The sequence below is a fragment of the Bos javanicus genome, chromosome 18 (assembly GCF_032452875.1).
Source record: "Bos javanicus breed banteng chromosome 18, ARS-OSU_banteng_1.0, whole genome shotgun sequence".
NCBI lineage: Eukaryota > Metazoa > Chordata > Mammalia > Artiodactyla > Bovidae > Bos > Bos javanicus.
In genome coordinates this window covers 62,735,577-62,796,891 of record NC_083885.1, presented here as the reverse complement: position 1 = coordinate 62,796,891, position 61,315 = coordinate 62,735,577, and the positions used below count along the sequence as shown (strand labels likewise).

The 61,315-nt window shown below is 43.8% G+C and overlaps 2 protein-coding genes across 3 annotated transcripts; one reads left to right on the top strand and one right to left on the bottom strand.

Annotated features, from left to right (window-relative positions):
* The first annotated feature begins 4,495 nt into the window (after positions 1 to 4,495).
* NLRP2 (NLR family pyrin domain containing 2) lies at positions 4,496 to 38,427 on the top strand. 2 transcript variants are annotated; one of them, XM_061389327.1, is made up of 12 exons: positions 4,496 to 9,173; positions 9,466 to 9,523; positions 19,118 to 19,162; positions 24,854 to 24,928; positions 25,077 to 26,676; positions 28,624 to 28,794; positions 30,215 to 30,379; positions 31,504 to 31,674; positions 32,009 to 32,179; positions 32,406 to 32,576; positions 34,034 to 34,204; positions 38,081 to 38,427. In XM_061389327.1, the coding sequence occupies exons 1-12, from the start codon at positions 8,952 to 8,954 to the stop codon at positions 38,217 to 38,219; spliced, it is 3,159 nt and encodes a 1,052-aa protein (XP_061245311.1). In that variant the 5' UTR covers positions 4,496 to 8,951; the 3' UTR covers positions 38,220 to 38,427. The 2 variants fall into 2 exon arrangements, with proteins under 2 accessions (XP_061245311.1, XP_061245310.1); XM_061389326.1 differs by lacking the exons at positions 4,496 to 9,173; positions 34,034 to 34,204 and having other exon boundaries at positions 9,202 to 9,523.
* Positions 38,428 to 39,695: 1,268 nt separating this feature from the next.
* Positions 39,696 to 53,287, bottom strand: GP6 (glycoprotein VI platelet). Its single transcript, XM_061389328.1, has 8 exons — positions 53,219 to 53,287; positions 50,602 to 50,637; positions 50,227 to 50,484; positions 48,673 to 48,957; positions 47,082 to 47,135; positions 45,692 to 45,751; positions 42,806 to 42,856; positions 39,696 to 41,310 (listed from the first exon to the last, which is right to left on the bottom strand). The coding sequence occupies exons 1-8, from the start codon at positions 53,250 to 53,252 to the stop codon at positions 41,072 to 41,074; spliced, it is 1,017 nt and encodes a 338-aa protein (XP_061245312.1). The 5' UTR covers positions 53,253 to 53,287; the 3' UTR covers positions 39,696 to 41,071.
* Positions 53,288 to 61,315: the final 8,028 nt, after the last annotated feature.

Below are 61,315 nucleotides of genomic sequence, written 5' to 3'. Positions count from 1 at the left end.
ATCCATTCTTCAATGCTCAGCTTTCTTCACAGTCCAACTCTCACATCCATACATGACCACTGGAAAAACCATAGCCTTCACTAGACCTTTGTTGGCATAGTAATGTCTCTGCTTTTCAATATGCTATCTAGGTTGGTCATAACTTTTCTTCCAAGGAGTAAGCGTCTTTTAATTTCATGGCTGCAGTCACCATCTGCAGTGATTTTGGAGCCCCAAAAATAAAGTCTGACACTGTTTCCCCATCTATTTCCCATGAAGTGATGGGACCAGATGCCATGATCTTTGTTTCTGAATGTTGAGTTTTAAGCCAACTTTTTCACTCTCCTCTTTTACCTTCATCAAGAGGCTTTTTAGTTCCTTTTCACTTTCTGCCATAAGGGTGGTGTCATCTGCATATCGGAGCTTATTGATATTTCTCCTGGCATTCTTGATTGCAGCTTGTGCTCCTTCCAGCCCAGCGTTTCTCATGATGTTAGGAACCACAAAACTTTGCTTGGGTTGAGCACCAAGTGGATAGAAATGTGAAAAGAGAAAAGAATTAGCTGAAACCAGATTCAAACAAATCCTGAAAATTACATTCAGTCTGGATTTTACAGAAAGGGGGATTGGGAATCAAGGTGCGGTTTGAATAGAGAAGTGACAAGATCAGAACTGCATGTGAGAAAGAGTTTCCTGGAAGTCACCATGGAGACTGGACAGGAGGGGAGGAACTGAAAGAAGCGAAGCTCTTTAAAGATGGAGGGAATCCATGTCAGAGGTCAGATCTGAGCCCACACAGGAAGGAAGAAGTAGATTTCAGAGCTTCCCAGAAGGTGGCAAACAGAAGCTGCACCACCTGACTGGTTCCTGTGGTTGAGTCAGAGGAAGAAGTTGGGGGAAGCGTCAATTTCTGGAGAGCAGTTTGCAATGTGTCTCAGAACTGAAGATGTGGGTCACTTTTGACTCACAAATCCATTTTAGAAACTTGACTTCAAGAGGTCATTACACCACATGGAACTGTTTTCCCAGGAAATTCTCAGTTCAGTGTCCTTTAAATGAGCAATTACCCTCCAATTAAAAATAAATTTAAAAAAAGAAAACGGGGGCGAGGAAAACCGTACATGTTAACCTGAACAAATAGGCTGCCAGTTATTTCAATGGCAAAAATGTGTTTATTCAGAATTAGAGAATTGCAGTTTAGGGTCTATGACCACGGGGACCCATGTTCCCAAAGGGCAGGAGAAGACCACTTTTATAGAGGGGACTAGGGACCTGGGGGAGATCAGCCCTGGGATTTCTTTGGAGGGAATGATGCTGAGGCTGAAGCTCCAGTACTTTGGCCACCTCATGCGAAGAGTTGACTCATTGGAAAAGACTCTGATGCTTGGAGGGATTGGGGGCAGGAGGAGAAGGGGACGACAGAGGATGAGATGGCTGGATGGCATTGCTGACTCGATGGACGTGAGTCTGAGTGAACTCCTGGAGTTGGTGATGGACAGGGAGGCCTGGCGTGCTGCGATTCATGGGGTCGCAAAGAGTCGGACACGACTGAGCGACTGAACTGAACTGAACTGAGGAAGCTGGAACCCACTCCATTGTTCTTGCCTGGAGAATCCCAGGGACGGTGAAGCCTGGTGGGCTGCCGTCCATGGGGTCGCACAGAGTCGGACACAACTGAAGCGACTTGGCAGCAGCAGCAGGAAGCTGGAGGTCTGTAGTAAACAGTCCGTGGCTTTTCATTGGTTGAGTTGCTACGGAGAAGAGGGGGTCTTCCTTCTTCCTATCATGCTGACCTATCAGCTCAGGGTGTGGGAGCGCCCCCTTCTGGTCTCTCCCAACTCCAGTTAATTGAGGTTTCTGTTTTTTACACGCACTCACAAACACACAGTTAGAAGCATATGTATGCACACACGAACATGTACCCAAACACAAAAATTACATAAACGTAGATCTTGGGACGGAGAAGGAAATGGCACCCCACTCCAGTACTTTTGCCTGGAAAATCCCATGGATGGAGGAGCCTGGTAGGCTGCAGTCCATGGGGTCGCTGAGGGTCGGACTCGACTGAGCGACTTCACTTTCACTTATCACTTTCATGCATTGGAGAAGGAAACAGCAACCCACTCCAGTGTTCTTGCCTGGAGAATCCCAGGGACTGGGGAGCCTGGTGGGCTTCTGTCTATGGGGTCGCACAGAGTCGGACACGACTGAAGTGACTTAGCAGCAGATCTTGGGAATAAGATCTTGGGAATAATAAAGATAATTATGTACATGACCAAATGGAAAACTCTTCAGTTACTTAAATCATGCATAGATTTATGTATTTATATAATATCTGTTACACACATTATATATACTAACATAGAAAGAATTATATATGCATATATTTGAATATTCATGTTTATATATTTATTTTGTATATAGTATATTATACATGTAACATATTATGATAATCTATTGTTTAGAATGTATTTTTATATGTGCATGTGCATAATTTAAATGATTGAGTAGTTTTCCATTTGTCATTCACATGATTCTACATATAACTCATGTTCATACATTTTATTTAGATATCTATAGATGTCTGAGGGCATTCCCAGGTGGTGCTAGTGGTAAAAGAATCCTCCTGTCAATGCAGGAGACACAAAAGACACAGGTTCGATCCCTGGGTCTGGAAGATTTCCTGGAAGAGGAAATGGAAACCCACTCCAGGATACTTTCCTGGAGAATTCCATGGACAGAAGAGCCTGGTGGGCTACAGTCCATGGGTCTCAAAGAGTCGGACACTACTGAAGCTGCTGAGTGCACACATCTATGGATACAGATATGAATAGAGACAGAGGTGGAAATGTTAGGGATATAGTTTTAAGGAGAAACAGCAGGATACAGAATCAGGAGGATATAACCTTTCTATAAAAATAAATCTGCTTTAAAGTATTCATTGCCTCATTTTTCCATGTCTATAAAATCTTACATAAAAAAATATATTTTTGCAAAACGGCTAGTTCACAGTATCTAAAAGAGCTAAAATATTTAGCCATTAAAAGGTTTATTATGTATCACATTATTAACTAATATGGCTTACCTGACCTGTGTGGAAGGGCCTCTGACTACAGTGTTTCAGGGTCTGCATAAAGTACAATTTCTCCTTTTCTGGGTTTAAGGTAAAGGGAAAGCCCACTTCACAAAACTGAGGCTCAGAGGACATTCAAACCTTTGAATCCCTTGAACCTCCTTTCTTTTAAAGCCAGAGGTCCCTGACTTCCCTGTTGATCCAGTGGTTAGGAATCCACCTGCCAATGCAGGGGACATGGGTTCAATCCCTGGTCAGGGAAGATCCCACATGCCACAGAGTGACTAAGCCCGTGTGCCACAACTGCTGAGCCCACATTCTAGAGCCCATGAGCTGCAACAAGAGAAGCCATTGCAAGGAAAAGCCCACACACTGCAACAAAGAGTAGTCCCTGCTCACCCCAACTAGAGAAAGCCCAGACACAGCAATAAGGATCCCAGCACATCCAAAAATAATAATTAAAAAAATGTTTAAAGCCAGAGGTCCCCTTCCTGTCCTCTAGTCCAGACCTAACCCATACGGTGGCCAGTAGACACATGTGGCTATTGAAAGCAAGGACTGTGGCTAATGTAAGCTTAAATGTCCTCCCAGTATGAAATACCGGATTTGAAGCCTCAGTACCAAATGTTGAAGGGAAAATATCTCAGTTGTTTTTATATTGACTACAAGTTGAAATAATACTCTGGATATATTGGAGTCGATATATTATAAAAAGCAATTTTATTTAGTTCTTTTTACTTGTTTGTCATGGCTATTAGAAAATTTTTGTTTGTTTTTTTTTTAACCATTTATCATTTATTTATTATTAAATACAATATTGAAAAGTAGAAAATTTTAAATTACAAGCATGGTCAATATTACATGTTTAAAATATTACTTTAGTATGTTAAGCTATTTTATTGTATTCAATTTATTGTATAGTATATTGTTTTCACCGTAAGATTTCAATTTTGAGCAGATAGGCGGAGGTGGGGAGAGAGAGATGGACATATAGATATATTGGTTCTAAAAGATGAAGGCTTCAAAACACAAAATTTTGAAGTCTTAATATAAATCTATAGAAATTAATATTGTAAATATTAATATTTTATGAAATAGTGTAAAACTGATGAACCTGTTTCTTGATGCACTTCTTGTGTTATTTACATTGAACGTGAAATGTGGATGGATTTTAATGTATCTGGTTCGATGGGATAGGCAGCTGATCAACAGCTGAAGGTTCTAAGCAGTGGTTCTCAAGCTTGACTGCAATTACAGTCATCTAGGGGGCCTTGGGAAAAGGCAATGGCACCCCACTCCAGTACTCTTGCCTGGAAAATCCCATGGATGGAGGAGCCTGGTGCTGCAGTCCCTAGGGTCGCTGAGAGTTGGACATGACCGAGCGGCTTCACTTTCACTTTTCACTTTCATCATTGGAGAAGGAAATGGCAACCCACTCCAGTGTTCTTGCCTGGAGAATCCCAGGGACTGGGGAGCCTGGTGGGCTGCCATCTGTGGGGTTGCACAGAGTCGGACACGACTGAAGTGACTTAGCAGCAGCAGGGGGCCTTGTCTCCTGAGAAACCTGCATGCAGGTCAAGAAGCAACAGTCAGAACCCTGTATGAAACAACTGGCTGTTCAAGATCGGGAAGGGAATACGACAGGGCTGTCTGTGTCACCCTGTGGTTTAACCTGTGCACTGAGCACATCATGAGAAGTGCCGGGCTGGATGAGTTACAAGCTGGAATCAAGATGGGCCAGAGAAACATCAACAACCTCAGATATGCGGATGATACCACTCTAATGGCAGAAAGCAAAGAGGAACTAAAGAGCCTCTTGATAAGGGTGAAGGAGGACAGTGAAAGCTCTGGCTTAAGACTAAATATTAAAAAAAACTAAGATCATGGCATCCGACCCTGTCACTGCATGGCAAATAGAAGGGGAAAAGGTGGGAGTAGTGACAGATTTCCTCTTCCTGGGCTCCAAAATCACTGTGGACAGTGACTGCAGCCATGAAATTAGAAAACAATTGCTTCTTGGCAGGAAATTGATGACAAACCTAGGCAGTTGTTGAAAAGCAGAGACCTTGCCAACAAGGTCCCCATAGTAAAGGCTATGATATTCCCAGTAGTCATGTACAGTTGTGAAAGCTGGACCATAAAGAAGACAGAACGCCAAAGAATTGATGACCTCAAACTGTGGTGCTGGAGGAGACTCCTGAAAGTCCCTTGGACAACAAGGAGATCAAAGCAGTCAATCTTAGGGGAGATTGGCCTGAACATTCACTGTAAGGACTGATGCTGAATCTGAAGCTACAGTATTTTGGTCATCTGATGTGAATAGATGACTCTTTGGAAAAGTCCCTGATGCTGGGAAAGATTGAGGGCAGAAGGAGAAGAAAGCATCAGAGGATGAGATGGTTGGATGGCATCACCGACTCAATAGACATGAGTTTGAGCAAGCTCTGGGAGATGGTAAGTGACAGGGAGGCTTGGCATGCTGCAGTCCATGGGGTCACAAAGAGTCGGACACAACTGAATGGCTCAACAACAACAGGATGCCTTTAAAGAACCTCAGTGTCTGGGCATCTCTGATCTAACCTAGAAATCAGAATCTCTGGGCATTAATACTTTGAAATGATACCCCAGGGAAGTGAGTTTTAAGGCAGTCAAGGTTGGGAACCACTGGTCTGGGAGAACTTGATGCTCAATTTGAGGAAATGGTCTCCACCTGTCAGTCATTGTGTGGCTGCAGGAAGCTCCTGGCAATGGGATTGGCTCCCAGTAGCCAATCACAGAGCTTGGGCAGAAAGAGGAAGTCTTTTATAGGAGGTTTCCTGTGGCTTCAGCACTCTGGAGCAGGGGTTAAGCATAGGAGAGGTGAGTAACAATCCTGCTTCTTGACTTCATGCCTCTCTATCTTCATTCAACTGCTAAGTCTCCACAGTAAAAATTCCTCCTCCTTTTCTTTGAATATTTGGATGTCAAACTGTTGAAGGACTTGAAGTTTCAAGTCAAACTCCTGCTTGTGCAAAAATGGAGGACTCCTGAAGGGGAGCCCCTTCCCAGGGCTCCTTTCATAACTTTAAACAGGTTCTTTTCTCTTGCTGAAGCTCAGCCTCCTCAAGTCACAGGAACATAATGTAAATTGGATTAACTTTCAATGCACCTCAGGAGCACAGCAGAGGTGCCTGTTCTTGGCCCAAACCTTAAACCTAACCCTTTCCTTAGTGGGAAGGCTGTATGGGAATCCCAAGCAGTTGGAGGTAGAAGAAACCCAGCTCAAATGAGGGCCCGTAACCCAGGTGTTTATGTTCTTACAAATTCTTCTTTTCCCTCTTTCCATATCCAGTCAAAAACTACTGATTTCTCTCAAAAGATATAACCTGAATTCAATTAGTTCTCTATAACTAGGTGTGAGTGCTAAGTCGACTCAGTCATGTCTGACTCTTTGCGACCCTATGGACTGTAGCCAGGCTCCTCTGTCCATGGATTCTCCAGGCAAGAATACTAGAGTGGGTTGCCATGTCCTCCTCCAGGGGATCTTCCCAACCCAAGGATGGAACCCACGTCCCCTGCATTGGCATGTGGGTTCTTTACCACTAGTGCCACCTGGGAAGCCCCTCTACAACCACATCTAAGAACAAAGAACCATCAAAGCAGAGTAATTAACTAAAACATGGACCCTAGAGCTATTTGTTATACCTGGTTCAGAGCCCAGTTCTGACACTTTATGACCATGTAAACGTGGATGTTCTATCTAACATTTCTGCTAATCCAGTATCAATATCTGGAATAGGGAGGATATAGTACTTGGGAATATCATAGGATTAATGAGCCAAGTCTACAGGGTTGATTGCAGTGTCTGGTACTATCCAGGTGTTCCCTGACCCTACCCTCACCTGGATGAGTTCAGAATTCTCAGCAGGCAGCAACAAAGACTCTCCTTGTTTTCACTAGATTTCATCCTTGGGCTCTCTCCCTGGCCCATTTCAGTCTAGTTTGAGCAAGAGAGCCTGGCAGGCTACAGACCACTGGGTCGCAAAGAGTCATACATGACTGAGCAACTAAGCACAGTACAGCACTGCTCAGTCAGTTGAGCAAAAATCCCCACCTTTAATATCTGATCAAATTCGTCACCCTTCAGAGTGATGTCTGATCATCCTGACCTGCCCTCAGCAAGAATACTGTTGAGTCGATCTGACAAGAATACTCCTAGCCTTGACATTTCCTCTTAGTAATTGGGTTCCCACAGAACCCCTCCCCACCCTGTAAATCCTGTTCCTTGGCTCTCAATTCCCACTTGTCTTTATTGTAGTTGGAGTTAAGTTCTATCTCTCTCCCCTACTTCAAAACCCCCAATTCAGTAACCTCTCTCAAAGTCTTCCTTACTAGCTTCAAGCATCACAAAAAATTTTAACCAGCTCCTTGGTGTGACTCCCCTCTCTCCCCCAAGAAGTAAGAGAAAGTGCTCCTGAAAACACAGCAGGCTGTGAGGTCTCCCCACTGGAAATTTTGGAGCAGCTTGCTACTGCACTTGGAATCAAATTGTAAATCCTCATTAACCTGGAACCCCTTCATGACAGGATGTCTGATCCTAGAGTAGGAGTCACGGCGTTTGTCTGTCTGCTCCAGCCAATACACACCTAAATTCTTTCCTTCAAACCTGCCGTATTCATTTCAGCCCTAAAATGATACTAGTTGTTCACACTGCTTAGAATTTCTAACCCCCACCAGTTTCCCTAACCAGCAGCTCCTACTCATCAGGTCCTCAACTGAAATATTTCCTCTGAGAAAATTCCATGGTTACCTGACCCTTATTCTATTTCTCTGTGTCATCTTGTCTCCAAGCTTTGTCATTGCTTCTGTTTGAATTCATCTGCGAAATGTCTACTTCTCCCCCCTACACTCCATGTGTGTACTCAAATTGAGTATAAACCCCAAATAGGCAGAGCTCTTACCCATCTTTACAGCTGTCATTTAGGTTCTAAAATTGTTCCTGGGGGGAGGGGTCTGGGGATAGATGTATTGGGAATTTGGGATTAGCAGACGTAAGCTATTATATACAGGATGGATAAACAACAGGGTCCTACTGCATAGCACAGAGAACTATATTCAATATCCTATGGCAAATATAATGGAAATTACTATAAAAATGTATATATGTATAACTGAATCACTTTGCTGTACAGCAGAAATTAATACAACATAAATCAACTATACCTCAATAAAATTTTTTATTTAAAATAATTCTTGACATCCAAAGGAGCCTTTTATTGGCATAGATGAATGCCCCTAGCCATTTAATAAGGTGGGTGATGGTGTAGTTGATTAGCAATTAGAAATTCGAGCTCAGAACCCTCGGCTCAAACCCTCAACTGTTAAAAGAGTTTCAAATCCAGGTCTGTTGAGTTCAGGAAGTGACTCTTTAAGAACAGTAAATTGAAAAGGCATTCCACTCAACTGCAGAGTGAATATCTGTTAAAATAGTCTCAACTCAAGATCCTCATTTAGTAGTCAAGCTCTATAAACATCCTAAGATAACTACACATCAAGTTGCTACTAAGGGCTAAAGTTAATAATTCTCATTAATTTATTTGTACATCAATTTACTGAAAAATACCAGATGAGCCGCTGCATACAGGAGATCCAGCAGTGTGGACTTCCTTCCTACCTCAGCTACCGCCTGTTCTCAGAGGGGTCCTAAGCTCTAAATCCAAGAAAGAGTTCTATGTGGGTTTTACCTCTACTGGGGAGTTTGTTCTTAACGCAGCAGGTTAGGCAGGGAGAATAAACAGCCTATTTCCTGACACAGAAGCAACCAGCATTTGAGAGGGGAGTACCAATCCCCTGTGCCTTTCCCTTCCTCCCCTTAAAACGTGGTTAATGCCAAAATTTGAGCTCTCATTTGTTGGTCAAGATGGCGTCTTCTGCCGAGCTGGGTTTCCATCTGCAGTCTCTATTAGAGGAGCTCGGCCAGGATAAGCTGAGCAAATTCAAATCTCTTCTGAGGGACCATTCCCTGAAAGAGGAGTTACAGCACCTCCTGCAGACAGAGGTGGAGGAGGCCAGCAGGAAGCAGCTGGCATACCTCCTCACTGCCCGCTGCCCCAGCTACTGGGTAGAGATGGTGACCATCCAGGTCTTTTTTATTTTTTTAATTAGAGGGTGATTACTTGACCTACTGTGATGGTTTCTGCCATACATCAACATAAATCAGCCATAGGTATACATATGTCCCCTTCCTCTTGAACCTCCCTCCCACCTCCCACTCCATCCCACCCCTCTAGGTTATCACAGAGCACCACGTTGAGCTGCCTGCATCACATAGCAAATTCCCACTGGCTATCCACCTTACATATGTAGTAGTATATATATTTCCATGCTACTGTCTCAATTCGTCCCACCCTCTCCTTCCTCCATTATGCATCTAGGTCTCTGATGAGATGAACCGAATGGATCTGTCTGAGAGAGCAAAGGATGAACTCCAGGGTAAGCAGAAACAAGCCCACACTGCATCCTGGGAGGGAGGAGTAATAGTCTCTGTGGTTTTAGAAACACAGAAATGACATTGCTCCATGGAGAGGCTAGCTGACCTGAACACAACTGTTAGACCTTGGTCAAGTCTGGTGGTGTCTTCCAAGATGCTTGTATTCTAGCTGTTTTTACTCCAAATATTGTATACCTACCCTGGCCACTTCATTAAACAACTCTTCTCCTGTTCAAGACTGTTTCGGGAGTAGATTTATTTTTTCACTCTTTCATATGTCCTCCAAGATCTTATCAACCCTCTGTTTAAAACACTCATGCTGCTGCTGCTTCAAAGTCACTTCAGTCATGTGCGACTCTGTGCAACCCCATAGACGGCAGCCCACCAGGCTCCTTTGTCCCTGGGATTCTTCAGGAAAGAATACTGGAGTGGGTTGCCATTTCCTTCTCCAATGCATGCATGCATGCTAAGTTGCTTCAGTCGTGTCCGACTCTGTGTGACCCCACGGACAGCAGCCCACCAGTTTCCTCTGTCCACAGGATTTTCCAGGCAAGAATACTGGAGTGGGTTGCCATTTCCCTCTCCATAAAACATTCATAATATTATGTATATTTAAAAATGCACACAGTATTATTTTATTTTACTTTTTAATACACATAAAAACATGAAGAGAAGTGAAATTCAAAGAACTCAAAGAAAAAAGTAAAAATACTATGTGCATGCAGGCTCAGTCTCTCGGTTGTGTCCAACTCTTTGTGACCCTATGGACTGTAGTCTACCAGGCTCCTCTGTCCATGGGATTTTCCATGGACTGGGTTGCCATTTCTTACTCCAATTACTCATAAAACAGTTGCCTCTGTGTAAAAAATATAGGAGAAAAATGTGAAGGTTAGGGTTATAAACCCTCTATTTTGTCGTCAAGTCCCACTATGTTTCCCTCCCCCATATAATATGACTATAAACATTCTCTCTCTCCCCACCCTCAGCAAGAGCATTTAACATATCTCTTCTTCTTATCCTATCATTTTTAAAATTAGTTTATTTTAATTGGAAGCTAATTACTTTACAATATTGTGGTGGTTTTTGTCATACATTGACATGAATCAGCCATGGGTGTACATGTGTCCCCCATCCTGAACCCCCCTCCCCTCAGGCCTGTCCCAGTGCACCAGCTTTGAGTGCTCTGTTTCATGCATTGAACTTGGACTGGTGATCTATTTCACATACAGTAATATACATGTTTCAATGCTATTCTCTCAAATCATCCCACCCTGGCCTTCTCCCACAGAGTCCAAAAGTCTGTTCTTTATATCTGTGTCTCTTTTGCTGTCTCACATGTAGGGTCATCATTACTATCTTTCTAAACCCCATATATATGTGTTAATATACTGTATTGGTGCTTCACTTTCTGACTGACTTCACTCTGTATAATAGGCTCCAGTTTCATCCACCTCATTAGAATTGATTCACAGGTGTTCTTTTTAATAGTTGAGTAATATTCCATTGTGTATGTGTACCACAGCTTTCTTATCCATTCATCTGCCGATGGACATCCAGGTTGCTTCCATGTCCTGGCTATTGTAAACAGTGCTGCGATGAACATTGGGGTACACATGTCTCTTTCAATTCTGGTTTCCTTGGTGTCTATGCCCAGCAGTGGGATTGCTGGGTCATATGGCAGTTCTAGTTGCAGTTTTTTAAGGAATCTCCACACTGTTCTCCGTAGTGGCTGAACTAGTTTGCATTCCCACCAACGATGTAAGAGGGCTGGTTCCCTTTGTCCGCACCCTCTCCAGCATTTATTGTTTGTAGACTTTTGACAGCAGCCTTTCTGACCGGCATGAGATGGAACTTCATTGTGGTTTTGACTTGCAATTTCTCTGACAATGAGTAATGTTGAGCATCTTTTCATGTGTTTGTTAGCCATCTATATGTCTTCTTTGGAGAAATGTCTGTTTACATCTTTGGCCCATTTTTTGATTGGGTCGTTTATTTTTCTGGAATTGAGCTGCAGGAGCTGCTTGTATATTTTTGAGATTAATTCTTTGTCAGTTGCTTTGTTTGCTATTCTTTTCTCCCATTCTGAATGCTGTCTTTTCACCTTGCTTATGGTTTCCTTCGTTGTGCAAAAGCTTTTAGGTTTAATTAGGTCCCATTTGTTTATCTTTGCTTTTATTTCCATTACTCTGGGAGGTGGGTCATAGAGAATCCTGCTGTGATTTATGTCAGAGAGTGTTTTGCCTATGTTTTCCTCTAGGAGCTTTATAGTTTCTTGTCTTACATTTAGATCTTTAATCAATTTTGAGTTTATTTTTGTGTATGGTGTTAGAAAGTGTTCTAGTTTCATTCTTTTACAGGCAGTTGACCAGTTTTCCCAGCACCACTTGTTAAAGAGATTGTCTTTTCTCCATTGTATATTCTTGCCTCCTTTGTCAAAGATAAGGTGTGCATAGGTATGTGGATTTATCTCTGGGCTTTCTATTTTGTTCCATTGATCTATATTTCTGTCTTTGTGCCAGGACCATACTGCCTTAATGACTGTAGCTTTGTAGTATAGTCTGAAGTCAGGCAGGTTGATTCCTCCAGTTCCATTCTTCTTTCTCAAGATTGCTTTGGCTATTTGAGGATTTTTGTATTTCCATACCGGAGAAGGTGATGGCACTCCACTCCAGTACTCTTGTCTGGAAAATCCCATGGATGGAGGAGCCTGGTAGGCTGCAGTCCCTGAGGTCGCTAAGAGTCGGACACGACTGAGCGACTTCACTTTCACTTTTCACTTTCATGCACTGGAGAAGGAAATGGCAACCCACTCTGTTCTTGCCTGGAGAATCCCAGGGACGGGGAAGCTTGGTGGGCTGCCATCTATGGGGTCGCACAGAGTCGGACACGACTGAAGCGACTTAGCAGCAGCAGTGTTTCCATACAAATTGTGAAAATATTTGTTCTAGTTCTCTGAAAAATACCATTGGTAGCTTGATAGGGATTGCATTGAATCTATAGATTGCTTTGGGTAGTATACTTATTTTCACTATACTGATTCTTCCAATCCATGAACATAGTATATTTCTCCATCTATTTGTGTCATTGATTTCTTTCATCGATGTTTTATACTTTTATATATATAGGTCTTTAGTTTTTTAGGTAGATTTGTTCCTAAGTATGTTGTTCTTTTCATCTCAAAGGTGAATGGAATTGTTTCCTTAATTTTTCTTCTGTTTTCTCATTGTTAGTGTATAGGAATGCAAGGGATTTCTGTGTGTTAATTTTATATCCTGCAAATTTACTATATTCATTGATTACCTCTAGTAATTTTCTGCTGGTGTCTTTAGGGTTTTCTGTGTAGAGGATCATGTCTGCAAACAGTGAGAGTTTTACTTCTTCTTCTCCAATCTGGATTCCTTTTATTTCTTTTTCTTCTCTGATTGCTGGGGCTAAAATTTCCAAAACTATGTTGAATAGAGGTGGTGAGAGTGAGGACCCTTGTCTTATTCCTGACTTTAGGGGAAATGCTTTCAATTTTCACCATTGAGGATAATGTTTGCTGTAGGTTTATCATATATGGCTTTTATTATGTTGAGGTATGTTCCTTCTGTGCCTGCTTTCTGGAGGGTTTTCGTCATAAATGGATGCTGAACTTTGTCAAAGGCTTTCTCTGCAGCTATCGAGATAGTCATACGTTTTTATCTTTCAATTTGTTAATGTGGTGTATTACACTGATTGATTTGCAAATATTGAAGAATCCTTGCATCCCTGGGATAAAGCCCACTTGGTCATGATGTATGATCTTTTTAATATCTTCTTGGATTCTGTTTGCTAGGATTTTGTTGAGGATTTTTGCATCTATGCTCATCAGTAATAATGACCTGTAGTTTTTCTTTTTTGGTGGCATTTTTGTCTGGTTTTGGTATTAGGGTGATGGCGGCCTCATAGAATGAGTTTGGTAGTTTACCTTCCTCTACAATTTTCTGGAAGAGTTTGAGTAGGAAAGGTGTTAGCTCTTCTCTAAATTTTTTGTAGAATTCAGCTGTGAAGCCATCTGGTCCTGGGCTTTTGTTTGTTGAAAGATTTTTATTACAGTTTCAATTTCTGTGCTTGTGATGGGTCTGTTAAGATTTTCTATTTCTTCCTGGTTCAGTTTTGGAAGGCTATACTTTTCTAAGAATTAGTCCATTTCTTCCAAGTTGTTCATTTTATTGTCATATAGTTGCTAATAGTAGTCTCTTATGATCCTTTGTATTTCTGTGTTGTCTGTTGTGATTTATTCATTTCCATTTCTAACTTTGTTTATTTGATTCTTCTCCTTTTTTTCCTTGATGAGTCTGGCTAATGGTTTGTCTATTTTATTTATATTCTCGAAGAACCAGCTTTTAGTTTTGTTGGGTTTTGCTATAGTCTCCTTTGTTTCTTTTTCATTTATTTCTGCTCTGATTTTTATGATTTATTTCCTTCTACTAACCCTGGGGCTCTTCATTTCTTCTTTTTCTAGTTGCTGTGGGTGTAAAGTTAGGTTATTTATTTGATTTTTCTCTTGTTTCTTGAGGTAAGCTTGTATTGCTATGAACCATCCCCTTAGCACTGCTTTTACTAAAACCCATAGGTTTGGGGTTGTTGTGTTTTCATTTTCATTTGTTTCTATGCATATTTTGATTTCATTTTTTATTTCTTCTGTGATTTGTTGGTTATTCAGCAGTGTATTGTTTAGCCTTCATATGTTTGCATTTTTAATAGTTTTTTTCCTGTAGTTACATCTAATCTTACCACACTGTGATCAGAAAAGATGCTTGAAATGATTTCAGTTAAATATACAAGCAACTCCTACAGCTCAACTCCAGAAAAATAAATGACCCAATCAAAAAATGGGCCAAAGAACTAAATAGACATTTCTCCAAAGAAGACATACAGATGGCTAACAAACACATGAAAAGATGCTCAACATCACTCATTATCAGAGAAATGCAAATCAAGACCACTATGAGGTACCATTTCACACCAGTCAGAATGGCTGCGATCCAAAAGTCTACAAATAATAAATGTTGGAGAGGGTGTGGAGAAAAGGGAACCCTCTTACACTGTTGGTGGGAATGCAAACTAGTACAGCCACTATGGAGAACAGTGTGGAAATTCCTTAAAAAACTGGAAATAGAACTGCCTTATGATCCAGCAATCCCACTGCTGAGCATACACACTGAGGAAACCAGAAGGGAAAGAGACACGTGTACCCCAGTGTTCATCACAGCACTGTTTATAATAGCCAGGACGTGGAAGCAACCTAGATGTCCATCAGCAGATGAATGGATAAGAAAGCTGTGGTACATATACACAATGGAGTATTACTCAGCCATTAAAAAGAATTCATTTGAATCAGTTCTAATGAGGTGGATGAAACTGGAGCCTATTATACAGAGTGAAGTAAGCCAGAAGGAAAAGCACCAATACAGTATACTAACGCATATATATGGAATTTAGAAAGATGATAACAATAACCCTGTGTACGAGACAGCAAAAGAGACACTGATGTATGGAACAGTCTTATGGACTCTGTGGGAGAGGGAGAGGGTGGGAAGATTTGGGAGAATGGCATTGAAACATGTAAAATATCATGTATGAAACGAGATGCCAGTCCAGGTTCAATGCACGATACTGGATGCTTGGGGCTAGTGCACTGGGACGACCCAGAGGGATGGTATGGGGAGGGAGGAGGGAGGAGGGTTCAGGATGGGGAGCACATGTATACCTGTGATGGATTCACTTTGATATTTGGCAAAACTAATACAATTATGTAAAGTTTAAAAATAAAATAAAATTAAAAAAATAATTTAAAAATAAAATAAAATAAAATTTACCAAGGCTAGATTTATGGCCCAGGATGTGATCTATCCTGGTGTTCCGTGTGCACTTGAGAAAAAGTGAAATTCATTGTTTTGGGGTGAAATGTCCTATAGATATCAATTAGGTCTAACTGGTCCATTGTATCATTTAAAGTTTGCTTTTCCTTGCTAATTTTCTGTTTGGTAGATCTATCCATAGGTGTGAGTGGGGTATTAAAGGCTCCCACTTCTATTGTGTTACTTTTAATTTCCCCTTTCACACTTGTCAACATTTGCCTTACATATTTTGGTGCCTCTATGTTGGGTGCATATGTGTTTATAATTTTTATATCTTCTTCTTGGATTGATCCTTTGATCAATATGTAGTGTCCTTCTTTGTCTGTTTTCACAGCCTTTATTGCAAAGTCTATTTTATCTGATATTAGTATTGCTACTCCTGCTTTCTTTTGGTCTCCATTTGCATGAAATATCTTTTTCCAGCCCTTCACTTTAAGTCTTTATGTGTCCCTTCGTTTGAAGTGGGTCCCTTGTAGACAGCATCTATAGGGGTCTTGTTTTTGTATCCATTCAGCCAGTCTTTGTCTTTTGGTTGGGGCATTCAACCCCCATTTACATGTAAGGTAATTATTGATAATTATGATCCCATTGCCATTTACTTTGTTCTTTTGAATTCAAGTTTATACACTTTTCTGTGTTTCCTGTCTAGAGAAGATCCTTTAGCATTTGTTGAAGTTTTGGTGGTGCTGAATTCTCTCAGCTTTTGCTTGTCTGTAAACCTTTTGATTTCTCCTTCATATTTGAATGAGATCCTTGCTGGGTATAGTAATCTGGGTTGTAGGTTTTTCTCTTTCATCACTTTAAGTATGTCCTGTCATTTTCTTCTGGCCTGAAGAGTTTCTATTGAAAGATAAGCTCTTATCCTTATGGGGATCCCCTTATGTGTTATTTGTTGCTTTTCCCTTGCTGCTTTTAATATTTGCTCTTAGTGTTTGATCTCCGTTAATTTGATTAATATGTGTCTTGTGGTGTTTCACCTTGGGTTTACCCTGTTTAAGACTCTCTGGGTTTCTTGGACTTTGGTGGCTATTTCCTTCCCCATTTTATGGAAGTTATCAACTATTATCTCCTCTAGTATTTTCTCATGACCTTTCTTTTTGTCTTCTTCTTCTGGGACTCCTATGATTCAAATGTTGAGGCATTTAACATTGTCCAGGAGGTCTCCAAGGTTGTCCTCATTTCTTTTAATTCTTTTTTATTTTTTCCTCTCTGCTTCACTTATTTCCACAATTCTCCCTTCCACCTCACTTATCCTATCTTCTGCCTCAGTCATTCTACTGTTGGTTCCCTCCAGAGTGTTTTTGATCTCAGTTCTTGCATTATTCATTATTGATTGACTCTTTTTTATTTCTTCTAGGTCCTTGTAAACATTTCTTGCATCTTCTCAATCCTTGTCTCTAATCTATTTATCTGTAACTCCATTTTGTTTTCAAGATTTTGGATCACCTTTACTATCATTATTCTGAATTCTTTTTCAGGTAGACTACCCATCTCTTCCTCTTTTGTTTGGTTTGGTGGGCATTTATCATGTTCCTTTACCTGCTGTATATTTTTCTGCCTTTTCATTTTGTTTAGATTGCTGTGTTTGGGATGGCCTCTCTTTAGGCTGGAAGTTTGTGGTTCCTCTTTATTGTGGAGCTTGCTCCCTGTCAGTGGGGTTGGACTAGTGGCTTGTCAAGGTTTCCTGGTTAGAGGAGCTTGCATCTGTGTTCTGGTGGTTGGAGTGGATCTCTTCTCTCTAGAGTGCAATGAAGTGTTCAGTAGTGAGTTTTGGGGTGTCTATGGGCTTAGCATGGCTTTAGGCAGCATGTATTTAAGTGCTCAGGGCTGTGTTCCTGCATTGCTTGAGAATTAGTCTGGTATGTCTTGCTCTGGAACTTGTTGGCTCTTGGGCGGAGCTTTGTTTCAGTGGAGGTATGGAGGCTTTTGAATGAGCTCTTGTCTATTAACGTTCCCTGGAATCAGGAGTTCTGTGGTGTTCTCAAATTTTGGATTTAAGCCTCTGGTTTTCAGTCTTATTCTTACAGTAGCCTCTAGACTTCTCCATCCATACAGCACAGATGATAAAACATCTAGGTTAATGGTGAAAAAATTCTCCACAGTGAGGGAGACCCAGAGAGGTTCACAGAGTTACATGGAGAAAAGAAGAGGGAGGAGGGAGATAGAGGTGACCAGGAGAAGAAGAGGGGGAGTCAAAAGGGGAGAGAGCAGTCTAGCCAGTAATCAATTCCCTATGTGCTCTTTGCAGCCTGGAACACCCAGAGAGATTCAGAGTTAAGTAGAGAAGGGGGAGAGAGGAGATAGATGTGACCTGAGGGAGAAAAGGGAGAGTCAAAAGAGGAGAGAGCAATCAAGCTAGTAATCACACCCCTAAGTGAAAATGGATATTGAAGATTAGATTCTTAAAGGTACAAAATTGACAGCAAATACCAAAAAGCAAAGCTTAAAAATCTAGAGTAGAGGTTCAGTCAATTCAGTTCAGTTCAGTCGCTCAGTCATGTCCGACTCTTTGCGACCCCATGGACTGCAGCATGCCAGGCCTCCCTGTCCATCACCAACTCCCAAAGTTGACTCAAACTCATGTCCACTGAGTCAGTGATGCCATCCAGTCATCTCATCCTCTGTCGTCCCCTTCTCCTCCTCCCTTCATTCTTTCCCAGCATCAGGGTCTTTTCCAATGAGTCAGTTCTTCATATCAGGTGGCCAAAGTACTGGAGTTCACCTTCAGCATCAGTCCTTCCAATGAACACCCAGGACTGATTTCCTCTAGGAAGGACTGGTTGGATCTCCTTGAAGTCCAAGGGACTCTCAAGAGTCTTCTCCAATACCACAGTTAAAAAGCATCAGCTCCCTCAGATTGTCCTCAGGGCATTCAGGCCTGGTCCTTACCCTAAGCATGCAGCCCACATCTCCCTGTCCAGCCCCTGCTCGCTGGTGGCAGACAAGAGTGTCTGGGCTACTTCTCCACTGGGAGTTGCAGTTAGGCACAGATTCTGTGGGTTTTTCTTCTTCTTCTTCTTCTTCTTCTTCTTCTTCTTCTTCTTCTTCTTCTTCTTCTGGTTATGTTGCCCTCTGATTAGGTTGGAGACTCCAAAACTCCCCACAGACCCGCTGATGAGAGGGTTTCCTGCTGTTTGTAAACTTCTCCTCCTTCACAACTCCCTCCCCAGGATGAGTCTCCATCCCTAACTCTTTTGTCTCTTTTTGACTTTTCTATTTTGTCCTACCTCCTTTCAAAGAGAATGGGCTGCCTTTCTGGGTACCTGGTGTCCTCTGTCAGCATTCAGAAGTTGCTTTGTGGAAGTTGCTCAGCATTCAGATGATCTTTTGATGAATTTGTGGGGGAGAAAGTGCATTTTCTTTAGTTGCCAATTTAAATTCAGTTTTTAGCTTTTTGTAAATTTTATTTTATCTTTATTTTTTGGCCACACCACATAGCGTGTAGGATCTTAGTTCCCCTACCAGGAATCAAACCCTCACCCCCTGCATTAGAAACATGGACTCTTAACCACTGAACCACCAGGGAAGCCCCAGCTTCAGTTTTTAGCCTACTGTTACCTCTTCAATGGACAGGTGATGGTTTTAGCCCCTGAAGCCATCTGGAGGGTGCAAATTTTAAAATCACTTGAGTAAACTCAGAGGGCTGTACAACTACCAGGGTCTGGGCTCTGAAAAATGTTAATTTCTTCCTTTTTTTTTTTTTTTTTTCAGAAACAGCTTTGAAGTCACTTCAGGAAAATAAGCCTCCGTCGTTAGGTAAGTCACCTCATTCACAATCTCACTTTATCTAAAAGTGAGATTTTAGAATTCAGGATTGTTTTAATTAGAAAATACATCATGCTGAGCAGTAGGAATGCAAAGAAACAGAAGACCTCACCTCTTCTGTCACCCAGGTGGGCAACAGTAAGACACTGAAAGGTACAATGAGGCAATGTTTATGCCAGAAATCAGTAAATGCATGCAAACATGAGACAGAGTGAACTTCCTCTTGGAATCTGAATAGGCTGAATTTTACTTTAGTCTCCTAAAGCCAGGGTTGGCAAACCATGGCTTCCAAAGCATCAGCTTTTGTAGATCCTTCAATCCCTGGGTCGGGAAGATCCCCTGGAGAAGGAAATGGCAACCCACTCCAGTACTCTTGCCTGGAAAATTCTGTGAACAGAGGAGCCTTGTAGGCTATAGTCCATGGGGTCGCAAGGAGTCGGACACAACTGAGCGACTTTACTTCACTTCTTCACAAGCTAAGAATGGTATTTGCATTTTTAAGTGGCTGGGAAGATCAAAAGAATATTTTACAGGGACTTGCTTGGTTTTTGAGTAGCTAAGATTCCATGATCTCAATGCAGGGGGCTAGGGTTCAATCCCTGGGCTGGGAACTAGATCCCACATGTCACAACTAAGACCCAGTTGAAAGTCACTCAGTCATGTCCAACTCTTTGGGACCCCATGGACTATACAGTCCATGGAACTCTCCAGGCTAGAATACTGGAGTGGGTAGCCAATCCCTTCTCCAGGGGATCTTTCTGACCCAGGAATCGAACCTGGGTCTCCTGCAGTGCAGGTGGATTCTTTACTAACTGAGCTATAAGGGAAACCCCAAGATCCAATACAGCCAATAAATTATATTTTTAAAAAAAGAAATATTTTATGGTCTATGAAAATCATGTGAAATTCAAATTTAAGTACATGTTAATATAAATAAACTTATTTGTACACAGCATAGTCATTTGCTTATATATTATATTACCTATGACTGCTTCTGCCCCACAAGGGCAGAGATGAGTAATTGCAACAAACTATATTGGGCATAAAACAGAAAATCTTCATTATCTGCTCCTTTGCAGAGAGGATTTTTTAAAAAATGCTTGCTAATCCCAGCCAAAAATGATTTTTGAATTTGTGATTTTCAACATTATCTTCTCTTGACATCCCCAGTATCTTTAAAAATAACTTGGGTTCAAGAAAATTGTAGACTGGGGGCTGGTTTGAAAAGTGAAGACAGCCATTCATACATAATTCCCCTACCAAAAATCTAACTGCTTCTACTGATACATAAATATGTTAAATGTCCTACAGTTATGATCTAAATTCAAACATAAGCTAATGATCTGTTGGAGTTGACATTTGGCAATGCTTTAAGGAATAGCACCAGCCTCAAAGTTGATATTTAATTTAATGTTCTAACTAAACTAGCATCAGAGAGTTCCTTGTCTAAAAATCTTTCTCTTGGGGACTTCCCTGATGGTTAAGTGGTTAAGACTTCACCTTAAGGCAGGAGATGCAGGTTTGATCCCCACGTACCTTAATGGCAAAAAAAAAAAAAAAAAACAGAAGCAATATTGTAATAAATTATTAAAGACTTCATAAAAGTGGTCCACATCAAAAAAAAAAAAAATCCTTAAAGAAAACTTAACTCTTGGCAACATGACATCACCTGTATACAAACATTTTTTCCCCAGAGCCCCTGCTCTCCTGTTTAATTTTCAAAATGAATGGTTGGTTGGCCATTTTTCACTATGTATACTTATCCTAGAAGGCTCACATGGAGTCTTACTGGCTATTTATATGCCAAGGACTCTCCAGGTGACATCTTCAGCATTTCCCTGAACTTCAGATACTCATATCCTGTTGCCTCCTGGATACCTTTTCACATGTTCCACACATTCACCTCTTCTTTTGTTTTGCCTTTGAGGTCCTAGCTTCCTGACCAGGGATTGAATTCAGGTCCTCAGCACTAAAGCTCAGAATCCCAACCACTGGACCACCAGGGAACTCCCTCACCTCTTCATTATCCATGTTGCACTTGAAGTATTTCTTCTCCTGTATGACTTCTCCCTGTTCCAAGGTTGCATCCTATGACTATGTAATTTTACATACCTTGTCAGAAACTAGGGAATTTGTCTTGAAGACTTTTTGATGCCCCTCGGAAAGAGCCATTGTCTGTATGTGCCCATTTCTTAACTGCACAGGAATTCAGTTGTCAGAATGGCACTGAGATCATGGCCTGACACTTTAATTTTATCTCCAGAACCTCAATAATACCCTTTTCATGTAATCTGGGCTTAGACATTGAGACCCAATTGTTGAACTTGAAACTTCTTGAAATTCCACTCTCTTATAAACAGAAGCTTCAATACTGGCATAGTGGCAAGACCATAACACCCTCCCTTTTCTTCAGGGATAACAAAATATGAAAACCCAGGAACAAACACAGCAGCATGTAGGAGAAGAGGAAGACGAAGAGCCAGGTTGATCTTAGGACATCCAATATTGGAGTAAACTAAATGAAGTAGACCCTTCCTGGCTGTCCTCTCTCACTCTTTGGGGGAACCTCATCTCTCTCTAACTTTATTTCACCAATATTCATAGTCCCCTAGACATGTTCATAGTCAACCTAGACAGCATATTAAAAAGCGGAGACAGCTCAACTCCAGAAAAATAAACGACCCAATCAAAAAATGGGCCAAAGAACTAAATAGACATTTCTCCAAAAAAGACATACAGATGGCTAACAAACACATGAAAAGATGCTCAACATCACTCATTATCAGAGAAATGCAAATCAAAACCACTATGAGGTACCATTTCACACCAGTCAGAATGGCAGCGATCCAAAAGTCTACAAATAATAAATGCTGGAGAGGGTGTGGAGAAAAGGGAACCCTCTTACACTGTTGGTGGGAATGCAAACTAGTACAGCCACTATGGAGAACAGTGTGGAGATTCCTTAAAAAACTGGAAATAGAACTGCCTTATGATCCAGCAACCCCACTGCTGGGCATACACACTGAGGAAACCAGAAGGGAAAGAGACACGTGTACCCCAATGTTCATCGCAGCACTGTTTATAATAGCCAAGACGTGGAAGCAACCTAGATGTCCATCAGCAGATGAATGGATAAGAAAGCTGTGGTACATATACACAATGGAGTATTACTCAGCCATTAAAAAGAATACATTTGAATCAGTTCTAATGAGGTGGATGAAACTGGAGCCTATTATACAGAGTGAAGTAAGCCAGAAGGAAAAACATAAATACAGTATACTAACGCATATATATGGAATTTAGAAAGATGGTAACAATAACCCGGTGTACGAGACAGCAAAAGAGACACTGATGTATAGAACAGTCTTATGGACTCCGTGGGAGAGGGAGAGGGTGGGAAGATGTGGGAGAATGGCAATGAAACATGTAAAATATCATGTAGGAAACGAGTTGCCAGTCCAGGTTCGATGCATGATGCTGGATGCTTGGGGCTGGTGCACTGGGACGGCCCAGAGGGATGGTATGGGGAGGGAGGAGGGAGGAGGGTTCGGGATGGGGAACACATGTATACCTGTGGTGGATTCATTTTGATATTTGGCAAAACTAATACAATTATGTAAAGTTTAAAAATAAAATAAAATTGGAAGAATAAAAAAAATAAATAAAAATAAAAAATAAAAAAGCGGAGACATTACTTTGCCAACAAAAGTCCATCTATTCAAAGATATGGTTCTTCCAGTAGTCATGTATGAGTTGGACTATAAAGAAAGCTGAGCACCAAAGAATTGATGCTTTTGAACTGTGGTGTTGGAGAAGATTCTTGAGAGCCCCTTGGACTGCAAGGAGATCCAACCAGTCCATCCTAAAGGAAATCAGTCCTGAATATTCATTGGAAGGACTGATCCTGAAGCTGAAACATCCATCCTTTGGCCACCTGGTGTGAAGAACTGACTCATTTGAAAAGACCCTGATGCTGGAAGGCAGATTGAAGGCAGGAGAAGAGGACGACAGAATGAGATGGCTGGATCCCATCACCGACTCAATGGACATGAGTTTGAATAGGCTCTGGGAGTTGGTGATGGACAGGGAAGCCTGGCATGCTGCAGTCCATGGGGTTGCAAAGAGTCGGACACGACTGAGTGACTGGACTGAACTGATTCATTGTCCCCAGTTGTCTTATGGAGAATGCCTTCCTCCCTGTCTTATTCCTATTATGTAAGAATAAAGAGGGAAATAAACATTTGGGAAAGCCAGAATTCAGTTCATGGAAAATCAGGAGTATGTCGTATAGAATTTTCTTAAGATTTTGCCAATTGTTCAGACAACTTTGATAGTATCAACTCACAGATTAGAAAATTGAGACCTATTGTAAGTAGCTGATTTGCCTCAACCAATGTGGAGGCCAGTTTAACATTAGTCTCACTCTCAAGTCTGCTTCAACAGCTCTGTTGAAGTATAATTTATGTATCATAAATTTCATTCATTTTAAATGTACCTGTTAATAACTTTTAGTCAATTTACTGAGTTGTACAAAAATCATCACTATTCAATTTTACAATCTTTCCATCACCTCCAGAAAGATCCTTCTTGTCCATATGTAACTGTTCCCTGGTCTCTATCCCCCAAGTCCAGGCAGCCATTAATTTTTTTGTCTCTCTATATTCTCCATTTCTGAATATGTGTGGTCTTTTGTGTCTGTTTTCTTTTTTAATTACAATAACATTTTTGAGGTTTGGGGGGCTTTCCTGATAGCTCAGTTGGTAAAGAATCCACCTGCAACACAGGAGACCCCAGTTCAATTCCTAGGTTGGAAAGATCTGCTGAAGAAGGGATAGGCTACCCACTCCAGTATTCTTGGGCTTCTCTTGTGGCTCAGTTGGTAAATAATCTGCCTGCAATGTGGGAGACCTGGGTTCAATCCCTAGGTTGGGAAGATCCCCGGGACAAGGGCATGGCAACCCACTCCAGTATTCTGGCCTGGAGAATTCCATGGACTGTATAGTCCATGGGGGTCACAAAGAGTTAAACACAACTGAGCAACTTTCAAAAAAAAATGCTTTTGAGGTTCATCCATGTTGTTACATGTGTCACTGATCCATTCCTTTTTGTTGCTGAGTAATATTCTATTGAGGATATAAAATGTTTAGGTTGCTCATTTATCAGGGAAGGGAAGTTTGAATCATATCTATTTATTGACTGTCTTGAATAACGCTGCCATGCACACTCTTAGTATAGAGGGTGCAAGTCTTTGTATAGACATATGCCCATTTATCTTGGGTGCATACTTACAAGTTGCCTGTACTTTAATACTGAGCTCCTAAAATGACTTGAGACTATTATGGGGAAGATCCATTACCCGTTTTATGGGCACTTCTTCTAATCCTTTGGAAAAGATAGACAGATAATTTCAATAAACCACATTGAGTTGTGATAGAGGCAGCATTTCTTGTTATGGTTCCACAGAGTAGAGGCATGCAACTTGGTTTAGGGACTCACTTGCTATCTTCATCACTATAAACCCAACTTTACACATCCCAGCACACACTGTGGACAAAAAACTTAGATTCTGGACTCCTTGGAGTCTACTTTAACACCATATTTCTGGTAAAAAAAAAAAAAGAAGAAGAAGAAGAAGAAGTACACCGGTTTTGTGTCAAGCTCACTTTAATTTGTATTTTGCAGAGCTGGCCCAAGTACAGGAAGAAGATGTCACAAACCTACAAGAAACGAAAGAAGATTTGGAAGGAGAAAAGCCAGGTCTGTCCTCTCTACCTGGAGTGAGTTTGGTGTTGGGTGGTTCTTTATAAACCTCATTTCTTTTTCCCTTTCCTACTTAAAACAAAGCATCATCTCCCTAATGAATAACCAACTATATCTTTCTATCCCCTGACTCTTATCACTGAAGGTAAACAAGATAAATACAGAAATATATTGAAAAAGAAGTTCTGTCAACACTGGAAGAACTTCTGGCCCAGACTCAGTGAAGATGTTTGTATTGTCACCCAAAGATATGAGACCCTGATCCCATTCTGTAATCCTAAAATGCCGGCCGGGCCATTTCCACACACTGTGGTGCTGCACGGTCCTGCTGGCGTTGGGAAAACCACGCTGGCAAAGAAATTGATGCTGGACTGGACACAGGACAACCTGGCAGAGACCTTCAACTTCGCCTTCTACCTCAGCTGCAAGGAGCTCAACCACATGGGGACGTGCACCTTTGCAGAGCTGATATCTGCCAACTGGCCACATGTGCAGGACGACATACCAGCAATCCTGGCCCAGGCACAGAAAGTCCTGTTCATCCTCGACAGTTTTGATGAGCTGAAGGTCCCCTCGGAGGCGCTCATCCACGACATATGTGGCGACTGGAAGAAGCAGAAGCCGGTGCCCGTCCTCCTGGGGAGTTTACTGAAGAGAAAGATGCTACCCAAGGCCACCTTACTCATCACCACCCGACCGGGAGCCCTGAGGGAGCTGCGGCTCTTAACAGAACAGCCGCTCTTCATAGAGATGGAGGGGTTCTTGGAGGAGGACCGGAAGGCGTATTTCCTGAAACACTTTGAAGAGGAGAGTCAGGCCCTGCGAGCTTTCGACTTGATGAAGAACAACGCGGCTCTGTTCCAGCTGGGCTCAGCGCCCTCCGTGTGCTGGATGGTCTGCACCTGCCTGAGACAGCAGATGGAGAGGGGGGAGGACCCCGCCGCCACCTGCAGGACCACCACGGCCCTGTTCCTGCGCTTCCTCTGCGGCCGCTTCACCCCGCCGCATGGCGGCGGCCCCAGGCGGGGCCTCCAGGCTCCGCTCAAGCCCCTGTGCCTCTTGGCTGCTGAGGGCGTGTGGACGCAGAGCTCTGTGTTCGATGGGGAAGACCTCAGGCGACTTGGCGTGGACCCGTCTGCCCTCTGTCCTTTCCTGGACGGGAATATTCTCCAGAAGAGTGAAGACGGTGAGGCCTGCTACTCTTTCATCCATCTCAGCGTCCAGCAGTTTCTGGCCGCCATGTTCTATGTGTTGGAGCCAGAAGAGCAAGAGGAGGAAGGGCTGGGCCGCCGCCAGTGGCACGTTGGGAATGTGGGGAAACTGCTGTCCAAGGAGGAAAGGCTGAAGAACCCCAGCCTGACTCACGTCGGGTACTTCCTGTTTGGCCTCTGCAACGAAAGAAGGGCCATGGAGCTGGAGACGACTTTCGGCTGTCTGGTATCAACGGAGATCAAGCGGGAGCTACTGAAATACACATTGATGCCCCATGGGAAGAAATCCTTTTCCGTAATGGACACGAAGGAGGTTCTGAGCTGTCTGTACGAGTCTCAGGAGGAGCAGCTCGTGAAAGATGCCATGGCCCATGTTAAGGAGATGTCCCTGCATTTGAAAAATGAAACGGATGTCGTGCACTCATCATTCTGCCTCAAGCACTGTGGAAACTTGCAGAAACTTTCACTTCAGGTAGAAGAGGGGATATTCCTGGATAATGATACCGCACTGGAATCAGGCACTCAAGTTGAAAGGTCAGAACTCATTTTTCACCCGGCTAGTTCTCCTATCTTTTGCTTATTCCATGGTTCATTAAGAAAAAGCCAGTGTGTCTTGCTCCCTCTTGCTTAAGGTCAGTAAGTGGCCTCTTGTGGCCTTGTGTCCTGCCAACCTAACATTCAAGGCAGGAGGTAGGATGGCATTAGAAATGGGAGCTTTGGAACCAGAACTTCTTTGAAGACCCACCTCCATTTTCCTTTAGCCAAACCATTTTTTTTTAATGTTTCCACCTGTTTCAGTCTGCAGGTTGGCTGTGTAGATTTGGGGAGATGTATAACATGGTGGTCCCATTTGGGGCATGACTTCAAGAAAAGCATTAAAGATGGAGTTAGGAGTTGAATCCAAGTTTCTGAACACCACACCTCACCCATGATCACGGAGACTCTCCTCCCAGGAACTTCACCTGACAGACTTAGATAATGAGATGGCCAGTTATGAATCTTTGTTATTTTCAATTTAGGCACAAATAACATCAACTGAGATCATGTGCAGCTTCCAAATACCTCTAACTTGGCACCTACTAGAAACAGGTCACCTTCCATGTTAAGATGAAGATATTGGCTTCAGAAAAGAGTATTTGGCTGGGATTAGAGCTCAAGTCTATTGGCTTATAAAGTCCTGTGGTCACAATCTAAAATCTCTACCTCACGGTGGTGTGTAATACCTGTCAACGTACTGATATTCATCTTATCAACTCACCTCTTCCTCCCTCCTACGTTGTTATCTGAAATCTGTGTCTGAAATCTTCATGTATATATGTTGAACTAGAATAAAATGCCCTCATTAGCCCCCTGGTGGAGGTGTCTGTTTTATATATTCCCTTAACATTCTCCCACTTTCCTTCACCACTTGGTGAAGTCATAAGCTTGATTTACTTCCAGAAAGTGTTAGGACCATGGTAACTTGACATCAGCATTTCTCTACCTTATGGATCCATTTATATTCATATTCTAATTTTTCCCCTTCTTTCACTCAGATGTTTTGACAGGCTTGCATACTAATTTATCTAAATCTTTGTTTAGTCACTGAGTTGTGTCTGACTCTTTTGCGATCCCATGGACTATAGCCCACCAGGCTCCTCTGTCCATGGGATTTCCCAGGCAAGAATACTGAAGTGGGTTGCCATTTCCTACTCCATGGGATCTTCCTGACCCAGGGATTGAACCCAGGTCTCCTATATCTTTCCTCTGCTAAAATCCTTCCACTAAAGACCAGTCACCAGAACAAAATAACCATTCTTTGAGAAATCTTTGTATATGAATATGCAACCACTTAAAGATTGTATTTTCTCAAGATTTTATGGACATCATCTTAGGTCAGCAAATATGGTTATAAATTAGCTTGAATATTACGTATATGGATTTACCATCAAATATCCAAATAACCTCCATTGATGTGTACACCTACTCTTAAGTGTTTATCAATGATGTATATTGCTCTCAATCTTTGATCAATGATATGGTTAGAATTTTGACTTATTTTAAGGCTCTATTAGGTTGACATGTGAGAAGTTCAAGTTCTTTCTCCAGTAATATGTCTTAGGTATTGGGTTGTCTGATACTTGTGCTAAATAATTAAATCACCCAACTTTTACAGTTATAATTTCTTATTAGGGCCTCCCAGGTGGCTCAGTAGTAAAGAATCCACCTGCCAGTTCAGGAGATGCAGGTTCGATCCCTGAGTCAGGAAGATCTCCTGGAGAAGGGGATGCCAACCCCCTCCAGTATTCTTGCCTGGGAGATCCCATGGACAGAGGAGCCAGGCAGGCTACAGTCCATAGAATCACAAAGAGTAGAAGACAACCGAGCAACTAAACAACAATAATGCATAGAGCAACCTGAAACACATTCACGAAGACAGACAAATGCCACTTTTCTCTCCAGCAGTGTTTGTTAAGTCCCTCCTTCATCTCTTTCCCATAGGTCCCAGAATGAGCAACACATGCTCCCTCTCTGGATGGATCTTTGTTCTGTGTTTGACTCAAGCAGGAGTCTGCTGTTTCTGGACATCAGTCAGAGCTTCCTCAGTACCTCTTCAGTGAGAATTCTTTGTGAAAAAATAGCCTCTGCTGCGTCTAGTCTCCAGAAAGTGGTGTAAGTAGCAGCTAGTCCCTGCATTAAAACTTCAGGGCATGTCCAAGCTTCTCACATTTTGTCCCCCTAGGATAGCATTTTAGTTAAAGTTTTCCTGGACCTGAGGTTCGTTTGTGTAGCTAGTCCTCTTTTGGTATTTTTCTTTCTCGACGCAGAGAAATAAGAGCTCTTCCCACTTTGGGTTTTATTGGCTCTGCAGTCCTGATTCTAAGCCCAAGAGCATTCCTTGGAGTCAAAGTATTCAGCAGGCTGTTAACCAACATTTCAGAAATGGAGACTTGATTGAGATTAAAAGGTGCTGATTTGGGGTCATTTAGGACCACAGCCCAAGAGACACAGATTCAGGAAATGTTTAAACTGTGTTCCCCATGACTACAAAATTGAGGAGGTTTATAAAGCAGAAAATGCAGTGTTACAGTCAGTTACCTGAGTTGTTTATCAAGAATTATAATTGGAACTGGCAAGAAGTAAGAGTGCTCCTTGAGCAAGGATTGCTTGGGGTTTGAAATGCTTACATAGTTACAAGGGGAGATTGGAGAGACCATAAGGGTGGGGTTGGAGGGTGGTGTCCTTGGGCTTTTTAAGAAAGTTCAAGTTCTCAGTGATGCAGAGAGGTGTCTGAGACCAGAGTCCCAGTAGCCACCTGAGTCCAATTTTGAATACCTGAACTGTGATTCCTCCATTATAATTTTGTCATCAAGAACATAGCATTGTTGAAATGCATCCATTGGTAACACTTCAAGAAAAAGAGATACTGCCTTATCTTTCTCAAAAAGCCATAGGAGAACAGCTTTTGTCTAAAATAACTGCTTATGACTGACTTCACTTTGGAAAAAGTTTGAAACAACCAAAGAAATTGGAGCTTCTACTTTCATAAGATCTATCATCTATCTGTCTGTCTATCCATCTATGACATGACAGCTACTAACAGCTCAGATTTTTTTCTTCTGTGAGAAGAATTGAATAATTAAAATTCTTTCCTGCTTTAAAAAAAAATGAAACTCGAGCTTCTAATTGTAATGAGCTGTTCATTAAACAGCACAAAGTTTCAGCTATGCAAGATGGTAAGTTCTGGTGACCTGATGGACACCAATGTGATGACTGCTAACATTACTGCTCTGAATACTTGAAATTTGCTAAGACAGTTCATCATAAGTGTCCTCACCACAGAAGAAAAGAAGGAAGGGGATCTATGTGCAGTGGTGGCTTGATAGTAGGGGTGACTTCACAAGGTACTTGTGTATCAAAACATGGAGTCATATGCTTTAAATATACACAGTTTTATCTGTGAACAGTATGTCAATAAAGGTAAAAATATGAAAAAAATTAATTCTAACATTTAAGCCCATGGCAGCTCTTTATTCTATGTGTATGCAGTGTAGGTATACAAACTCAAGCTAACACCTGTTCTTTTCCCTAGCCTCAAAAACATTTCCCCAGCTGACACTTATCGGAACTTTTGCATGGCTTTTGGTGGTCACAAGACTTTAACACATCTGACCCTTCAAGGAAACGACCAGAATGACATGCTTCCCCCATTGTGTGAGGTCTTGAGGAACCCCAAATGTAATCTGCAGTATCTCAGGTATATCAGCCTCACCATCACTGAAAACCCTCAGCCTGTGAATAGAGCTAGCACAAACCTACACGGCAGTGCTGTGCAAATCGGAGGGAGGCAGGAATCCCTTATTCTGACTGGATAGAATGACTTAATGACTAAACAACAACCACCACCATTTAAAGCACATGCCCCAGAATAGAAAATGAGCTGGAGGGGACTCCCCTGGAGGTCCAGTGTTTAAGATGCCATGCTTCCCTTGCAGGGGGTGCAGGTTCAATCCCTAGTCAGGGAACAAAGATCCCACATGCCAGGGCAGCGTGACCCACCCCCCCCCCAAAGAAAGAAAAACATGTTACCTGTATTCTACTCCTGGAAATGCGTATTCTTTATCATGATACTATATATCGTGTTCCAATAAAGTTTTATTTGCTCATGATGAAGAATGTGTACCTCCAGGAATAGAATACGTATCTCCAGATAGAATACAATTGCACAATATGCTTGGTTGGCTGGATTTCTAAATAAGTAGTTCTTGATGTATCATCTCCAGACCACCAGCAGCAGTACCATCCCTGGGGAACTTGATAAAAAGATCCAAATTCTTGGGTCTCACCCAGATCTTCAGAATCAAATTCTGGGTATATGGCCCAGGAATTTGTTAAAAGACATCTCCCAGGTGACTGCAGGATACCTTAAAACATAGATCACTGGCCTCTACATCTAGAGTCTCTAGACGATTTGCATTTCTACACAGTTACCAGGTGGTGCTGATGCAACTGGTCTAGGAATCACACTTGGACAACCTCTGCTCCAGATAATTTAATCCAGGGTTAACATAATGGCATGCTAGATCATTTCAGCTGGGTCCAACTCTTTATGACCCCATGGACCGTATCCCACCAGGCTATTCTGTCCATGGGATTCTCCAGGTAAGAATACTGGAGTGGGTTGCCATGCCCACCTCCAGGGGATCTTCCCAGCCCAGGGATCAAACCCACGTCTCTTAGTCTCCTGCACTGGCAGGTGGGTTCTTTACCACTAGAGCCACCTGGGAAGCCCTAACATAACAGAGTGAGAGACAAAACTGTAGACAGTCGTGTATCCAGTGTTTGGTCCTCGTGAATGACTTGTTGCCATTTCTCCTGCAGGTTGGTGTCTTGTTCCGCCACCACTCAGCAATGGGCTGATCTCTCCTGCTGCCTCAAAACCAATCAGTCCCTCACATGCTTGAACCTCACAGCAAATGAGTTCCTGGATGAGGGAGCCAAGTTGCTTTACATGACCCTGAGATATCCAACGTGCTTCCTACAGAGGTTGTCGTAAGTCTCTCCCCTCTTTCCACTGAGCGTCTTTGTGGTAGATGTAGGGTCACACAGAGAAGAGAAGAGGTAACACCTGGAATTGCTGGGTGACCAGGATGAGCACCCCACTGATATAGATGCCTGGCTCCCATTTTTGGCCCCAGACAAATGGCTTATGTATCTCATCCTTCTCTCATTCCTGTCCCTTTATGACCACTATCACTAGCACACCATTGACAGAGAATTAACAAAAAGGGGTGTGACCGAGGACTCTAGTCATTGAAGACAGCCAAGAAAAGTTGGGTCCTGGAAATGTTTTCACCATCTTGCTATCTGTGTGGTGCTTTTGCAGGTTGGAAAACTGTCAGCTTACAGAAGCCTACTGCAAAGATCTGTCTTCGGCTTTGATTGTCAACCAGAGGCTGACCCACCTGTGTTTGGCCAAGAATGCTCTTGGAGATCGTGGGGTGAAACTGCTGTGTGAGGGCCTGACTTACCCTGAATGTCAACTGCAAACCCTGGTGTAAGTCTGTGCTGGCTGTGTGTGTGTGTGTGTGTGTGTGTGTGTGTGTGTGTGTTGTATGTATATACATGCATACTGGATTCAAGTAGGGCAGTTTCTAGTTACTGTCTCCAATGTCTTCAGACTCATCTAAAAAGCCATGGCTTGAGATAGATGGTCATGGTTTTGGTGTGTCTCATCTGTGGGAGAAAAGAAAAATTTTTTCTTCATGTGATCTGATTTCTAGGCTATGGTGTTGCAACATAACCAGCGATGGCTGCATTCATCTCTCGACACTCCTCCAGCAAAATTCAAGCCTCACACACTTGGATCTGGGACTGAATCACATAGGAATTATTGGATTGAAGTTTCTGTGCGAGGCTTTGAAGAAACCACTGTGTAAACTAAGATGTCTATGGTGAGTTACGGTTTTGTAAACTTTCAGTTCAGTTCAGTTCAGTCGCTCAGTCGTGTCCGACTCTTTGCGACCCCATGAATCGCAGCACGCCAGGCCTCCCTGTCCACCACCAACTCCCGGAGTTCACCCAGGCTCACTTCCATTGAGTCAGTGATGCCATCCAGCCATCTCATCCTCTGTCATCCCCTTCTCCTCCTGCCCCCAATCCCTCCCAGCATCAGAGTCTTTTCCAATGAGTCAACTCTTGGTATGAGGTGGCCAAACTACTGGAGTTTCAGCTTTAGCATCATTCCTGCCAAAGAAATCCCAGGGCTGATCTCCTTCAGAATGGACTGGTTGGATCTCCTTGCAGTCCAGGGGACTCTCAAGAGTCTTCTCCAACACCACAGTTCAAAAGCATCATTTCTTCGGCGCTCAGCCTTTTTCACAGTCCAACTCTCACATCCATACATGACCACAGGAAAAACCATAGGCTTGACTAGACGGACCTTTGTTGGCAAAGTAATGTCTCTGCTTTTCAATATGCTATCTAGGTTGGTCATAACTTTCCTTCCAAGGAGTAAGCATCTTTTAATTTCATGGCTGCAGTCACCATCCGCAGTGATTTTGGAGCCCAAAAAAATAAAGTCTGACACTGTTTCCACTGTTTCCCCATCTATTTCCCATGAAGTGATGGGACCAGATGCCATGATCTTAGTTTTCTGAATGTTGAGCTTTAAGCCAACTTTTTCACTCTCCACTTTCACTTTCATCAAGAGCCTTTTGAGTTCCTCTTCACTTTCTGCCATAAGGGTGGTGTCATCTGCATGTCTGAGGTTATTGATTTTTTTTTTTTTTGAACTTTAGTCTGTATCTAAAAGGTACTATCAATATAGCAGACCTCCCCCGAAATTTTCATTGAGCATTTAAAAAATTCCACCAGGATGGGGCTTTCCTGGTGGCTCAGTGGTAAAGAATCCACCTGCCAATACAGGGGACACGGGTTCGATCCCTGGTCCAGAAAGATCCCACATGCCACAGGACGACTAAGCCCATGTGCCACAATTCCTAAAGCCTGTGCTCTGGAGCCTGTGAGCTGCAACTGCTGACGTTTGCATACCCTAGAGCCCATGCTTCCCAACAAGAGAAACCACTGCAGTGAGAAGCCTGAACACCGTAACTAGAGAGTAGCCCCCACACATTGCAACTGGAGAAGGCCCACACGCATCAACGAAAACCCAGTCAGCCAAAAATAGGCAAATCTTTAAAGAATAAATAAAAATGAAAAATTTGACCAGGATGTGATTTTTCATACCCACACACAAAATTTAATCCCCAAATTCATAGTGAACCACAGAAGACCCCAAATCAACCCTGACCACAAAGACCACTACCACCCAAGTGTGTGCCTAGCATATGGGGTGGTATCAACGAGCACTGGTTGAGTAAATCAGTGAATGTGCGTGTTTCACCTACAGGTTGTGGGGATGTGCCATCACTCCCTTCTCTTGTGCAGAACTCTCATCTGCCCTTAGAAGCAATCAGAACCTGATCATGCTGGACCTGGGCCAAAATTCCTTGGGGTCCAGTGGAGTAAATATGCTGTGCGATGCCTTGAAACTTCAAAGTTGTCCCCTCCAGACGCTCAGGTATGATCCTTCTACTCCCCTGAGTGTTTGCTCCACAATCCTAGGTTTTGGGGGAACACAAACTACAGGAATTTGTTGTAGGCATTTAATCCTCACATTCAACTTTCATTTATTTATTGATGTCTGGTTATGAGATAATTTTCCCATAGGTTCCTTCCATTGTTTTGACAGAGAAGATGAGTCGAAGGAGACAAAAACTCAACCTGGAAACCAAGAGGCTGGACTTAGGGTTTGTCTACCTGAGGGGGAGTTACGGTGGCCAGCGATTGTCTCATTAGGGAAATGGAATCACAGCTCTTCTATGGTGTTTTTGGAAAGTTTGTTTGTGGACTGTATTAGTTACAGAGGTCCAATGGGTCAATGCCAGACTTAGAAGCATGTTCTTTGGAGTGAGTTTGCTGTCTAATCAAAGTAATCTGTGATCGTAGAAGCTATCACCAACTGGTTGTCTTCTACTTGTTCATTGTTATATTGTTCTTGCTCTATTGTTGATTTGCTATTGTGGTAACAAAGAACCATAAAACTCTTCCCAAGAGTGTGAGAGCTTTTTTAAATCCTCAAATGCAACCTAGACAATTAATGGCTTTTGTTGTTGTTCATTCACTAAGTCATGTCCAACTCTGCAACCCCATGGACTGCAGTACACCAGGCTCCTCTGTCCTCCATCATCTCCAGAGTTTGCTCAAATTCACGTCCATGGAGTTAGTGATGCTATCTAACCATCTCATCCTCTGCTACCCCCTTCTCCTTTGCCTTCAGTCTTTGCCACTATCAGGGTCTTTTCCGGTGAGTTGACTCTTCGTATCAGGTGGCCAAAAGATTGCATCTTTGGCTTCAGCATCAGTCTTTACAATGAATACTCAAGTGTTGATTTCTTTTAGTATTGACTGTTTGATCTCCTTGCTGTCCAAGGGACTCTCGAGCGTCTTCCCTAGCACCATCCTTGTTCTTAGAGTAACACATTTGTATCTTCTGATCTGTTCTTCACACCCCATTTCTGATTCCTTCAACACTTTCAACCACACACAGATCATCTATGGGACTTTTTTTTTTTTTTTTTAAGGTATGCAGTTGATTGATTTAATCATTTTTTTTCTTTTTTTTTTTAATTTTATTTTTAAACTTTACATAATGGTATTAGTTTTGCCAAATATAAAAATGAATCCGCCACAGGTATACATGCGTTCCCCATCCTAAACCCTCCTCCCACCTCCCTCCCCATACCATCCCTCTGGGTCGTCCCAGTGCACTAGCCCCAAGCATCCAGTATCGTGCATCGAACCTGGACTGGCGACTCATTTCTTACATGATATTTTACATGTTTCAATGTCATTCTCCCAAATCTTCCCACCCTCTCCCTCTCCCACAGAGTCCAAAACACTGTTCTATACATCAGTGTCTCTTTTGCTGTCTCATACACCGGGTTATTGTTACCATCTTTCTAAATTCCATATATATGCGTTAGTATACTGTATTTATGTTTTTCCTTCTGGCTTACTTCACTCTGTATAATAGGCTCCAGTTTCATCCACCTCATTAGAACTGCTTCAAATGTATTCTTTTTAATGGCTGAGTAATACTCCATTGTGTATATGTACCACAGCTTTCTTTATCCATTCATCTGCTGATGGACAACTAGGTTGCTTCCATGTCCTGGCTATTATAAACAGTGCTGCGATGAACATTGGGGTACACATGTCTCTTTCCCTTCTGGTTTCCTCAGTGTGTATGCCCAGCAGTGGGATTGCTGGATCATAAGGCAGTTCTATTTCCAGTTTTTTAAGGAATCTCCACACTGTTCTCCATAGTGGCTGTACTAGTTTGCATTCCCACCAACAGTGTAAGAGGGTTCCCTTTTCTCCACACCCTCTCCAGCATTTATTATTTGTAGACTTTTGGATCGCAGCCATTCTGACTGGTGTGAAATGGTACCTCATAGTGGTTTTGATTTGCATTTCTCTGATAATGAGTGATGTTGAGCATCTTTTCATGTGTTTGTTAGCCATCTGTATGTCTTTTTTGGAGAAATGTCTCTTTAGTTCTTTGGTCCATTTTTTGATTGGGTCATTTATTTTTCTGGAGTTGAGCTGTAGGAGTTGCTTGTATATTTTTGAGATTAGTTGTTTGTCAGTTGCTTCATTTGCTATTATTTTCTCCCATTCTGAAGGCTGTCTTTTCACCTTGCTAATAGTTTCCTTTGATGTGCAGAAGCTTTTAAGGTTAATATTTTTTTGTTTTTCTACCAAAGAGTATGACCAACCTCTGACAATCATGAATAGACCCAACTATGTCTGACCTTGAAGGGTCATGTTTTAAATATTTTGAAGCTAGCTTGCCTATGGCACCCCAGTCCAGTACTCTTGCCTGGAAAATCCCATGGATGGAGGAGCCTGGTGGGCTACAGTCCCTGGGGTCGCTAAGAGTCGGACACGACTGAACGACTTCATTTTCACTTTTCACTTTCACGCATTGGAGAAGGAAATGGCAACCCACTCCAGTGTTCTTGCCTGGAGAATCCCAGGGATGGGGGAGCCTGGTGGGCTGCTGTCTATGGGGTCGCATAGAGTCGGACACGTCTGAAGTGACTTAGCAGCAGCAGTAGCAGCACATTGATTGCTGACAAGGTTTCTGCTCAAGCTAGCTTAAGGTTAATGGGGTACATGGAGTTTGGGGACAGGGGTGGTCTGTCAGCTTTACTGAGATATAATTAACACAATTGTATATATTTAAGGTATGCAGTGTAATATTTTTGTGTATGTATATATTGTGGAATGAGCATCACAATCAATGTAATTAACACATCCATTGCCTCACACGGTTACCTTTGTGTGTGTGGTGTGAACACATAAGATCTACTCGCTTAGCTATCAGATATACAATACAGTATTATTAACTATAGTCATCAAGCTGTACATGAGACCCCCAAAACTTATTCATCTTATAACTGAAGGTTTGTTGCATGGACATATTGTGAAACTCAAACATCAAAACATATTTTGATTAATATGCCAGCAAAATTGGGACTATAATGCCAATCAGAAACGCGGCAGCCAATATCCTTGGTCTCCTGTTTTTATTTTTAATTTAATTATTCCCTCTGCTTCCCCACTCCCCATTTCCACATACACATGACTGAATATGGTTACTAAAAGGCAAATCCAAGAAATGAGACTGGTCTTATCACGGGTCACATACGGGGTAGCAGTTATCTAGAAGCTCGTAGCCAAGGAGCATAAAAAGCTAATCCCACTGACTTGATTCAAGTGTGTCTGCCTCATCCTGGATTCACCGAATAGAAGTTGTCAATGTTATGGAATAGGTAGGTTTTAGACGGACATCACAGAGGTATTCATCAACTCCATCTCTAGTGCCAAGCATGATATGATAATCACCCAAGATCATTCAAGCACCCAAAGCTATGTAGTACCTTTATACCATTACAGTGTTAACCCAGGGCTTCCTGGTGGCTCAGTGGTAAAGAATCTGCCTGCAAGTGCGGGAGACCTGGGTTTGATCCTGGGTCAGGAAGATGCCCTGGATAAGGAAATGGCAACCCACTCCAGTACTCTCCCCCTGGGAAATCCTATGGAAGATTGGAGGAGGAGGAGATTGGTGGGCTGTGGTCCATGACTGTAGAGTCAGACATAACTTAGTGACTACACTACTATCACCATCACCACCAATGTTAACCCAGTAGCATCTTTTTTCCCTACCAAATCGATCTGGAACTCTACTTTGCAGCATAGAATAACCAACGCAGATGGCCCTTGCTCTGTAAATTCCTAAATCATGAGCTTTGCCAGGCACCTGGGCATTTGGAATGAAGTTCCTCAAAGCAATAAGAAAACATTCTCTCTCCCACATTCTACCTCCTAGGTTGAAGATAGATGAATCTGATGCTCAAATCCAGAAGCTGCTGAGAGAAATGAAGGAAAGCAACCCACAGCTGACTATTGAGAGTGATCATCGAGACCCAAAAGATAACAGACCTTCTTCTCATGACTTCATTTTCTGAATCCCCCTGGAGCCATTCATTCCCCAGTAAATTCCTAGATCATCAAGGTGATGGTGAACTTCCCAAGATCCTTCTCAGTGATGTTAGTTGCTTAGCCAGATGTTAGTTTAGCCATGGTTGAGCCTCTGGTTTACATAAGACATACACTCATCACTTAACCCTGTGGTGGATGAAATGTCTGTATCTTGAGTATATCAAGAAAAATAAAGGTGAAAGCATTCATGAGTGAAGTCTTATTTATGAATGGATTCCAACTGAACTTAGAGAAAAGGTACTTTAATCAGGGAGAACTTAGCCCAGGGGTGAGGGAATGGGAAAGAAATGTTGGTGATCACATTGATTTGTCTGCGAAGTCATTGCCCAGATCTGGTATTTCTTATCTGTGTGGCTAGATACCTGACAAGTCTTCCTCATTGGAGTATTTCTCCTACTAATCCCACAATATTTTGCAGCCCTCTTAGGTGTTTCAGTGGCCTTCCCTGGTGGCTCAGAAGGTAAAGGATCCGCCTTCAAGGCAGGAAACCAGAGTTCGATCCCTGGGTCAGGAAGATCCCCTGGAGGAGGAAATGGCAACCCACTCTAGTTTTCTTGCCTGAGAAATACCATGGACAGAAGAACCTGGTGGGGTCCATGGGGTCACAAAGAGTCAGACAGAACCGAGCAACTAACACACACATACATGAAGCACATATATGATCACATCATTGCTCTGATTAACTTTTAATGATTCCATGTTAATGATTTAATGATTCCACAGAAAACAGAACTTCATGGTATGCATAGCTCTTCTTACAGCCCCCAGAATTCCCTTGTGACATACAAAATCCCCAAATTCCTTAAAGCAGCAGTACAAGAATTACTTTTTTATTAGAACCTTTATTTTTTGCTTTTTTCTTAATTGAAGTATAGTTGATGTACATTGGTGTGTTATTTTCTGCTGTACGGCAAAGTGACTTGATGATATATACATCTATATATTCTTTTTAATGTTATTTTCTATAAGAATTACTTTTTTATTAAGCGCTAATTTTTTTTCTTCCAAACCTTGCTTCCTTCTAGATGTTTCCTCTAGCCCAAGTGGCACAGAGGGCACACTGGGGGAGGACTCTGAGCTCAGAGTCTCCAGGAAGGCAGGCAACCTGGGAGCTGGCAGTGTTGAGGGAGGGGCCAGATCTTGCCAATCTTCATCACAGCTCCTGGGGGGGAAGTTCCCTAACAAAGTCAGGGTCTGAGGTTCACTCTGGTAGGAACTCGAACCCCAGATGTGTACCAGAGTCATATTCATGGGAGAGCCAGACCGGACTTCATTTGAAGACTGTGTCAGCAACAGAAAGGCTTCTGTTTAGCAGGAGGGCACCCAACTAGGTGCCACAGTCTAGCAACAGGAAAAGGGAAGTATTTCTGACTTATGTCACTTATCTCCCTAGGACAAGTGACCCCACACAGACAGGGATGGATGTCAGGGAGTAAGGTTGGGTTTTTTTTTTTTTCCTTTTTATTAAGGTGAAATTCATGTAAAATAAAATTTACCATTTTAAGGTGAACAACTCAGTGCCATTTAGTACACTTTGTTATGAAACCACCACCTCTACCTAGTTGCAAAATGTTTTCATCACTGCAAAATTAGAAAAGAAAAAAATCACCAATTAAGTAATTACCCTTTGATGCTAGGAAAGATCAAAGGCCCAAGGAGAAGGGGGGGTGCCAGAGGGTGAGATGGTTGAATGGCATAATCAACTCAATGGACATGAATCTGAGCAAAATCCAGGAGACAGTGAAGGACAGGGAAGCCTGGTGTGCTGCAGTCCATGGGGTCAAAAAGAGTCACACAAGACTTAGCAACTGACCAACAAGTAATTACTCCCTATTTCTTCCTTGCTTTAACCCCTGTCAACCACCAGTCCATCCAAACCTTTAGGATAAGCTTAAGACTTTGGAGTTTTTTTCTAATATAAAGGCAAGTCATTAACATGTTGGTTATAATTATTATTATATTCAAAGGGGAAAGAATAGAATACCCAAAAGCCTGAAAGAGTCAGGTACAACCCAAGAAACAAAAAGAGATTTTTTTTTCAGACGGTAGCTTAAGACAGTGTTAGCATGAGGGTTACATTTGGGGATAACCAGAAGAAAAAAAAAAAACCTCAGGAACTTATTCACTTTCCTGCATACCAGAAACTAACACAACATTGTAAATTAACTATATGTCAATAGAATTAAAAAAAAAAAAAAGCATAAGGCAGGTGGGCAACAGGGACACATGGGAGAGTTTTGGGCAGAGGATGGATTGGGTCATCTGTGAGAGGGGGTGATGTCAGAAGTCAATCCTCAGTGGGGAAAAGAGGGGGGACGAACTGAGAGAGTAGCCCTGAAACACATACCCTACCACGTGTAAAACAGCCAGTGGGAATTTGCCGTATGACACAGGGAGCTCAAACTGGTGCTCTGTGACAACTAGAGGGGTGGGAGGTGGGAAGGAGGTTCAAGAGGGAGGGGACATGTGTATACCTATGGCTGATTCAGGTTGATGTATGGCAGAGACCAACACAGCATTGTAAAGCAATTATCCTCCAATTAAAAATAAATAGAATGAAAAAAATTAGTCCATCTGGAGGGACTTCCTTGGTGGTCTTGTGGTTAAGACTCTTCCTTCCAATGCAGGGGGCATGGGTTCGATCCCTGGTTACAAAACTAAAATCCCCGCATGCCTCACAGTCCAGCTCCCCCCCTCCTCCAAAAAAAGGCAACGAGCAAGACAACAGTGAGTAGACTGTGGCTCTCATAGTCCACTCACGCTAGATCCCCTCCCAACTCGCATAACCAATCTCTTAGATGCAGCCAAGCCTGAGATTCTAGTGACGGAAGCCTCGGTTGTGACCATCTGGTCGACCCCTATCCTGACGACCCTGTGGTTTCTGGGTCTGCGGGAGGGGTGGGAGTGGCCTGTGTGCAGCTCTGATCCGGTGCATCATTGGAGGTTTCCTTCGGCTGTGCCAGTCTTCTGCCAGAAGCCCCACCAGGAGAATTAGAATCACAGCCCCAAGGCATATCCGGGCCAGATTGCCCTTAGTGTAGTGCTGGAGGGCAAGACCTGGAGGAACAAGAAGAGACAGGAGCAGATGATAAAAGCCCAGCTCCAAGGGGACTTCCCTTGTGGTCCAGGGATTAAGACTTGACCTTCCAATGCCAGGGATGCAGGTTCAACCCCTGGTTGGGGAGCTAAGATCCCTCAAAGCCGAAAAACCAAAACATAAAACAGAAGCAATACAATGAAGACTTTAAAAGTGGTCCATATCCAAAAAAAATAATGATAATAATCTTGGGACTTCCCTGGTGGTCCAGTGGTTTAAAATCTGCCTTCCAATGCAGGGGGACACAGGCTGGATCCCTGGTCAGGGGACTAAGGTCCCACATGCCACAAGCTTGTGAGCTTGACTACTGAGCCCAAGAACCACAACTAGAGAGAAAACCACATGCCACATCAAAGATGCCTCAAGCTGCAACTAAGACCCAGCCCAGTCAAAAATAAAAATTATAAATAAATAGTAAACAAACAAAAAAAAGCTCCTCTCCAGGACCCACTCCAAGCCACATTTTGGGTTTGTCACAGCCAAATCCTTCATCTGAAAACCTATTACTCTCCACTAGCCAGAAAAGCTATGACAAACCTAGACAGCATATTAACAAGCAGAGACATTACTTTGCGAACAAAGGTCTGTCTAGTCAAATCTATGGTTTTTCCAGTAGTCACGTATGGATGTGAGAGTCGGACCATAAAGAAAGCTGAGTGCTGAAGAACTGATGCTTTTGAACTGTGGTGTTGGAGAAGACTCTTGAGAGTCCTTGGACTGCAAGGAGATCAAACCAGTCAACCCTAAAGGATATCAACCATGAATATTCATTGGGAGGACTGATGCTGAAACTGAAACTCCAATACTTTGGCCACCTGATGCAAAGAACTGACTCATTAGAAAAGACCCTGATGCTGGGAAAGATTGAGGGCAGGAGGAGAAGGGAACAACAGAGGACAAGATGGATGGATGGCATCACCAACTCCATGGATATGAGTTTGAGCAAACTCCGGGAGATGGTGAAGGACAGTGAAGCCTGGCATGCTGCAGTCCATGGGGCTGCAAAGAGTCAGACACAACTGAAGAATAACAGGCTAGGATGCCAACCTTCTTCCTCGAGGATTCCTCCCATCCTCACCAAGCATCAGGACTAGATAAGCCCCATTCATTGAGTAGCACATCTTCCACTCACCCCCTCACAGGCCTCTGATACTTCTCCCCATACACAGACACTACCTGGTTGTTTGGCTGATTGTGGAAGAGGAGACTGTCATAAGGGGTGGGACAGAGATGAAATTTCCCTTCTTCTGACCTTTTAGATAATCTCCACCTTCACACTGGTCTTTGCCCAATTCTGAGCTCCATATGCTAACACTACCCCTCCCCTTCTTAGTTGACACACCAGAACCCAAGACCAGAGAGCTGCAGCTTCTTTGCAGGGAAAGCAGCCAGTTTGGGGTAAAGACATGGGCTAGAGGGGGCATGAAGTTGGTCCAGAGAAGGACACTTACTCACCAGTTGGAGGGTCCGACTCCTTTGGAAGGACAGTGATATTCCTAGAAGCTTCTGGGAATCAAAAACGATAAGTGTAAAGAGGTGGAACCATCTCTTCTACCCCTGTTTCTACCCCAATCCTGAACAGCTGCATTGAGAGGCAGAATTCCAGGTTTATAAGAAGAGTGTGAACTACAAAGGGCTTCTCTGATGGCTAGGTGGTGGGAAAAAAAAAAACGCCTGCCAATGCAGGAGACACGAGTTCAATTCCTGGGTTGGAAAGATCCCCTGGAGGGGGAAATGCCAACCTATACCAGTATTCTTGGCTGAGAAATCCCATGGACAGTGGAGCCTCGTAAGCTACAGTCCACGGGGTTTCAAAGAGTCATACATGACTGAGTGAGTAAACAACACAAACTGCAGAGTCAGAGTGTTCGGATTTGAACCTCAGACTCATCACTTATTAGATGTGGATAGAGTGATAATGTTAGTCACTCAGCCATGTCTGACTCTTTGCAACCCCATGGACTATAGCTCATCAGGCTCCTCTGTCCATGGAATTATCCAGGCAAGAATACTGGAGTGGGTTGCCATTGCCTTCTCCAGGGGATCTTCCTGACCCAGGGATTGAACTCAGGTCTCCTGCATTACAAGTAGATTCTTTACCATCTGACAAATGACTTAATAGCTATGGGTCAGTTTTCCTAATCCTCCTGAGAGTGACTGGGGACCAAGAAGGGTTTTGAACATAGGATGGGGAAGAATCTCCTCAGAGTCTTGGAAAGTACCTACTGGAATCAGGAACCTAAAGTGTGTGGACCCCATGAAGATAGCTAAGGAATCCTCAGGGAATCTGCCAAGGTTTTCTGCCTTGAAGGAAAAGGAGACACTTCCTAGGGAATCCAAAGGCAAAGAGCACAACAGTGTGAGGGAAACATAACTGCACTGGACTGGAGGATGTACTGTGTCCAGAGAACTACGATCTACATGGGCCTGAAGCACAGGGTCGAGCCTGGAAGCAAGGGGAACAAGGCTACACACATGGATCAGAGCCAAGTTGGAAGAGCACACCAAAGGGATTTCCCTGAGGGTCCAGTGGTTCAGACTCTGCACTTCCAATGCAGAGGGCGTGAGTTTGATCCCTGTTTGATCCCATGCAGCACAGCCAACAAATTAAAAAAAAAAAAAAGAAAGAAAGAAACATTCAGAACTGCCGGGAGCCAGCGTGAAGAACTCCGCCCATGGCAGAGGTCATGAGGAAGGAGGCTCGGCAAACGCAAAGGTGGGATCGAGGCTCAGGAGTCCCCCTGGAAATTCTCGAGCATCTACCCCGAAAACCAGAGCCTGCCTACTTTACTGCTTTGTGCTCTCACCTACACCCCTGGCTTTACAGGGGGCTGTCCCCCACCACCTCTCTCTGAAAAAGAGTTAACTTACAGCTCCAGTTAATAAAGTTCCTGGGCATGACAAGAGTGTTTCAACCTACAAACTCCTTTGGAAGTCCTCTAGCCTGCCTGAACAGGTTCTTCCGGCCACATGTGATTGTTCACAGCCTCCCAACCGTGAGAGACATGAGATGTTCTAAACTGTCTAAATACAGATTCCTTTGAGCAGTTAAAAGATTGATTAGAAATTGTATTGGTGAAGTGTTTTTCACTTCTTGGGCCAATGTTTGCTGCTAAGATTCCATATCCCTTACCTACTGTGTCCCTGGGAGTGTATTGATTAATACAATTGGTGAATAGAAATGTAAGTAGTAGCTTTAATGTTTGTAACCTTGGACGCTTGAGTTAATTCTTTTCTTGTTATAGGAATGTAACTTTATCTAATGCTTTTGGAGGGTGGCACCTGACTTTAGAATAATCACCTTTAGAGAAAAATAAGTTTTCTGAAGAAAGGGTCATAAAATGTTAACAGGCCTCCTGGTCAGAAGATGATGTAAATCACCTAAACTTTTGCATATGATAAGTTTTCAGGAAAAAAGCCTGGCTTACTGCTGACTCTACCTCTTTCCCCATTATCCTCTATGCACAACTTAAGGTATAAAAACTACTTTGGAAAATAAAGTGCAGGCCTTGTTCACCGAAGCTTGGTCTCCCGATGTCATTCTTTCTCTCACCTTCTGGCTGAATTCCCATCTGGAGCGTGGAGGCTCGTCAAGCCTACTAATTTTGCCTGGGCTTCTAAGATCTGACCAGGGAGGCCTTAGTGTCTCCTCTCCTTCGGGAGAACGGGAGGACGCCTGCAGCCTATGTAGGTGATGCAAATTCCTTGTCTTGGAATTTTATTAGCTTTCCACGTAAACCAGGTTATTCAGCCTCTTTTCTCCACTGAATTTTCTCACTGAGCTATCCTTATTTAACCACTCTTTATATCTTTAACTCTATCATATCCTGATCGCTGAAGCTGTCTCCCCTTCTATTTCCCTGGGTCCACCAGGGCTGGACCCCGGCACAGAACTTACTACCCACATAGAAGAGTTCTTGTGGCAACACACTAAGTGGGAGAAAGTCCAAAAGAAAAAGAAAAACAGAGCAGAGCTGGGGACGGGGGGAGGCTCAAGAGGGAGGGGACATGTGTATAGCTGACTCACGTTGCTGTATAGCAGAAACCAACACGTCATTGTAAAGCAGTTGTCCCTCAATTAAAAGTAAATTTAGGAAAGAAGAAGAGCACAGTGTAGGGATAAGTAATGGTGTCCCCATGGTAGCCTCGGTGCCGCCATCTTGGAGGCAGCCACGTTTCCCAGAATGCTCCTCTGCCCCCATGCTCAGAGCCCACCTCCACCCCACCCTCGCCCTCAAATCAAGGACTTTCCTGGGAAGAGTCAGGTGGTTTTGAGAAGCAGACTGAAAGCTGACAGCCTTAGATGACGGAAGAGTGAGCTCTGAGTGCCTGGTTACTCACCAGTTGTGGAGGCTTCATTCGCAATCGAGTGGTTCAGCTTCCTGGAGGCTTCTGTGAATTCTAAGCAAGAAGATTATAAGAAAGTGGGTAATGTCGTGTCTGTTCAGTGAGTCCCTACTCCCCTTACCCCTTCTGAGCTATCCGATCTTCCTGGAACTCATTTATCTACCACACACTGCACAGACACAGAGGAAAAACAAACTCAGAAAGCCCAAAATAAACCCGTCTTCTACTTCTGAGTGGCTTCCTGAGAAATGGCTCCATTCATCCGCTGATGGACATTGGGTTATTTCCACGTTGGGGCTATTGTGAATTCTGCTACTATATGAACATTCACATACAAGCTTCTGTGTGAATACACTTTTTTAAATATTCTTGACTGTATATACTGAGGGTGAGGGCTTCCCTGTTGGCTCTGTGGTAAAGAATCTGCGGCTCTGTGGTAAAGAATCTGCCTGCAATGCAGGAGACCTGGGTTCGATCCCTGGTCCAGAAAGATCCCACATACTGTGGAGCAGTTAAGCTATTGAGCCTGTGCTCTAGAGCCTACGAGCTACAACTACTGAAGCCCACATGCTCTAGAGCCCATGCTCCGAAACAAGAGAGGCCACCACAATAAGAAGCCCATGTATCGCAACTAGAGGGTAGCCACCACTCTCCACATCTAGGAAAAAAAAAAAAGCCGATTCAGCAGTGAAGACCAAGCACAGCCAAGGACAAATAATTTTTTTTTAATTTTCTTTGAAAAAGGAAGCACTATTGATTCATGCAACAACTTGGAAAAATCTCAAGGGTATTATGATCAGTTCAGTCACTCAGTTATGTCCAACTCTTTGCAACGCCATAGACTACAGCATGCCAGACTTCCCTGTCCATCACCAACTCTCAGAGCTTGCTCAAACTCATGTCCATCGAGTATTATGATGGGGGGCAGGGGAGGAGACAATCTCAAAAAGTCCCATGTTGTATGATTCCGTTTATATATAACATTCTCAAAATGACAAAATTAAATCTAGGAAGAACAAATTAGCCAGGGGTTAAGGATCATGGGAGGGGAGGGGTGTCTATAAAGGGGGGACCCTGAGAAATATCTTTGTGAGGGTGGAATAGCATTTTTTGTTTTCTTCCCTGGGAACAGTATTTTGAATGCAATGGTAGTTATATGAATCTGTGTGATAAATCGACATAGAACTATACATATATAGTGTGCCAATGTCAGACTGCTGGTTTTTCTGTTGTACTGTAATTATGTAAGAAGATCCCCTGGAGGGGGAAATGGCAACCCACTGCAGTATTCAAGTATATCGAGAAATCTAGACAAAGAGGAGAAGGATAACAGGGTTCCTGTCCCTTTATACCACAGACACAGGGTGAATGCTCCAAAACCTACCTGTTACAGTGGAAGGCGGTTCTGTGGGCGGCCAGCTGGGGGTCACAGAGGTCCCTGAGAAATCAGGAAGAAAAAAAAAGAGAGAGAGAGTGATCTGTGCACTGTTACGTGTGGTTCCTGAGCAAACCCAGTTTCCTCACCTGGAAAATAAAAATGCAGATGCTTCCATCACTGGACTGTGGTGAGTCTTAAACAGCATTTGAAAGGCACACCTAGCACATTCTGGAGCTAATGAATGATGATCCCTGTAGCTGCCTTCCCTACTTGCCAAACTGCAGTCCTGTCCCTTCTTCTGGATCCCTGTGACCTGCCATCTTACAGATCCTGGGAACAAAAGTGGCTTTTGTCTCCTGGGAACCAGATGAGGAGGCAAAAACCATGGACTGTATCCAGAGAAAGACAGGCATCCTATGTGGGGACAAATGGGGACTGCCAAGGGAACAAAACAGCCCCTTCCCTCTCCCATGACCCTTGCTATCTGCTTGTTTACCCAGACCAATCACCCAGGCATTATTCCCAGCATTATTCCCAGGCAATAATACCCAGGCATTATTCATAGCATTCAAATTAAAACAGTATTAAATTTTCTTTTTCCTGGCTTTCACTTTCTCCAGGCTTCCACTGCAGGGGGTGCAAGCTCAGTCCCTGGTCAGGGAACCAAGATCCCGCATGCCGCAAGGTGCAGCCAAAAAAAAAGAAAAAATACATAAATTAAAATTTTTACATAAAAATAACTGATTGATTAATGTAAAGTGAATATATGTATGCATATATATATATATACATATAACTCATTCACTTTGCTGTACACCTAAAGTTAACACCATATTATAAATCAACCATGTGTGTGTGTGCTAAGTCACTTCAGTTGTGTCCAGCTCTTTGCAACCTGGTGGACTGTAGCCCACCAGGCTTATGTGTCCACGGGGATTCTCTAAGCACGAATACTGGTGTGGGTTGCCATGGCCTCCTCCAGGGGATCTTCCCAACCCAGGGAGTGAACGTGAGTCTCTTATATCTCCTGCATTAGCAGGCAGGTTCTTTACCACTAGCACCACACTAGCTGAGAAGCCCTATAAACCAACTATACTACAATACACATTTTTTAAAAAAAGAAAATCTTGGGCTGGGAAGACCATCCTGGATTATCTGAGTGGGTCCAATTACAAGAGTCCTTAAAAGCCTAAGAGCGAAGCAGGAAGGTGGAAGAGTCAGAGAGAAAGAGAAAGATTAGAAAATGCTATGAAGCTGGCTTTGATGATGAAGGAAGGGACCATGGGAGCCAAGAGATACAGGTGATTCTAGAAGCTGAAAAAGGCACCAGAAATGAATCTTCCCCTTGAGCTTCCAGAAGGAAGGCTGGCTGACACCTTGGTTTTATCCCTGCAGGACCCATTTCAGACTTCTGACTTCCAGAACTGTAAGGTAATACATTTGTGAAATTTAAGCCAGCAAACTTGTGGTCACTTGTTACACAGCACCCAGACACTCAAACACCCTCCAATGCCTCTGAATTCCCATGCTCCCTCCCCTGGAAACTTCCATCAGGGACTGCCAAGGCTGGAGAAAAGATTTTGTCTATACCCCTGACCTGTGACCACAAGCTCCAGGGGGTCGCTGGGGGCTGACCACAGGTATGGATATGTGCTGGAAAAGCTATAGCATCGGTAGATTCCACTGTGGGCTGCAGTCACCGTGACAATAGGGAAGTCTGCCCGGTACCACCTCTCCGGTGTCTTGAAGGGCCTGGTGTCCCCCTCCTTGTAGAGAGCAAATTGGTCAAAACCATATTGGCTCTGACAGCGTAGAGTCACGGTCACTCCTGCGGGCACCGCCGTGCTGGGCTGAGCTGAGAGCGAGGGCTTGGGGGAAGTTCCTGGGAAAGGAGAGAACTTTAGTATTAAAGATGGTGGCCACTGTGGAAAACAATATGGAGGTTCCTCAGAAAACTAAAAATAGAATTACCCACCATATGATCCAGCAACCCCTCTCCTGGACACATATACAGACAAAACTCTAACTCAAAAAGATATATGCACGCTTATGTTCACAGCAGCAATATTCACAATAGCTAAGACATGGAGACAGCCTCAATATGCACTGGCAGAGGAATGGATAAAGAAGATGCAGTCCGTGTATACAATGGAACACCACATAGCCACAAAGAAGAATGAAATAATGCCATTTGCAACAACATGCCATGTGCAACTAGAGACAATCCCACTAAGGGAAGTAAGTCAGACAGAGAAAGACAAGTAGCACATGATATCAAGTACATGTGGGATCTAAAATATGACACAAATGAAACAGAAACAGACTCATGGACACAGAGCACAGACTGGTGGTTGCCAAGGGAAAGAGGGTTGGGAGAGGCATGGAGTGGGAGGTTGGGGTTAGCAGATATAAGCATTTATATATAGGAGGGATAAACAACAAGGTTCTACTACTGTACAGCACAGAGAACTATATTCAACACCCTAGGATAAACCATAATGGGAAAGTGTTTTTCAAAAAAAGATATGTATAACTGGAGCACTTTGCTGCACAGCAGAAATTAACAGCATTGTAAATCAACTATACTTCAATTTAAAAATATTAAAACTGGGGGAGAGGGATAAAAGAGAAAGAGAGAGAGAAAGTGGTTAAGACTCCACCTTTCCATTGAAGGGGCCAGGTGGTTGGACTCCTGGATGGAAAACTAAGATCCCACATGCCCCAAGGGTGTGGCCACAAAATAAATATTTTTTAAGGGATAAACGTGGCTAGAGGGGTGCACATTTTTTGCTCTCGTGTCAGGCTTGGATGTGACTTGGAATGACAATCTAGGAATCTGTCTTTATTTAAAATTGTGCTATTGTGAACATCCTGGATTTTATGCATTGATTTGGGGGTGGTTTTTTTTAAATATTGTATTAACATATTATTTATGTGGGTTACTGAGTTTTGGGCACTTTCCCTAAATTTGGCACTCAAGGCCAACATCTTGCTTGCCCCACCCTAATCCCAACATCCCCACCCCCTGCCCTCGCCCTGGGACTTTGGGTTTAGGGTCTTCATCACCCGCCACTCTCACCCTCTTGGCGCCCAGAACAGAGGACCACGCAGCCCTGAGGCTCCACGTCCAGCCCCGCCCACCCCCGGTTACCAGTAGCAACCAGCTCCAGCTGGCTGCTGGGAGGGGACCAGCGCATCCCTATCTGATAGGAGCAGCGGTAGCGGCCGGCTTGGTCTCTTTCCATCGCCGAGATGAAGATCTCCGCCTGGTCAAAATACCTCCTGGATTTCAGCTTCTCCAGGCGGTACAGTTCTGCATCCGGAGGTCCCTGGCAGCGAATGGTCACCGGCCTGCCCAGGGGCACGAGGGAGCTGGGCAGGGCCTGGAGGGAGGGCTCGGACAGGGGACCTGGAAGCGAAGCAAATCCTAGAGGAGCTCAGCTTCCGACAGAGCCCTCCCGTCCCGGTCCCTCCCCCAGCTCCTGCCTTCTCACTGGCTGAACCCAGAAGACGGATCTGGACTCACCTTCCGGAACGCGTATCACCCGGCCCAGACACAGCCCTGGGGAAAGAGCAAGCGACCAGGTCCAGTCACCAGGACCTCGTGTGAACCCACACCTCCTGCATGCTGCACACTGAGCTGACAAACTTGCATGCTTTTGCTTTTTTTAATTGAGGATATAGTTGAGAGTCCCTTCGACAGCAAGGAGATCCAACCAGTCTATCCTAAAGGAAATCAGTCCTGAATATTCATTGGAAGAACTGATTCTGAAGCTGAAGCTCCAATATTTTGGCCACCTGATGTGAAGAGCTGACTCATTTGAAAAGACCCTGATGCCGGGAAAGATTGAAAGCAGGAGGAGAAGGGGACGTCAGAGGATGAGATGGTTGGATCGCATCACCGACTCGATGGACATGAGTTTGAGTAAACCCCGGGAGTTGATGATGGACAGGGATGCCTGATGTGCTGCAGTCCATGGGGTCCTAAAGAGTCAGACTCGCCTGAACGACTGAACCAAACTGAACTGATAGTTGATTAATAACCTTGTGTTAGTTTCAAGTATTGCCTTTCTTTTGTCATTATTGTGTGTGTGTGTCATTTTTTTTTTCAAAGATACACAAGCACATGATTGAAGTGAAAGAAGCCAGCCTGGGACGTCTCTGGTGGTCCAGTGACCCGGACTCTGCCCTTCCAATGCAGGGGCCCAGGTTTGATCCCTGCTCGGGGAACTAAGATGCCACAAGCCCTGAGGCATGACCAGTTAATCAAAATTAAAAAATAAACACAGGGCTCCCAGTTAAATTTGAATTTCAGATAAACAACAAATAATTTTTTTTTTTTTTTTTTGCACAGTATATCCCATGAGGTCCATAGCCCTGCAACTGGCAGGAGGTAGATTTAAACATGGGCAGCACATTTTCGCAGTAAATCATGTGGATGTGGTGCTAACATTCCTTAGTTTGTATTTGAGCCTGTCACTGCGTGACCTTAAACAAGTTACTTAATCCCTCTGGGCCTGTGTTCTCACCTGTGAGATGGGAATAACAGGAGGCCCTGCTTCATCAGGCCGTGATGGGGATTAAATGAGTGTCTTTTTAGAAACACAGCGCAGGGCTTCCCTGGTGGCTCAGTGGTAAAGAATCTGCCTGCCAGTGCAGGAGACACGGGTTCGATCCCTGATGCGGGAAGATCCCACGTGCCTGGTAGCAACTGAGCCCCTGCGCCACAATTACTGAGCCGGTGCTCTAGAGCCTGGGAACTGCAACTGCTGAGCCCAGGTGCTGCGACTACTGAAGCCTGCGGGCCCCAGAGCCAGTGCTCCGCAACAAGAGAAGCCACGGGAATGAGAAGCCTGGGCACCACAACCAGAGAGGAGCCCCCATCACCACAACTAGAGAAAGCCCACATGCAGCAGCAAAGACCCAGCACAGCCAAAAATAAAATAAAAGCACAGAATAATGCATGTGCAAGAGCTCTGTGAGTTCTTTCAAGGGTGGATAAAGGCATGAGTGACTGAGGGGAAGTTTGTCTTCACAGTATGCACTCTTATCCCCGATAACACAACCGCTCTCCCTTCCTGCTTAGCCCCGGGAGCATCTGTCCTTTTCCGTGATAAAATTCCTTTGAAGAAACAAGGAAATCATGCGCAGACGTGCCCAGAATAGAGCTTGATAAGAAGGAGACTTCAAAAAATGCATCTGAGCCTCCGCACCAGTCCTATTACAGGAGACTCTTACTCCAGCGTTATTGAGATGGACTGACAAATAAAAATCTTACATATCCAAGGTAATGCCCTGTAAAATAATTACCACAATCAAGCTAGTTAACACATCTGTCACCTCACATAATTAAATATCTTTTGGGGTATTTTTCTGGTGAGAAATCTAAATCTACTCTTTTGGCAAGTTTCAGGTACGTGCTATAGAATGGTTACCTACTGTCACCATGTTACAACTTAAACCCCCAGAACTGATTTCATCTTACAAGTGGAAGATTGTACCTTTTGACCCATATCATCTACCTCCCCATTACCCGCACCTCCACCTCAACCGCCTGTCCCCAGCCTGGGCAATCACCAAGCTACTCTCTGCTCTTGTGGGTTTGACCTTTTGAGACTCCGTGTATAAGTAGGATCCTGCAATATTTGTTTATCTGGCTTATATTGCTTAGCATAATACCCTCAAAGTCCAATCACATTGTCACAAACAGCAAAATTGTTGGCACCAGAACCTTAAGGGATATTGACAAGCTAAATCTATAATCTAGCACTGATATCAAATCCACTTCAAACAAAATTAAAAATTATAATACAACAAGGACCTACTATAGAATACAGGGAACGCTACTGAATATTTTGTAATAACCTATAAGGGAAAAGAACCTGAAAAAGAATATATATATATTATATGTATCTGAGACCTGTATTCCTTTATCAACCCAGCCATGAATAAACTAGAATAATTCATACAAGCAGCATCGCCCTGGGTCCCAGTTTTCCCACCCAGCAAATAAGTGAGGTGATGCTTGTAGGTCGCCTCTTGCCCTTAAAGTTACCTCTTGCCCTGGTAAAAAAAAAAAAAAAAAGGCATTCTTTGTCTCCTAGCCCACTGCCTGTCCCTCAGCATTTTCCAGAATGACTCACCAAGACAGAAGAGGGCAGACAGGACTGGGGACATGGTTCCTCGCCTGTCCTGAGCTCTGCAACCCAGGAGGGAAGCCCTGGGTGGGGGCTGGAGCCGGACACAGGATGCGGCGGGGGGGTGAAGGGCCCTCTCCTCCTCCCCCATCAGCCTGGCTTTCCCTAGTTGGCACTCATCAAGCCAGAGCCATAGCATGACTTGCACACAAGCTCCAAGGAGCCTGGCTTATCTCCGGTCACCAGCCCAGGGCCCCAGTGAGTCTGCCTCGTGAGGCATCATCTGTCTTCTGCTACTTCCAGTAGCCCCCTACATTCATTAAGGGCTTGCAAATCAAAACCCCAATGGGTCAGTGCAATCCATAGAGTCAGAAAGTACATTGGGGACTTCCCTGGTGGTCTAGTGGCTAAGACTCCGAGCTCCCAATGCAGGGGACCCCCGGTTCCATCCTTGGTCAGGAAACTAGACCCCACAGGCTGCAACCAAGACCTGATACAGCCAAATAAATTAACGTTTTAAAAAGAAAGGGGAAAAGTACATCAGTACAGCTTCCCTGCTGGCTCAATGGGAAAGAATCTGCCTGCCAGCGCAGAAGTTGTTGTTCAGTCACTCAGTCATATCTGACTCTTTGCGACCCCATGGACTGCAGCACACCAGACTTCCCTGTTCTTCCCTATCTCCCAGAGCTTGCTGAGACTCATGTCCATTGAGTTGGTGATACCATCCAACCATCTCATCCTCTGTCGCCCCCTTCTTCTCCTGCCCTCAATCTTTCCCAGCATCAGGAGTTTCCAATGAGTTGGCTGTTCCCATCAGGTGGCCAAAGTATTGGAGCTTCAGCTTCAGCATCAGTCCTTCCAATGAATACTCAGAACTTATTTCCTTGAGGATTGACTGGTTTGGTCTCCTTACAGTCTAAGGGATTCTCAATAATCTTCTCCGGGACTCTTGATATCGCTTGGCCCATCCAGACAATCCAGGATCGTCTTCCTCCTTTGACATTGGCTTTTAGGAACTTGAACCCATCATCCACCTCGCTCCCCCCTTGCCCTGTAAAGTAGAAGGTTCTGTGGATTAGGATGTGAACACCTTTGGGGGCACCCACTTTTGTGCCAACCACACTGTTCTTTACAAAATCCTTAAGCAAAGATCCTTTCTGCTTAAATTAAGAGGAATCAGCTTCACCAGGGTCGTTTGCAAGCAAGTCAACTGAAAAGAACAGATTTTTAAAATCAAAAATTCCCACTATCTGCTTGCAAAAAAAAAAAAAAAAAACTTGGGGTGTGTTAGCAAGAAGAGGGGTTGGAACTCAGAGTCTGATTCCACAGCCCACTCTCTTTCTGGGGGAGGGTTATAGGTCCAAATGTCCGTGAGAACCTCTGACCACACAGAGATTTGTCTGTTACATACATGCAAGCAACCTGCGGCTCACAGCTGATGCTAACCACAAACCTTCACAACCAACATCCGCTTCCTTTCTGAAACTGAGAAACCCCGAAGACCACAAGTGTGGAGTCACACATCAGCTTCACCCTTGACTGCTTCTCTGAAGGCTTTGAGGTGGTTCACAAACCCAGCTACAACCTTCAGACGGATGGAAGACGATCAAACCGATCTACAACAAGACGGGCAAAACAAAACCCAAACCCGCAGAAGCAGCCCAGAGAGGAGACAGCGGCAAAGTCGTGCACAGACCCAGGGCCCACCGTGGAAGGCGGTGCTCGGATGGGCTCTTCACCACAAGAGACCAGGCCGGGGTCACGTCCTTCATGCTGCCCTTTGGGGCTTGAGAACTGTGTCGGGATGGTTTGGGCTGCCAGTCATGGGACATGAAGGGGTTAAGCTGAACTGACATGTGCACACGACCATGTGTAAAATAGATGGCTAGTGGGAAGCTGCTGTGTAGACAGGGAGCTCAGCTCGGTGCTCTGTGACGACCCAGAGGGTGGGATGGGGGTGGAGGGAGGTTCAGGAGGGAGGGGATATATGTATATATGACTCATGTTGTTGTACAGCAAAAACTAACACCACATTGTAAAGCAATTATATTCCAATTTTTTAAAAGATGTTTAAGCTGAGCTGACCTTCACCCCAGGCAAAAGGGAGAAGGAATTCCATTTCACAGAAGTACAAGCCCAGGGGTGTAGCAGGCTTTGGGTTCAGTAACATCCTGAGGATTCCTCCTGCAAGATGCAGGTCCGACAATTACTGCTGCTGCTGCTAAGTCGCTTCAGTCGTGTCCGACTCTGTGCGACCCCATAGACGCCAGCCCATCAGGCTCCCCCGTCTCTGGGATTCTCCAGGCAAGAACACTGGAGTGGGTTGCCATTTCCTTCTCCAATGCATGAAAGTGAAAATCAAAGTGAAGTCGCTCAGTCGTGTCCGACTCTAGCGACCCCATGGACTGCAGCCTACCAGGCTCCTCAACCCATGGGATGACATCACCCCAAATCAGGTCACTGTGGCAGGTTGAACAGAGGTGCTTCCCCTAAAAGATATGTCTGGTCCTCCCCTTAGTACCTGTGAATGGAGCTAATTTGGGAAAAGGGGATTTTTTAAGATTTTTTTTTAATGTGGAGCATTTTTTAAGTCTTTATTGAATTTGTTGCAATATTGCTTCTGTTTTTTGTGTTCTGGCTTCTTAGCCCTGAGGCATGTGGGGTTTTAGCTCCCTGGCCAGAGATTGAACCCCCACCATCTGCATTGGAGGGTGAAGTCATAACCACTGGACACCAGGGGAGTCCCTGGAAAAAGGTTTTTGCAGATGTAAGTACAGGTCTTGAGATGAGACTGTCCTAGATTATCCGGGTGGAGCCTCGCTCCAACAAGTGTCCTCAGAAGAGAAGACAGAGGACAGAGGAAGAGGAGATGAGGGGAGGGCAGGCAGAGACAGGGATGATGCAGCCCCAACCCAGGAGTGGTTGGAGCCCCAGAAGCTGCAAAAGGCATGAGCCTCTGAGGGTGTGTCCCCCACCCCACCCCCGCCCCTGACTCTGACACCTTAAGTTTGGACATCCAGCCTCTGGAACTGTGAGCGAATACATTTATGTTCTAGGTCACCAAGTCAGTCAAACCAGTCAACCCTAGAGGAACGTAGATGCTGAAGCTGAAATTCCAAGAGTTTGGCCATGTGATGCAAAGAGCTGACCCATTGGAAAAGACCCTGATGATGGGAAAGATTGAAGGCGGGAGGAAAAGGGAACGACAGAGAATGAGACAGTTGGATGGTATCACTGACTCAATGGACAGACCATGGGAGATAGTGAAGGACAGGGAGCCTGTCACGCTGCAGTCCATGGGGTCACAAAGAGTTGGACACAACTTAGCAACTCAACAAGTCATCAAGGTAACGGTATTTGTTACAGCGGCTGGAGGAAGCTGACACAATCTCTTTGGTGGAGGGTCAGGAGGTGGCTACCACAGTCATTTTGGGCCACTTGCTTTCTTGTGTGTGTGTGTGTGTGTGTGTGTGTGTGTGTGTGTGTTGTTCAGTGAGGGAGAGAAAAGCGCTTCTCTTTCATTCGTCTAATTGGGCTATCTTAACTCCTGTGCTGATTTTTGCGTGCATGCTAAGTTGCTTCAGCCCCGTCAGATCTTTGTGACCCCACAGACCGCAGCACGCCAGGCCCACCAGGCCTTCCTGTGCTTCACTGCCTCCCAGAATTTGCTCAGATTCACGTCCATTGAGTCAGTGATGCCATCCAACCATCTCATCCTCTGTCATCCCCTTCACATTTTGCCTTCAGTCTTTCCCAGCATCAGGGTCTTATCCAACGAGTCAGTTCTTCGCATCAGGTGGCCAAAGTATTGGAGCTTCAGCTTCAGCATCAGTCCTTCCAATGAATATTCAGGGTTGATTTCCTTGAGGATTGACTGGTTTGATCTAGCTGTCCAAGGGACTCTCAAGAGTCTTCTCCAGCATTATAAAAAGATGTCTGTGCACCCAAGTCTATCTTGCCCTGTTAGTCCCTGAATGATGTAACCCAACAGTTCTTGACTGGGGTGATTCTGTCCACTCCCCAGGAGCATCGGGCAGCGTCTGAAGATGTTTTTTGGTTGTCCCACAGTTGGATGGGGCATTGTGCTAGTGACATCTAGTGGTTAATGCACAAGATAGCTCTCTCCTCCCCACTTCAAAAAATCACCTGGTCCAAATGAACTTATTTACAAAACAGAAATGCTCACATGGAAAACAAACGTATGGTTACCAAAGGGGACAGCAGGTGGTGGAGGGAGATGAGCTGGGAGTTTGGGATTAACATATACTTACTACCATCTATAAGACAGGTAAACACGGACCTCCCTGGAGGTCCAGTGGTTAGGACTCCACACTTCCACTGCAGGTGGCACAGGCTGGATTAGGGAACTAAGATCCCGCGTGTTGCACAATGTAGCCAGAAAAAAGGGAGGAATTACAATAAAAAATTGGTAAACAAGAAGGAGCTAGTATATAGCACAGGGGACTCGACTCAATATCTGTATCAACAGTAACCTACGAGGGAAAAGAAGCTGGAAAAGAATCAATGTGTATGTATATATGTATATAAAGGAATATATATATGCATAACTGAATTGTTGTGAGTACACCTGAAACTAACACAGCATTGTAAATGAACTATGAGAAAAGTGAAAGTGTTAGTCACTCAAAGTCAAGTCTGAAACTTTTCAATCCCATGGACCGCCATGAGATTGAAGCCACCAGGCCCCTCTGTCCATGGGATTCTCCAGGCAAGAATACTGGAGTGAGGGTGGTTGAGGGGGTTGTCAGGAAAAGGAACTCAACTGCAAAAAAAAAAAAAAAAAAAAATTCTGGAGCGGGTAGCCATTCCCTTCTCCAGGAGATCTTCCTGATCCAGGTATCAAACCCTGGTCTCCTTCATTGTAGGCAAATTGTTTACCACTGAGCCACCAGGATCCTTCAACTACACACATACATATACTTTATACGTTTAATGAGATACATCTATGATTATAACTGAAAGTAAAGAATCACCCCCCAAGGCTGGCGCATCCTGACCCCACCCCTGCAGTCTGCAGTCAGGGTTCTGCTCAGCTCATTCCAGCCACGCCCATCTTTTTCTGCTCACATTTTCTGGTTGCAATGCCAGGCTCTTTCCCTCTTCAGGGCTTTAGGGCTGAGTGTCTGACCCACATCACTGCTCCAAAGAAGAGTTCACCAAACCATCCATTACAGAGATCTGTCAGGTAATACTCCGTATGAGCAGCTTGTTCAAAACACTTCTCCAGTTTCCATGCATTTTACCCCATAGAGAATCTAAAATGGTAGTGACACCCTGTCCTTCCTTCCTGAAGCCCCTGATAACTCCCAATGTACTCTCTGTCTCTGTGAACTGCCCTGCTCTGGGTGTTTCTTATAACTGGAGTCAAGCTATGTATGTGTAGTTTTTTGTGTCTGCTTATGTTACTTCCCTCTATACAGTCAGCAAAAACAAAACTGGGAGCTGACTGTGGCTCAGATCATGAACTCCTTATTGCCAAATTCAGACTGAAATTGAAGAAAGTAGGGAAAACCACTAGACCATTCAGGTATGACCTAAATCAAATCCCTTATAATTATACAGTGGAAGTGAGAAATAGGTTTAAGGGACTAGATCTGATAGATAGAATGCCTGATGAACTATGGACGGAGGTTCGTGACATTGTGCAGGAGACAGGGAGCAAGACCATCCCCATGGGAAAAAAATGCAAAAAACCAAAATGGCTGTCTGGGGAGGCCTTACCAATAGCTGTGAAAAGAAGAGAAGTGAAAAACAAAGGAGAAAAGGAAAGATATAAGCATCTGAATGCAGAGTTCCAAAGAATATCAAAAGGAGATAAGAAAGCCTTCCTCAGCTATCAGTGCAAAGAAATAGAGGAAAACAACAGAATGGGAAAGACTAGAGATCTCTTCTGGAGAAGGCGATGGCACCCCACTCCAGTACTCTTGCCTGGAAAATCCCATGGATGGAGGAGCCTGGTAGGCTGCAGTCCATGGGTTCACGAAGAGTCAGACACGACTGAGTGACTTCCCTTTCAATTTTCATGTTCATACATTGGAGAAGGAAATGGCAACCCACTCCAGTGTTCTTGCTTGGAGAATCCCAGGGACAGGGGAGGCTGGTGGGCTGCCATCTATGGGGTCACACAGAGTCGGACATGACTGAAGCGACTTAGCAGCAGCAGCAGCAGAGATCTCTTCAAGAAAATTAGAGATACCAAAGGAACATTTCATGCAAAGATGGGCTTGATAAAGGACAGAAATGGTATGGACCTAACAGAAGCAGAAGATATTAAGGAGAGATGGCAAGAATATACAGAAGAACTGTACCAAGAAGATCTTCACAACCCAGATAATCACGATGGTGTGATCACTGACCTAGAGCCAGACATCCTGGAATGTGAAGTCAAGTGGGCCTTAGAAAGCCTCACTACGAACAAAGCTAGTGGAGATGATGGCATTCCAGTTGAGCTATTCCAAATCCTGAAAGATGATGCTGTGAAAGTGCTGCACTCAATATGCCAGCAAATATGGAAAACTCAGCAGTGGCCACAGGACTGGAAAAGGTCAGTTTTCATTCCAATCCTAAAGAAAGGCAATGCCAAAGAATGCTCAAACTACCACACAATTGCACTCATCTCACACGCTAGTAAAGTAATGCTCAAAATTCTCCAAGCCAGGCTTCAGCAATATATGAATCGTGAACTTCTAGTTGTTCAAGCTGGTTTTAGAAAAGGCAGAGGAACCAGAGATCAAATTGCCAACATCCACTGGGTCATGGAAAAAGCAAGAGAGTTCCAGAAAAACATCTATTTCTGCTTTATTGACTATGCCAAAGCCTTTGACTGTGTGGATCACAATAAACTGTGGAAAATTTTGAAAGAGATGGGAATACCAGACCACCTGACCTGCCTCCTGTGCAATCTGTATGCAGGTCAGGAAGCCACAGTTAGAACTGGACATGGAACTACAGACTGGTTCCAAATAGGAAAAGGAGTACATCAAGGCTGTATATTGTCACCCTGCTTATTTAACTTATATGCAGAGTACATCATGAGAAACGCTGGGCTGGAAGAAGCACAAGCTGGAATCAAGACTGCTAGGAGAAATATCAATAACCTCATATATGCAGATGACACCACCCTTATGGCAAAAAGTGAAGAGGAACTAAAGAGTCTCTGGATGAAAGTGAAAGAGGAGAGTGAAAAAGTTGGCTTAAAGCTCAACATTCAGAAAACAAAGATCATGGCATCTGGTCCCATCACTTCATGGGAAATAGATGGGGAGACTGTAGAAACAGTGTCAGACTTTATTTTTCTGGGCTCCAAAATCACTGCAGATGGTGATTGCAGCCATGAAATTAAAAGACCCTACTCCTTGGAAGGAAAGTTATGACCAACCTAGACAGCATATTAAAAAGCAGAGACATTACTTTGCCAACAAAGGTCTGCCTAGTCAAAGCTATGGTTTTTCCAGTGGTCTTGTATGGATGTGAGAGTTGGACTGTGAAGAAAGCTGAGAGCCAAAGAATTGATGCTTTTGAACTATGGTGTTGGAGAAGACTCTTGAGAGTCCCTTGGACTGCAAGGAGATCCAACCTGTCCCTTCTAAAGGAGACGAGTCCTGAGTGTTCATTGGAAGGACTGATGCTAAAGCTGAAACTCCAATACTTTGGCCACTTGATATGAAGAGTTGACTCATTGGAAAAGACTGATGCTGGGAGGGATTGGGGGCAGGAGAAGGGGATGACAGAGGATGAGGTGACTGGGTGGCATCACTGACTCAATGGACATGAGTTTGAATAAACTCCAAGAGTTGGTGATGGACAGGGAGGCCTGGCGTGCTGCGATTCATGGGGTCCAAAGAGTCGGACACGACTAAGCGACTGAACTGAACTGAACTGATGTTACTTCCCTGGGGGCTCGGACGGTAAAGAATCTCGCTGTGATGCAAGAGATCTGGGTTCGATCCCTGGGTCGGGAAGATCCTCTGGAGCAGGAAATGACAACTCACCCCAGTATTCCTGCCTGGAGAATCCCATGGACAGAGGAGCCTGGTAGCTACAGTCCATGGGGTCACAGAGAGTTGGACACAACTGAGCATA

What these genes read in the sequence shown, in the direction of transcription:
- NLRP2 (XM_061389327.1), top strand. Translation starts at nt 8,952, where the DNA reads ATGGCGTCTTCTGCCGAGCTGGGTTTCCATCTGCAGTCTCTATTAGAG. An exon ending in TCAGGCACTCAAGTTGAAAG is followed by an intron (nt 26,677 to 28,623) that starts GTCAGAACTCAT and finishes TCTTTCCCATAG; the next exon opens with GTCCCAGAATGAGCAACACA. An exon ending in TGTAATCTGCAGTATCTCAG is followed by an intron (nt 30,380 to 31,503) that starts GTATATCAGCCT and finishes TTTCTCCTGCAG; the next exon opens with GTTGGTGTCTTGTTCCGCCA.
- GP6 (XM_061389328.1), bottom strand. Translation starts at nt 53,252, where the DNA reads ATGTCCCCAGTCCTGTCTGCCCTCTTCTGTCTTG. An exon ending in GCTGGAGCTGGTTGCTACTG is followed by an intron (nt 48,958 to 50,226) that starts GTAACCGGGGGT and finishes CTCCTTTCCCAG; the next exon opens with GAACTTCCCCCAAGCCCTCG. An exon ending in ACCGCCTTCCACTGTAACAG is followed by an intron (nt 45,752 to 47,081) that starts GTAGGTTTTGGA and finishes CTTCTTGCTTAG; the next exon opens with AATTCACAGAAGCCTCCAGG.